The 60,410-nt window shown below is 46.1% G+C and overlaps 1 protein-coding gene across 1 annotated transcript; it reads right to left on the bottom strand.

Annotated features, from left to right (window-relative positions):
* Positions 1-22,815: 22,815 nt before the first annotated feature.
* LOC139422418 (cytosolic Fe-S cluster assembly factor nubp1) lies at positions 22,816-36,501 on the bottom strand. Its single transcript, XM_071173605.1, has 11 exons — positions 36,435-36,501; positions 35,429-35,533; positions 35,043-35,176; positions 34,386-34,454; positions 32,965-32,997; positions 31,886-31,976; positions 31,510-31,664; positions 30,074-30,184; positions 29,511-29,613; positions 25,776-25,859; positions 22,816-23,152 (listed from the first exon to the last, which is right to left on the bottom strand). The coding sequence occupies exons 1-11, from the start codon at positions 36,463-36,465 to the stop codon at positions 23,100-23,102; spliced, it is 969 nt and encodes a 322-aa protein (XP_071029706.1). The 5' UTR covers positions 36,466-36,501; the 3' UTR covers positions 22,816-23,099.
* Between the last annotated feature and the right edge of the window lie 23,909 nt (positions 36,502-60,410).

Raw genomic sequence — 60,410 nt, 5'->3', positions numbered from 1 at the left:
GGCCATCCCTACTGACTCTGAACTGGAGGACTCACTAAACAGAGAACATCCCTGGTCATCCCTACTGACTCTGATCTGGTGGACTCACTAAACAGAGAACAACCCTGATCATCCCTACTGCCTCTGATCTGGAGGACTCACTAAACAGACAACATCCCTGATCATCCCTACTAGCCTCTGATCTGGAGGACTCACTAAACAGAGAACATCCCTGGTCATCCCTACTGCCTCTGATCTGGAGGACTCACTAAACAGAGAACACCCCTGGTCATCTACTGCCTCTGATCTGGAGGACTCACTAAACAGAGAACATCCCTGATCATCCCTACTGCCTCTGATCTGGAGGACTCACTAAACAGAGAACATCCCTGGTCATCCCTACTGCCTCTGATCTGGCAGACTCACTAAACAGAGAACATCCCTGGTCATCCCTACTGCCTCTGATCTGGAGGACTCACTAAACAGAGAACATCCCTGGTCCTCCCTACTGCCTCTGATCTGGTGGATTCACTAAACAGAGAACATCCCTGGTCATCCCTACTGTCTCTGATCTGGAGGACTCACTAAACAGAGAACATCCCTGGTCATCCCTACTGCCTCTGATCTGGCAGACTCACTAAACAGAGAACATCCCTGGTCATCCCTACTGCCTCTGATCTGGAGGACTCACTAAACAGAGAACATCCCTGGTCATCTACTGCCTCTGATCTGGTGGACTCACTAAACAGAGAACATCCCTGGTCATCTACTGCCTCTGATCTGGAGGACTCACTAAACAGAACAACCCTGATCATCCCTACTAGCCTCTGATCTGGAGGACTCACTAAACAGAGAACATCCCTGGTCATCCCTACTGCCTCTGATCTGGCAGACTCACTAAACAGAGAACATCCCTGGTCATCCCTACTGCCTCTGATCTGGTAGACTCACTAAACAGAGAACATCCCTGGTCATCCCTACTGCCTCTGATCTGGTGGACTCACTAAACAGAGAACATCCCTGGTCATCCCTACTGCCTCTGATCTGGCAGACTCACCAAACAGAGAACATCCCTGGTCATCCCTACTGCCTCTGATCTGGCAGACTCACTAAACAGAGAACATCCCTGGTCATCCCTACTGCCTCTGATCTGGAGGACTCACTAAACAGAGAACATCCCTGGTCATCTACTGCCTCTGATCTGGTGGACTCACTAAACAGAGAACATCCCTGGTCATCTACTGCCTCTGATCTGGAGGACTCACTAAACAGAACAACCCTGATCATCCCTACTAGCCTCTGATCTGGAGGACTCACTAAACAGAGAACATCCCTGGTCATCCCTACTGCCTCTGATCTGGCAGACTCACTAAACAGAGAACATCCCTGGTCATCCCTACTGCCTCTGATCTGGTAGACTCACTAAACAGAGAACATCCCTGGTCATCCCTACTGCCTCTGATCTGGTGGACTCACTAAACAGAGAACATCCCTGGTCATCCCTACTGCCTCTGATTTGGGGGACTCACTAAACAGAGAGCATCCCTACTGCCTCTGATCTGGAGGACACACTAAACAGAGAACATCCCTGGTCATCCCTACTGCCTCTGATCTGGAGGACTCACTAAACAGAGAACATCCCTGGTCATCCCTACTGCCTCTGATCTGGTGGACTCACTAAACAGAGAACATCCCTGGTCATCCCTACTGCCTCTGATCTGGTGGACTCACTAAACAGAGAGCATCCCTACTGCCTCTGATCTGGAGGACACACTAAACAGAGAACATCCCTGGTCATCCCTACTGCCTCTGATCTGGAGGACTCACTAAACAGAGAACATCCCTGGTCATCCCTACTGCCTCTGATCTGGAGGACTCACTAAACAGAGAAAATCCCTGGTCATCGCTACTGCCTCTGATCTGGAGGACTCACTAAACAGATAACATCCCTGGTCATCCCTACTGCCTCTGATCTGGAGGACTCACTAAACAGAGAACATCCCTGGTCATCTCTACTGCCTCTGATCTGGAGGACTCACTAAACAGAGAACATCCCTGATCATCTCTACTGCCTCTGATCTGGAGGACTCACTAAACAGATAACATCCCTGGTCATCCCTACTGCCTCTGATCTGGAGGACTCACTAAACAGAGAACATCCCTGGTCATCTCTACTGCCTCTTATCTGGCAGACTCACTAAACAGAGAACATCCCTGGTCATCCCTACTGCCTCTGATCTGGAGGACTCACTAAACAGAGAACATCCCTGGTCATCCCTACTGCCTCTGATCTGGTGGACTCACTAAACAGAGAGCATCCCTACTGACTCTGATCTGGAGGACTCACTAAACAGAGAACATCCCTGGTCATCCCTACTGACTCTGATCTGGAGGACTCACTAAACAGAGAACATCCCTGGTCATCCCTACTGACTCTGATCTGGAGGACTCACTAAACAAAGAACATCCCTGGTCATCCCTACTGCCTCTGATCTGGTGGACTCACTAAACAGAGAGCATCCCTACTGACTCTGATCTGGAGGACTCACTAAACAGAGAACATCCCTGGTCATCCCTACTGACTCTGATCTGGAGGACTCACTAAACAGAGAACATCCCTGGTCATCCCTACTGCCTCTGATCTGGAGGACTCACTAAACAGAGAACATTCCTGGTCATCCCTACTGCCTCTGATCTGGCAGACTCACTAAACAGAGAACATCCCTGGTCATCCCTACTGACTCTGATCTGGAGGACTCACTAAACAGAGAACATCCCTGGTCATCCCTACTGCCTCTGATCTGGAGGACTCACTGAACAGAGAACATCCCTGGTCATCCCTACTGCCTCTGATCTGGTGGACTCACTAAACAGAGAACAACCCTGGTCATCGCTACTGCCTCTGATCTGGAGGACTCACTAAACAGAGAACATCCCTGGTCATCCCTACTGCCTCTGATCTGGAGGACTCACTAAACAGAGAACATCCCTGGTCATCCCTACTGCCTCTGATCTGGAGGACTCACTAAACAGAGAACATCCCTGGTCATCCCTACTGCCTCTGATCTGGAGGACTCACTAAACAGAGAACAGCCCTGATCATCCCTACTGCCTCTGATCTGGAGGACTCACTAAACAGAGAACATCCCTGGTCATCCCTACTGCCTCTGATCTGGCAGACTCACTAAACAGAGAACATCCCTGGTCATCCCTACTGCCTCTGATCTGGAGGACTCACTAAACAGAGAACATCCCTGGTCATCCCTACTGCCTCTGATCTGGTGGACTCACTAAACAGAGAACATCCCTGATCATCCCTACTGCCTCTGATCTGGCAGACTCACTAAACAGAGAACATCCCTGGTCATCCCTACTGCCTCTGATCTGGAGGACTCACTAAACAGAGAACAACCCTGATCATCCCTACTGACTCTGATCTGGAGGACTCACTAAACAGAGAACATCCCTGGTCATCCCTACTGCCTCTGATCTGGAGGACTCACTAAACAGAGAACATCCCTGGTCATCCCTACTGCCTCTGATCTGGTGGACTCACTAAACAGAGAACATCCCTGGTCATCCCTACTGCCTCTGATCTGGAGGACTCACTAAACAGAGAACAACCCTGGTCATCCCTACTGCCTCTGATCTGGAGGACTCACTAAACAGAGAACAACCCTGGTCATCCCTACTGCCTCTGATCTGGAGGACTCACTAAACAGAGAACATCCCTGGTCATCCCTACTGCCTCTGATCTGGAGGACTCACTAAACAGAGAACATCCCTGGTCATCCCTACTGCCTCTGATCTGGAGGACTCACTAAACAGAGAACATCCCTGGTCATCCCTACTGCCTCTGATCTGGCAGACTCACTAAACAGAGAACATCCCTGGTCCTCCCTACTGCCTCTGATCTGGAGGACTCACTAAACAGAGAACATCCCTGGTCATCCCTACTGCCTCTGGTCTGGCAGACTCACTAAACAGAGAACATCCCTGGTCCTCCCTACTGCCTCTGATCTGGAGGACTCACTAAACAGAGAACATCCCTGGTCATCCCTACTGCCTCTGATCTGGAGGACTCACTAAACAGAGAACATCCCTGGTCATCCCTACTGCCTCTGATCTGGCAGACTCACTAAACAGAGAACATCCCTGGTCATCCCTACTGCCTCTGATCTGGAGGACTCACTAAACAGAGAACATCCCTGGTCATCCCTACTGCCTCTGATCTGGAGGACTCACTAAACAGAGAACATCCCTGGTCATCCCTACTGCCTCTGATCTGGAGGACTCACTAAACAGAGAACATCCCTGGTCACCCCTACTGCCTCTGATCTGGAGGACTCACTAAACAGAGAACATCCCTGGTCATCCCTACTGCCTCTGATCTGGAGGACTCACTAAACAGAGAACATCCCTGGTCATCCCTACTGCCTCTGATCTGGAGGACTCACTAAACAGAGAACATCCCTGGTCATCCCTACTGCCTCTGATCTGGTGGACTCACTAAACAGAGAACATCCCTGGTCATCCCTACTGCCTCTGATCTGGAGGACTCACTAAACAGAGAACATCCCTGGTCATCCCTACTGCCTCTGATCTGGAGGACTCACTAAAGAGAGAACATCCCTGGTCATCCCTACTGCCTCTTATCTGGCAGACTCACTAAACAGAGAACATCCCTGGTCATCCCTACTGCCTCTGATCTGGCTGACTCACTAAACAGAGAACATCCCTGGTCCTCCCTACTGCCTCTGATCTGGAGGACTCACTAAAGAGAGAACATCCCTGGTCATCCCTACTGCCTCTTATCTGGCAGACTCACTAAACAGAGAACATCCCTGGTCATCCCTACTGCCTCTGATCTGGAGGACTCACTAAAGAGAGAACATCCCTGGTCATCTCTACTGCCTCTGATCTGGAGGACTCACTAAACAGAGAACATCCCTGGTCATCCCTACTGCCTCTGATCTGGAGGACTCACTAAACAGAGAACATCCCTGGTCATCCCTACTGCCTCTTATCTGGAGGACTCACTAAACAGAGAACATCCCTGGTCATCCCTACTGCCTCTGATCTGGAGGACTCACTAAACAGAGAACATCCCTGGTCATCCCTACTGCCTCTGATCTGGAGGACTCACTAAACAGAGAACATCCCTGGTCATCCCTACTGCCTCTGATCTGGTGGACTCACTAAACAGAGAACATCCCTGGTCATCCCTACTGCCTCTGATCTGGAGGACACACTAAACAGAGAACATCCCTGGTCATCCCTACTGCCTCTGATCTGGAGGACTCACTAAACAGAGAACATCCCTGGTCATCCCTACTGCCTCTTATCTGGCAGACTCACTAAACAGAGAACATCCCTGGTCATCCCTACTGCCTCTTATCTGGAGGACACACTAAACAGAGAACATCCCTGGTCATCCCTACTGCCTCTGATCTGGAGGACTCACTAAACAGAGAACATCCCTGGTCATCCCTACTGCCTCTGATCTGGTGGACTCACTAAACAGAGAACATCCCTGGTCATCCCTACTGCCTCTGATCTGGAGGACTCACTAAACAGAGAACATCCCTGATCATCCCTACTGCCTCTGATCTGGTGGACTCACTAAACAGAGAACATCCCTGGTCATCCCTACTGCCTCTGATCTGGAGGACTCACTAAACAGAGAACATCCCTGGTCATCCCTACTGCCTCTGATCTGGAGGACTCACTAAACAGAGAACATCCCTGGTCATCCCTACTGCCTCTGATCTGGAGGACTCACTAAACAGAGAACAACCCTGGTCATCCCTACTGCCTCTGATCTGGTGGACTCACTAAACAGAGAACATCCCTGGTCATCCCTACTGCCTCTGATCTGGAGGACTCACTAAACAGAGAACATCCCTGGTCATCCCTACTGCCTCTGATCTGGAGGACTCACTAAACAGAGAACATCCCTGGTCATCCCTACTGCCTCTGATCTGGAGGACTCACTAAACAGAGAACATCCCTGGTCATCCCTACTGCCTCTGATCTGGTGGACTCACTAAACAGAGAACATCCCTGGTCATCCCTACTGCCTCTGAGCTGGAGGACTCACTAAACAGAGAACATCCCTGGTCATCCCTACTGCCTCTGATCTGGAGGACTCACTAAACAGAGAACATCCCTGGTCATCCCTACTGCCTCTGATCTGGAGGACTCACTAAACAGAGAACATCCCTGGTCATCCCTACTGCCTCTGATCTGGTGGACTCACTAAACAGAGAACATCCCTGGTCATCCCTACTGCCTCTGATCTGGAGGACTCACTAAACAGAGAACATCCCTGGTCATCCCTACTGCCTCTGATCTGGAGGACTCACTAAACAGAGAACATCCCTGGTCATCCCTACTGCCTCTGATCTGGAGGACTCACTAAACAGAGAACATCCCTGGTCATCCCTACTGCCTCTGACCTGGAGGACTCACTAAACAGAGAACATCCCTGGTCATCCCTACTGCCTCTGATCTGGAGGACTCACTAAACAGAGAACATCCCTGGTCATCCCTACTGCCTCTGATCTGGAGGACTCACTAAACAGAGAACATCCCTGGTCCTCCCTACTGCCTCTGATCTGGAGGACTCACTAAACAGAGAACATCCCTGGTCATCCCTACTGCCTCTGATCTGGCAGACTCACTAAACAGAGAACAACCCTGGTCATCCCTACTGCCTCTGACCTGGAGGACTCACTAAACAGAGAACATCCCTGGTCATCCCTACTGCCTCTGATCTGGAGGACTCACTAAACAGAGAACATCCCTGGTCCTCCCTACTGCCTCTGATCTGGAGGACTCACTAAACAGAGAACATCCCTGGTCCTCCCTACTGCCTCTGATCTGGAGGACTCACTAAACAGAGAACATCCCTGGTCATCCCTACTGCCTCTGATCTGGAGGACTCACTAAACAGAGAACATCCCTGGTCATCCCTACTGCCTCTTATCTGGAGGACTCACTAAACAGAGAACAACCCTGGTCATCCCTACTGCCTCTGATCTGGAGGACTCACTAAACAGAGAACATCCCTGGTCATCCCTACTGACTCTGATCTGGAGGACTCACTAAACAGAGAACATCCCTGGTCATCCCTACTGCCTCTGATCTGGAGGACTCACTAAACAGAGAACATCCCTGGTCATCCCTACTGCCTCTGATCTGGAGGACTCACTAAACAGAGAACATCCCTGGTCATCCCTAATGCCTCTGATCTGGTGAACTCACTAAACAGAGAACATCCCTGGTCATCCCTACTGCCTCTGATCTGGAGGACTCACTAAACAGAGAACATCCCTGGTCATCCCTACTGCCCTGGAGGACTGATCCCTGGTCATGCCTCTGAGGAGGACTCACTAAACAGAGAACATCCCTGGTCATCCCTACTGCCTCTTATCTGGAGGACTCACTAAACAGAGAACATCCCTGGTCATCCCTACTGCCTCTGATCTGGAGGACTCACTAAACAGAGAACATCCCTGGTCATCCCTACTGCCTCTGATCTGGAGGACTCACTAAACAGAGAACATCCCTGGTCATCCCTACTGCCTCTGATCTGGAGGACTCACTAAACAGAGAACATCCCTGGTCCTCCCTACTGCCTCTGATCTGGAGGACTCACTAAACAGAGAACATCCCTGGTCCTCCCTACTGCCTCTGATCTGGAGGACTCACTAAACAGAGAACATCCCTGGTCATCCCTACTGCCTCTGATCTGGAGGACTCACTAAACAGAGAACATCCCTGGTCATCCCTACTGCCTCTTATCTGGAGGACTCACTAAACAGAGAACAACCCTGGTCATCCCTACTGCCTCTGATCTGGAGGACTCACTAAACAGAGAACATCCCTGGTCATCCCTACTGACTCTGATCTGGAGGACTCACTAAACAGAGAACATCCCTGGTCATCCCTACTGCCTCTGATCTGGAGGACTCACTAAACAGAGAACATCCCTGGTCATCCCTACTGCCTCTGATCTGGAGGACTCACTAAACAGAGAACATCCCTGGTCATCCCTAATGCCTCTGATCTGGTGAACTCACTAAACAGAGAACATCCCTGGTCATCCCTACTGCCTCTGATCTGGAGGACTCACTAAACAGAGAACATCCCTGGTCATCCCTACTGACTATGACCTGGAGGACTCACTAAACAGAGAACATCCCTGGTCATCCCTACTGCCTCTGATCTGGCAGACTCACTAAACAGAGAACATCCCTGGTCATCCCTACTGCCTCTGATCTGGCAGACTCACTAAACAGAGAACATCCCTGGTCATCCCTACTGCCTCTGATCTGGAGGACTCACTAAACAGAGAACATCCCTGGTCATCCCTACTGCCTCTGGTCTGGCAGACTCACTAAACAGAGAACATCCCTGGTCATCCCTACTGCCTCTGGTCTGGCAGACTCACTAAACAGAGAACATCCCTGGTCATCCCTACTGCCTCTGATCTGGAGGACTCACTAAACAGAGAACATCCCTGGTCATCCCTACTGCCTCTGATCTGGAGGACTCACTAAACAGAGAACATCCCTGGTCATCCCTACTGCCTCTGATCTGGAGGACTCACTAAACAGAGAACATCCCTGGTCATCCCTACTGCCTCTGATCTGGAGGACTCACTAAACAGAGAACATCCCTGGTCATCCCTACTGCCTCTGATCTGGCAGACTCACTAAACAGAGAACATCCCTGGTCATCCCTACTGCCTCTGATCTAGAGGACTCACTAAACAGAGAACATCCCTGGTCATCCCTACTGTCTCTGATCTGGAGGACTCACTAAACAGAGAACATCCCTGGTCATCCCTAATGCCTCTGATCTGGTGGACTCACTAAACAGAGAACATCCCTGGTCATCCCTACTGCCTCTGATCTAGAGGACTCACTAAACAGAGAACATCCCTGGTCATCCCTACTGTCTCTGATCTGGAGGACTCACTAAACAGAGAACATCCCTGGTCATCCCTACTGCCTCTGATCTAGAGGACTCACTAAACAGAGAACATCCCTGGTCATCCCTACTGTCTCTAATCTGGTGGACTCACTAAACAGAGAACATCCATGGTCATCCCTCCTGCCTCTGATCTAGAGGACTCACTAAACAGAGAACATCCCTGGTCATCCCTACTGTCTCTGATCTGGAGGACTCACTAAACAGAGAACATCCCTGGTCATCCCTACTGCCTCTGATCTGGAGGACTCACTAAACAGAGAACATCCCTGGTCATCCCTACTGCCTCTGATCTAGAGGACTCACTAAACAGAGAACATCCCTGGTCATCCCTACTGCCTCTGATCTAGAGGACTTACTAAACAGAGAACATCCCTGGTCATCCCTACTGCCTCTGATCTGGAGGACTCACTAAACAGAGAACATCCCTGGTCATCCCTACTGCCTCTGATCTGGTGGACTCACTAAACAGAGAACATCCCTGGTCATCCCTACTGCCTCTGATCTGGAGGACTCACTAAACAGAGAACAGCCCTGATCATCCCTACTGCCTCTGATCTGGAGGACTCACTAAACAGAGAACAACCCTGGTCATCCCTACTGCCTCTTATCTGGAGGACTCACTAAACAGAGAACATCCCTGGTCATCCCTACTGCCTCTGATCTGGAGGACTCACTAAACAGAGAACATCCCTGGTCATCCCTACTGCCTCTGATCTGGAGGACTCACTAAACAGAGAACATCCCTGGTCATCGCTACTGCCTCTGATCTGGAGGACTCACTAAACAGAGAACATCCCTGGTCATCCCTACTGCCTCTGATCTGGAGGACTCACTAAACAGAGAACATCCCTGGTCATCCCTACTGCCTCTGATCTGGTGGACTCACTAAACAGAGAACATCCCTGGTCATCCCTACTGCCTCTGATCTGGAGGACTCACTAAACAGAGAACATCCCTGGTCATCCCTACTGCCTCTGATCTGGTGGACTCACTAAACAGAGAACATCCCTGGTCATCTCTACTGCCTCTGATCTGGTGGACTCACTAAACAGAGAACATCCCTGGTCATCCCTACTGTCTCTGATCTGGAGGACTCACTAAACAGAGAACATCCCTGGTCATCCCTACTGTCTCTGATCTGGAGGACTCACTAAACAGAGAACATCCCTGGTCATACCTACTGCCTCTGATCTGGCAGACTCACTAAACAGAGAACATCCCTGGTCATCCCTACTGCCTCTGATCTGGTGGACTCACTAAACAGAGAACATCCCTGGTCATCCCTACTGCCTCTGATCTGGAGGACTCACTAAACAGAGAACATCCCTGGTCATCCCTACTGCCTCTGATCTGGCAGACTCACTAAACAGAGAACATCCCTGGTCATCTCTACTGCCTCTGATCTGGCAGACTCACTAAACAGAGAACATCCCTGGTCATCCCTAATGCCTCTGATCTGGAGGACTCACTAAACAGAGAACATCCCTGGTCATCCCTACTGCCTCTGATCTGGAGGACTCACTAAACAGAGAACATCCCTGGTCATCCCTACTGCCTCTGGTCTGGAGGACACACTAAACAGAGAACATCCCTGGTCATCCCTACTGCCTCTGATCTGGAGGACTCACTAAACAGAGAACATCCCTGGTCATCTCCCTACTGCCTCTGATCTGGAGGACTCACTAAACAGAGAACAACCCTGGTCATCCCTACTGCCTCTGACCTGGAGGACTCACTAAACAGAGAACATCCCTGGTCATCCCTACTGCCTCTGATCTGGAGGACTCACTAAACAGAGAACATCCCTGGTCATCCCTACTGCCTCTGATCTGGAGGACTCACTAAACAGAGAACATCCCTGGTCATCCCTACTGCCTCTGATCTGGAGGACTCACTAAACAGAGAACATCCCTGGTCATCTCTACTGCCTCTGATCTGGTGGACTCACTAAACAGAGAACATCCCTGGTCATCCCTACTGCCTCTGATCTGGTGGACTCACTAAACAGAGAACATCCCTGGTCATCCCTACTGCCTCTGATCTGGAGGACTCACTAAACAGAGAACATCCCTGGTCATCCCTACTGCCTCTGATCTGGAGGACTCACTAAACAGAGAACATCCCTGGTCATCCCTACTGCCTCTGATCTGGTGGACTCACTAAACAGAGAACATCCCTGGTCATCCCTACTGCCTCTGATCTGGTGGACTCACTAAACAGAGAACATCCCTGGTCATCCCTACTGCCTCTGATCTGGAGGACTCACTAAACAGAGAACATCCCTGATCATCCCTACTGCCTCTGATCTGGAGGACTCACTAAACAGAGAACATCCCTGGTCATCCCTACTGCCTCTGATCTGGAGGACTCACTAAACAGAGAACATCCCTGGTCATCCCTACTGCCTCTGGTCTGGCAGACTCACTAAACAGAGAACATCCCTGGTCATCCCTACTGCCTCTGATCTGGAGGACTCACTAAACAGAGAACATCCCTGGTCATCCCTACTGCCTCTGATCTGGAGGACTCACTAAACAGAGAACATCCCTGGTCATCCCTACTGCCACTGATCTGGAGGACTTACTAAACAGAGAACATCCCTGGTCATCCCTACTGTCTCTGATCTGGAGGACTCACTAAACAGAGAACATCCCTGGTCATCCCTACTGCCTCTGATCTGGAGGACTCACTAAACAGAGAACATCCCTGGTCATCCCTACTGCCTCTGATCTGGAGGACTCACTAAACAGAGAACATCCCTGGTCATCCCTACTGCCTCTGATCTGGAGGACTCACTAAACAGAGAACATCCCTGGTCATCCCTACTGCCTCTTATCTGGCAGACTCACTAAACAGAGAACATCCCTGGTCATCCCTACTGCCTCTTATCTGGAGGACTCACTAAACAGAGAACATCCCTGGTCATCCCTACTGCCTCTGATCTGGAGGACTCACTAAACAGAGAACATCCCTGGTCATCCCTACTGCCTCTGATCTGGAGGACTCACTAAACAGAGAACAACCCTGGTCATCCCTACTGCCTCTGATCTGGTGGACTCACTAAACAGAGAACATCCCTGGTCATCCCTACTGCCTCTGATCTGGAGGACTCACTAAACAGAGAACATCCCTGGTCATCCCTACTGCCTCTGATCTGGAGGACTCACTAAACAGAGAACATCCCTGGTCATCCCTACTGCCTCTGATCTGGAGGACTCACTAAACAGAGAACATCCCTGGTCATCCCTACTGCCTCTGATCTGGAGGACTCACTAAACAGAGAACATCCCTGGTCATCCCTACTGCCTCTGATCTGGTGGACTCACTAAACAGAGAACATCCCTGGTCATCCCTACTGCCTCTGATCTGGAGGACTCACTAAACAGAGAACATCCCTGGTCATCCCTACTGCCTCTGATCTGGAGGACTCACTAAACAGAGAACATCCCTGGTCATCCGTACTGCCTCTGATCTGGTGGACTCACTAAACAGAGAACATCCCTGGTCATCCCTACTGCCTCTGATCTGGAGGACTCACTAAACAGAGAACATCCCTGGTCATCCCTACTGCCTCTGATCTGGTGGACTCACTAAACAGAGAACATCCCTGGTCATCCCTACTGCCTCTGATCTGGAGGACTCACTAAACAGAGAACATCCCTGGTCATCCCTACTGCCTCTGATCTGGAGGACTCACTAAACAGAGAACATCCCTGGTCATCCCTACTGCCTCTGATCTGGAGGACTCACTAAACAGAGAACATCCCTGGTCCTCCCTACTGCCTCTGATCTGGAGAACTCACTAAACAGAGAACATCCCTGGTCATCCCTACTGCCTCTGATCTGGTGGACTCACTAAACAGAGAACATCCCTGGTCATCCCTACTGCCTCTGATCTGGAGGACTCACTAAACAGAGAACATCCCTGGTCATCCCTACTGCCTCTGATCTGGTGGACTCACTAAACAGAGAACATCCCTGGTCATCCCTACTGCCTCTGATCTGGAGGACTCACTAAACAGAGAACATCCCTGGTCCTCCCTACTGCCTCTGATCTGGAGGACTCACTAAACAGAGAACATCCCTGGTCATCCCTACTGCCTCTGATCTGGCAGACTCACTAAACAGAGAACATCCCTGGTCATCCCTACTGCCTCTGATCTGGAGGACTCACTAAACAGAGAACATCCCTGATCATCCCTACTGCCTCTGATCTGGAGGACTCACTAAACAGAGAACATCCCTGATCATCCCTACTGCCTCTGATCTGGAGGACTCACTAAACAGAGAACAACCCTGATCATCCCTACTGCCTCTGATCTGGCAGACTCACTAAACAGAGAACATCCCTGGTCATCCCTACTGCCTCTGATCTGGAGGACTCACTAAACAGAGAACATCCCTGGTCATCCCTACTGCCTCTTATCTGGAGGACTCACTAAACAGAGAACAACCCTGGTCATCCCTACTGCCTCTGATCTGGAGGACTCACTAAACAGAGAACATCCCTGGTCATCCCTACTGACTCTGATCTGGAGGACTCACTAAACAGAGAACATCCCTGGTCATCCCTACTGCCTCTGATCTGGAGGACTCACTAAACAGAGAACATCCCTGGTCATCCCTACTGCCTCTGATCTGGAGGACTCACTAAACAGAGAACATCCCTGGTCATCCCTACTGCCTCTGATCTGGTGGACTCACTAAACAGAGAACATCCCTGGTCATCCCTACTGCCTCTGATCTGGAGGACTCACTAAACAGAAAACACACATGCTTTGTTTTTAAATGATGTCTGAGTTTTAGAATGCGCCCTTGGCTATACGTAATTATTATCTTTTTAAACAACCGTGCCGTCTGGTTTGCTCAATATAAGGAATTTTAAATGATTTATACGTTTACTTTTGATACTTAAGTATATTTAAAACCAAATCCTTTTTTAAAAACTTTTACTCAAGTAATATTTTACTGGTGTGACTTTCACTTTCAGTCACCTTCTTTACTCATCTATGATTGGGTCACCTTCTATTACGGTATCTTTACTCATCTATGATTGGGTCACCTTCTATTACGGTATCTTTACTCATCTATGATTGGGTCACGTTCTATTACATGAGAGTAGAGCTTACCTCCAGGCTTGGACCTCCAGGCTTGTAGGCCCTTACTCACCACCCGCGGTTCCGGCGACATCATGTCTACTAACTGAATGGCCATATCTTTGTGTCTCCTAACTGAATGGCCATATCATTGTGTCTCCTAACTGAATGGCCATATCATTGTGTCTCCTAACTGAATGGCCATATCATTGTGTCTCCTAACTGAATGGCCATATCATTGTGTGTCCTAACTGAATGGCCATATCATTATGTCTACTAACTGAATGATCATATCATTATGATGTCTGCAGTAGCACAGTGATGTCTCCTAACTGAATGGCCATATCATTGTGTTGTCTGCTAACTGAATGGCCATATCATTATGATGTCTGCAGTAGCACAGTGATGTCTACTAACTGAATGGCCATATCATTGTGTTGTCTGCAGTAGCACAGTGATGTCCACTAACTGAATGGCCATATCATTGTGTGTCCTAACTGAATGGCCATATCATTATGTCTACTAACTGAATGATCATATCATTATGATGTCTGCAGTAGCACAGTGATGTCTCCTAACTGAATGGCCATATCATTGTGTTGTCTGCTAACTGAATGGCCATATTATTGTGTTGTCTGCAGTAGCACAGTGATGTCTACTAACTGAATGGCCATATCATTGTGTTGTCTGCAGTAGCACAGTGATGTCCACTAACTGAATGGCCATATCATTGTGTTGTCTGCAGTAGCAAAGTGATGTCTCCTAACTGAATGGCCATATTATTGTGTTGTCTGCAGTAGCACAGTGATGTCGATCTTGTTGATTGAGTTCCACGTGTTTTTGTCCTGTACCTCCATACAATCCACCATTTAAATAGGACGGCGTTGGATGTTGTTGTTGGATGTTGTTGTTTTCTGTCGTTCGATGTGACGATAACAGCCTTGCCGTGGTTTTACTTGCGGTTGTCTGTTGTCCTCAGGGAGGGTTCTAGAAATACGTCACTTTCTGGGCTGCTTCTGATTTCACTTCACTATTTTAATACAGTGGAATAGTGGTCTTACCCAATCTGTAGTCTAGATTACTGAGAAAGACTGCGGTGGTATAAACGAGTGGGACTGCAACACACACACACACACACACTTTCTTAAGAAACTCAAATGACGGTTTGACAGCAGCTGTTACCAAGACAACCTGACGTTTATCTTCATAGGATAATAAAACATCCGCTGAACGTGGCCCCGGTAACATTCCCAGTAGTCTACTGAACGTGGCCCCGGTAACATTCCCAGTAGTCTACTGAACGTAGCCCCGGTAACATTCCCAGTAGTCTACTGAACGTAGCCCCGGTAACATTCCCAGTAGTCTACTGAACGTAGCCCCGGTAACATTCCCAGTAGTCTACTGAACGTAGCCCCGGTAACATTCCCAGTAGTCTACTGAACGTGGCCCCGGTAACATTCCCAGTAGTCTACTGAACGTGGCCCCGGTAACATTCCCAGTAGTCTACTGAACGTGGCCCCGGTAACATTCTCATTAGTCTACTGAACGTGGCCCCGGTAACATTCCCAGTAGTCTACTGAACGTGGCCCCGGTAACATTCCCAGCAGCCTACTGAACGTAGCCCCGGTAACATTCCCAGTAGCCTACTGAACGTGGCCCCGGTAACATTCCCAGTAGTCTACTGAACGTAGCCCCGGTAACATTCCCAGTAGCCTACTGAACGTGGCCCCGGTAACATTCCCAGTAGTCTACTGAACGTGGCCCCGGTAACATCCCCAGTAGTCTACTGAACGTAGCCCCGGTAACATTCCCAGTAGCCTACTGAACGTGGCCCCGGTAACATTCCCAGTAACCTACTGAACGTGGCCCCGGTAACATTCCCAGTAGCCTACTGAATGTGGCCCTGGTAACATTCCCAGTAACCTACTGAACGTGGCCCCGGTAACATTCCCAGTAGTCTACTGAACGTGGCCCCGGTAACATTCCCAGTAGTCTACTGAACGTGGCCCCGGTAACATTCCCAGTAGTCTACTGAACGTGGCCCCGGTAACATTCCCAGTAACCTACTGAATGTGGCCCCGGTAACATTCTCATTAGTCTACTGAACGTGGCCCCGGTAGCATTCCCAGTAGTCTACTGAACGTGGCCCCGGTAGCATTCCCAGTAGTCTACTGAACGTGGCCCCGGTAGCATTCCCAGTAGTCTACTGAACGTGGCCCCGGTAACATTCCCAGTAACCTACTGAACGTGGCCCCGGTAACATTCCCAGTAACCTACTGAACGTAGCCCCGGTAACATTCCCAGTAGTCTACTGAACGTGGCCCCGGTAACATTCTCATTAGTCTACTGAACGTGGCCCCAGTAACATTCTCATTAGTCTACTGAACGTAGCCCCGGTAACATTCCCAGTAGTCTACTGAACGTAGCCCCGGTAACATTCCCAGTAGTCTACTGAACGTGGCCCCGGTAACATTCCCAGTAGTCTACTGAACGTAGCCCCGGTAACATCCCCAGTAGTCTACTGAACGTAGCCCCGGTAACATTCCCAGTAGTCTACTGAGCGTGGCCCCGGTAACATTCCCAGTAACCTACTGAACGTGGCCCCGGTAACATTCCCAGTAACCTACTGAACGTGGCCCCGGTAACATTCCCAGTAGTCTACTGAACGTGGCCCCGGTAACATTCCCAGTAGTCTACTGAACGTGGCCCCGGTAACATTCCCAGTAGTCTACTGAACGTGGCCCCGGTAACATTCCCAGTAGCCTACTGAACGTGGCCCCGGTAACATTCCCAGTAGTCTACTGAACGTAGCCCCGGTAACATCCCCAGTAACCTACTGAACGTGGCCCCGGTAGCATTCCCAGTAACCTACTGAACGTGGCCCCGGTAACATTCTCATTAGTCTACTGAACGTGGCCCCGGTAGCATTCCCAGTAACCTACTGAACGTGGCCCCGGTAACATTACCAGTAGTCTACTGAACGTAGCCCCGGTAACATTCCCAGTAGTCTACTGAACGTGGCCCTGGTAACATTCCCAGTAGTCTACTGAACGTGGCTCCGGTAACATTCCCAGTAGTCTACTGAACGTGGCCCCGGTAACATTCCCAGTAGTCTACTGAACATGGCCCCGGTAACATTCCCAGTAGTCTACTGAACGTGGCCCCGGTAACATTCCCAGTAGTCTACTGAACGTAGCCCCGGTAACATCCCCAGTAACCTACTGAACGTAGCCCCGGTAACATTCCCAGTAGTCTACTGAACGTGGCCCCGGTAACATCCCCAGTAGTCTACTGAACGTAGCCCCGGTAACATTCCCAGTAGCCTACTGAACGTGGCCCCGGTAACATTCCCAGTAACCTACTGAACGTGGCCCCGGTAACATTCCCAGTAGCCTACTGAATGTGGCCCTGGTAACATTCCCAGTAACCTACTGAACGTGGCCCCGGTAACATTCCCAGTAGTCTACTGAACGTGGCCCCGGTAACATTCCCAGTAGTCTACTGAACGTGGCCCCGGTAACATTCCCAGTAGTCTACTGAACGTGGCCCCGGTAACATTCCCAGTAACCTACTGAATGTGGCCCCGGTAACATTCTCATTAGTCTACTGAACGTGGCCCCGGTAGCATTCCCAGTAGTCTACTGAACGTGGCCCCGGTAGCATTCCCAGTAGTCTACTGAACGTGGCCCCGGTAGCATTCCCAGTAGTCTACTGAACGTGGCCCCGGTAACATTCCCAGTAACCTACTGAACGTGGCCCCGGTAACATTCCCAGTAACCTACTGAACGTAGCCCCGGTAACATTCCCAGTAGTCTACTGAACGTGGCCCCGGTAACATTCTCATTAGTCTACTGAACGTGGCCCCAGTAACATTCTCATTAGTCTACTGAACGTAGCCCCGGTAACATTCCCAGTAGTCTACTGAACGTAGCCCCGGTAACATTCCCAGTAGTCTACTGAACGTGGCCCCGGTAACATTCCCAGTAGTCTACTGAACGTAGCCCCGGTAACATCCCCAGTAGTCTACTGAACGTAGCCCCGGTAACATTCCCAGTAGTCTACTGAGCGTGGCCCCGGTAACATTCCCAGTAACCTACTGAACGTGGCCCCGGTAACATTCCCAGTAACCTACTGAACGTGGCCCCGGTAACATTCCCAGTAGTCTACTGAACGTGGCCCCGGTAACATTCCCAGTAGTCTACTGAACGTGGCCCCGGTAACATTCCCAGTAGTCTACTGAACGTGGCCCCGGTAACATTCCCAGTAGCCTACTGAACGTGGCCCCGGTAACATTCCCAGTAGTCTACTGAACGTAGCCCCGGTAACATCCCCAGTAACCTACTGAACGTGGCCCCGGTAGCATTCCCAGTAACCTACTGAACGTGGCCCCGGTAACATTCTCATTAGTCTACTGAACGTGGCCCCGGTAGCATTCCCAGTAACCTACTGAACGTGGCCCCGGTAACATTACCAGTAGTCTACTGAACGTAGCCCCGGTAACATTCCCAGTAGTCTACTGAACGTGGCCCTGGTAACATTCCCAGTAGTCTACTGAACGTGGCTCCGGTAACATTCCCAGTAGTCTACTGAACGTGGCCCCGGTAACATTCCCAGTAGTCTACTGAACATGGCCCCGGTAACATTCCCAGTAGTCTACTGAACGTGGCCCCGGTAACATTCCCAGTAGTCTACTGAACGTAGCCCCGGTAACATCCCCAGTAACCTACTGAACGTAGCCCCGGTAACATTCCCAGTAGTCTACTGAACGTGGCTCCGGTAACATTCCCAGTAGTCTACTGAACGTGGCCCCGGTAACATTCCCAGTAGTCTACTGAACGTGGCCCCGGTAACATTCCCAGTAGTCTACTGAACGTAGCCCCGGTAACATCCCCAGTAACCTACTGAACGTGGCCCCGGTAACATCCCCAGTAACCTACTGAACGTGGCCCCGGTAACATTCCCAGTAGTCTACTGAACGTGGCCCCGGTAACATTCCCAGTAGTCTACTGAACGTGGCCCCGGTAACATTCCCAGTAGTCTACTGAACGTGGCCCCGGTAACATTCCCAGTAGTCTACTGAACGTGGCCCCGGTAACATTCCCAGTAGTCTACTGAACGTGGCCCCGGTAACATTCCCAGTAGTCTACTGAACGTGGCCCCGGTAACATTCCCAGTAGTCTACTGAACGTGGCCCCGGTAACATTCCCAGTAGTCTACTGAACGTGGCCCCGGTAACATTCCCGGTAGTCTACTGAACGTGGCCCCGGTAACATTCCCGGTAGTCTACTGAACGTGGCCCCGGTAACATTCCCAGTAGTCTACTGAACATGGCCCCGGTAACATTCCCAGTAGTCTACTGAACGTAGCCCCGGTAACATTCCCAGTAACCTACTGAACGTAGCCCCGGTAACATTCCCAGTAACCTACTGAACGTAGCCCCGGTAACATTCCCAGTAACCTACTGAACGTGGCCCCGGTAACATTCTCATTAGTCTACTGAACGTGGCCCCGGTAACATTCTCATTAACCTACTGAACGTAGCCCCGGTAACATTCCCAGTAGTCTACTGAACGTGGCCCCGGTAACATTCCCAGTAGTCTACTGAACGTAGCCCCGGTAACATTCCCAGTAACCTACTGAACGTAGCCCCGGTAACATTCCCAGTAGTCTACTGAACGTGGCCCCGGTAACATTCCCAGTAACCTACTGAACGTAGCCCCGGTAACATTCCCAGTAACCTACTGAACGTGGCCCAGATTGCCCCGTCCATCCCATTAATTGGGCGTTTTTTGCCAATTTTGTTACCGGACTTGAGGTTAAAACGCTCTAAATTACGAGGACTCGAGGACGTGAAAAACGAGACGTTCAGAGTTATCAAATCAATACCGCGCTGATGTCATACAAGCAAAACAAACAAACACACCCAAGTCCAAATGTGCATCAATAATCATAAAAGTCCCGTCATTAAAAACAGTGTCACCGTTTATAATCACTATGTTAGACGTACAATGACTAGATGACACGGCGTCACACCCTGGGTTGTATTGACTAGATGACACGGCGTCATACCCTGGGTTGTTCCCGATCACAATAAGCAGTGGTTTGTTGTATTGACTAGATGACACGGCGTCATACCCTGGGTTGTATTGACTAGATGACACAGTGTCATACCCTGGGTTGTATTGACTAGATGACACGGCGTCATACCCTGGGTTGTATTGACTAGATGACACTGTGTCATACCCTGGGTTGTATTGACTAGATGACACGGCGTCATACCCTGGGTTGTATTGACTAGATGACACGGCGTCATACCCTGGGTTGTTCCCGATCACAATAAGCAGTGGTTTGTTGTATAGACTAGATGACACGGTGTCATACCCTGGGTTGTATAGACTAGATGACACGGTGTCATACCCTGGGTTGTATTGACTAGATGACACGGCGTCACACCCTGGGTTGTATTGACTAGATGACACGGCGTCATACCCTGGGTTGTTCCCGATCACAATAAGCAGTGGTTTGTTGTATAGACTAGATGACACGGTGTCATACCCTGGGTTGTATAGACTAGATGACACGGTGTCATACCCTGGGTTGTATTGACTAGATGACACGGTGTCATACCCTGGGTTGTTCCCGATCACAATAAGCAGTGGTTACTGTTCCCATAATCTCCAAATGGTTCTTTAAAAAAATAATTCTACTATGTTTATGCATCCCATATGTCTTCTGTAAGAAACCTTCCAGATTAGCCCCGTCTGTCTATAAAAACCAATCCCCACCAGTGTAAAAGGTTGACGGGATAGTTCACCCAGGACATGAGGGAGGACATTGACTTGCAAGGTTTTGGACAACAACAACAACAACATTTATTATTTAGAGACAGTGTCCAGGTAAAACAAAAATAAAGCATGGATTACCGTCTCACTTGGTCCCAAGACTGCTTACAGGGTAAGGAAATAAAAATATCATTTCAGGTGAACTATCAATTTAAAAATTAAGTCAAGAGTTGTGATACTAAAGAGCTGTACACATATTGACAAACAGTCTCAGAGTAACTGAACTGGATCTAGGATCAGGTCCCATATTCACAAACAGTCTCAGAGTAACTGAACTGGATCTAGGATCAGGTCCCATATTCACAAATAAGTCTCAGAGTAACAGAACTGGATCAGGTCACATATTGACAAACAGTCTCAGAGTAACTGAACTGGATCAGGTCACATATTGACAAACAGTCTGAGAGTAACTGAACTGGATCTAGGATCAGGTCCCATATTCACAAATAAGTCTCAGAGTAACAGAACTGGATCTAGGATCAGGTCCCATATTGACAAACAGTCTCAGAGTAACAGAACTGGATCTAGGATCAGGTCCCATATTCACAAATAAGTCTCAGAGTAACAGAACTGGATCTAGGATCAGGTCCCATATTCACAAATAAGTCTCAGAGTAACAGAACTGGATCTAGGATCAGGTCCCATATTGACAAACAGTCTCAGAGTAACAGAACTGGATCTAGGATCAGGTCCCATATTGACAAACAGTCTCAGAGTAACAGAACTGGATCTAGGATCAGGTCCCATATTGACAAACAGTCTGAGAGTAACAGAACTGGATCTAGGATCAGGTCCCATATTCACAAATAAGTCTCAGAGTAACAGAACTGGATCTAGGATCAGGTCCCATATTGACAAACAGTCTCAGAGTAACAGAACTGAACTGGATCTAGGATCAGGTCCCATATTGACAAACAGTCTCAGAGTAACAGAACAGAACTGGATCTAGGATCAGGTCCCATATTCACACTCTCAGTAACAGTACACATTGTGAATGGGGGCCCTGATCAGCAGTCCTACTCTGAGACACATTGTGAATGGGGGCCCTGATCAGCAGTCCTACTCTGAGACACATTGTGAATAGGGGTCCTGACCAGCAGTCCTACTCTGAGACACATTGTGAATGGGGGTCCTGATCAGCAGTCCTACTCTGACACATTGTGAATAGGGGTCATGACCTTACATCAGCAGTCCTACTCTGAGACACGTTGTGAATAGGGGTCCTGATCAGCAGTCCTACTCTGAGACACATTGTGAATAGGGGTCCTGACCAGCAGTCCTACTCTGAGACACATTGTGAATGGGGGTCCTGATCAGCAGTCCTACTCTGAGACACATTGTGAATAGGGGTCCTGATCAGCAGTCCTACTCTGAGACACATTGTGAATGGGGGTCCTGATCAGCAGTCCTACTCTGAGACACATTGTGAATAGGGGTCCTGATCAGCAGTCCTACTCTGAGACACATTGTGAATGGGGGTCTTGATCAGCAGTCCTACTCTGAGACACATTGTGAATAGGGGTCCTGACCTTACATCAGGTGTCCTACTCTGAGACACATTGTGAATGGGGGTCCTGATCAGCAGTCCTACTCTAAGACACATTGTGAATAGGGGTCCTGACCTTACATCAGGTGTCCTACTCTGAGACACGTTGTGAATGGGAGTCCTGATCAGCAGTCCTACCCTGAGACACATTGTGAATGGGGGTCCTGATCAGCAGTCCTACTCTGAGACACATTGTGAATAGGGGTCCTGATCAGCAGTCCTACTCTGAGACACATTGTGAATGGGGGTCCTGATCAGGTGTCCTACTCTGAGACACATTGTGAATAGGGGTCCTGATCAGGTGTCCTACTCTGAGACACATTGTGAATAGGGGTCCTGATCAGGTGTCCTACTCTGAGACACATTGTGAATGGGGGTCCTGATCAGCAGTCCTACTCTGAGACACATTGTGAATAGGGGTCCTGATCAGCAGTCCTACTCTGAGACACATTGTGAATAGGGGTCCTGATCAGGTATCCTACTCTGAGACACATTGTGAATGGGGGGGGGGGTCCTGATCCTACATCAGTTCCTAAACCAGAGCATGTGATTTATTCATTCATCAGACAGTAGGGACCCTCGACATGTGTTCCGTCCCTGGCATCCAGAGCAACATGGCGGCCTCCAGACTGGCTTCTAGCCAGCACTCTCCTCCCGTGTCACATGGGACAAGCAGTAGGCCTGGATACCTGGATACAACGTGAGGGAGGGAGGGAGGGAGGAGAGGGAGGGAGGGAGGAGAGGGAGGAATGGGAGGGAGAAGGGAAGGAGGGAGGGATGAGAGGGAGGGAGGAGAGGGGGGGGAAGGAGGGAGGGAGGAATGGGAGGGAGAGGGAAAGGAGGGAGGGAGGAGAGGGAGGGAGGAGAGGGGGGGAAGGAGGGAGGGAGGGAGGAGAGGGAGGGAGGGAGGAGAGGGAGGAAGGAGGGAGGGAGGAGAGGGAGGGAGGAGAGGGGGGGAAGGAGGGAGGAGAGGGAGGGAGAAAAGAGGACATATCAGATATGTGGTTTGATAATATGAAGGCGTTAGATGTATCACTGTAACGTCAAACTGCCGGAGCGACTTCCTCCTGGTTGAGCCCCCCCCCCCACCCCACACACACACACACTTGGTACCAACTCGTGACCTCTTGTCTCACAAAACAAGACAGCACCTTTTCGAAGAGTCTTAGCCTGATCGCGCCACCCCCCAGACTTTACCCCCCCAATTAAACCTAGATTTCATTTCCTGATATCAATGTTATAATTGTTCCTACTTCCTCTGGTACAGAATCTCTTCCTCTTTAACTCCGTTACAACACAAGAAAACAAATGTGTCTGTGTCCCCGTCTGTGTCCCCGTCTGTGTCCCCGTCTGTGTCCCTGTCTGTGTCCCCGTCTGTCCCTGTCTGTGTCCCTGTCTGTGTCCCTGTCTCTGTCCCTGTCTGTGTCCCTGTCTGTGTCCCTGTGTGTCCCTGTCTGTGTCCCTGTCTGTGTCCCTGTCTGTGTCCCTGTCTGTCCCTGTCTGTGTCCCTGTCTGTGTCCCTGTCTGTGTCCCTGTCTGTCCCTGTCTGTGTCCCTGTCTGTGTCCCCGTCTGTGTCTCTGTCTGTCCCTGTCTGTGTCTCTGTCTGTCCCTGTCTGTGTCCCTGTCTGTGTCCCTGTCTGTGTCCCTGTCTGTGTCCCTGTCTGTGTCCCTGTCTGTCCCTGTCTGTGTCCCTGTCTGTGTCCCTGTCTGTGTCCCTGTGTGTCCCTGTCTGTGTCCCTGTCTGTGTCCCTGTGTGTGTCCCTGTCTGTGTCCCTGTCTGTCCCTGTCTGTGTCCCTGTCTGTGTCCCTGTGTCCCTGTCTGTGTCCCTGTCTGTCCCTGTCTGTGTCCCTGTCTGTGTCCCTGTGTGTCCCTGTCTGTGTCCCTGTCTGTGTCCCTGTCTGTGTCCCTGTCTGTGTCCCTGTCTGTGTCCCTGTCTGTGTCTCTGTCTGTGTCCCTGTCTGTCCCTGTCTGTGTCCCTGTGTGTGTCCCTGTCTGTGTCCCTGTCTGTGTCCCTGTGTGTGTCCCTGTCTGTGTCCCTGTCTGTGTCCCTGTCTGTGTCCCTGTGTGTGTCCCTGTCTGTCCCTGTGTGTGTCCCTGTCTGTGTCCCTGTCTGTGTCCCTGTCTGTGTCCCTGTCTGTGTCCCTGTCTGTGTCCCTGTCTGTGTCCCTGTCTGTGTCCCTGTCTGTGTCCCTGTGTCCCTGTCTGTGTCCCTGTGTCCCTGTCTGTGTCCCTGTCTGTGTCCCTGTGTGTCCCTGTCTGTGTCCCTGTGTGTCCCTGTCTGTGTCCCTGTCTGTGTCCCTGTGTGTCTGTGTGTCTGTGTGTCTGTGTGTCTGTGTGTCTGTCTGTGTCCCTGTCTGTGTCCCTGTCTGTGTCCCTGTCTGTGTCCCTGTCTGTCCCTGTCTGTGTCCCTGTCTGTGTCCCTGTCTGTGTCCCTGTGTCCCTGTCTGTGTCCCTGTCTGTCCCTGTCTGTGTCCCTGTGTGTCCCTGTCTGTGTCCCTGTCTGTGTCCCTGTCTGTGTCCCTGTCTGTGTCCCTGTCTGTGTCCCTGTGTCCCTGTCTGTGTCCCTGTCTGTGTCCCTGTCTGTGTCCCTGTCTGTGTCCCTGTCTGTGTCCCTGTGTGTCCCTGTCTGTGTCCCTGTCTGTGTCCCTGTCTGTGTCCCTGTCTGTGTCCCTGTCTGTGTCCCTGTCTGTGTGTCTGTGTGTCTGTGTGTCTGTGTGTCTGTGTCCCTGTCTGTGTCCCTGTCTGTGTCCCTGTCTGTGTCCCTGTGTGTCCCTGTCTGTGTCCCTGTGTGTCCCTGTGTGTCCCTGTCTGTGTCCCTGTGTGTCCCTGTGTGTCCCTGTCTGTGTCCCTGTCTGTGTCCCTGTCTGTGTCCCTGTCTGTGTGTCTGTGTGTCTGTGTGTCTGTGTGTCTGTGTGTCTGTGTCCCTGTCTGTGTCCCTGTCTGTGTCCCTGTGTGTCCCTGTGTGTCCCTGTCTGTGTCCCTGTGTGTCCCTGTGTGTCCCTGTGTGTCCCTGTGTGTCCCTGTCTGTGTCCCTGTGTGTCCCTGTCTGTGTCCCTGTCTGTGTCCCTGTGTGTCCATGTGTGTGTCCCTGTCTGTGTCCCTGTGTGTGTCCCTGTGTGTCCATGTGTGTCCCTGTGTGTCCCTGTGTGTCCCTGTCTGTCTGTGTCCCTGTCTGTCTGTGTCCCTGTCTGTCTGTGTCCCTGTCTGTCTGTGTATGTGTGTGTGTCTGTCGGTGTGTGTGTGTGTGTGTGTGTGTGTGTGTGTGTGGGAGTATGTGTATGTGTGTGTGTGTGTGTGTGTGTATACTCACTCTGTACTATCGAGTGGTAAGCAGCAGCAGCAGGGGAGTCTGGGACTTCAGTCAGGAATGACTTCCCTTCATCACAACTCTTACCTGACAGACAGAGACAAGGAGAAGGAGAGAGAGACAAGGAGAAGGAGAAGGAGAGAGAGACAGCGAGAGAGAGAGAGAGAGAGACAGAGAGAGACAGAGAAAGAGAGAGAGAGAGAGGGAGAGAGAGAGAGACAGAGAGAGAGAGAGAGACAGAGACAGAGACACAGAGAGAGACAGAGAGAGAGACAGAGAGAGAGAGAGAGACAGAGAGAGAGAGAGAGAGGGAGAGAGAGAGAGACAGAGAGAGAGAGAGACAGAGACACAGAGAGAGAGAGAGAGAGAGAGAGAGACAGAGACAGAGACACAGAGAGAGACAGAGAGAGAGACAGAGAGAGAGAGAGAGAGAGAGAGAGACAGAGAAAGAGAGAGACAGAGACACAGAGAGAGACAGAGAGAGAGACAGAGAGAGAGAGAGAGAGGTAGGAGGACAGAAGGAGGGAGAAAGGAGAGAGATAACAGTGACTTACTGCATAGCTGTGGATCTATAGACCTGACTTACTGCATTGGTGTGGATCTATAGACCTGACTTACTGCATGGCTGTGGATCTATAGACCTGACTTACTGCATAGCTGTGGTGTGGATCTATAGACCTGACTAACTGTATGGCTGTGGATCTATAGACCTGACTTACTGCATAGCTGTGGATCTATAGACCTGACTTACTGCATAGCTGTGGTGTGGATCTATAGACCTGACTTACTGCATTGGTGTGGATTTATAGACCTGAATTACTGCATAGCTGTGGATCTATAGACCTGACTTACTGCATTGGTGTGGGTCTATAGACCTGACTTACTGCATTGGTGTGGGTCTATAGACCTGACTTACTGCATTGGTGTGGGTCTATAGACCTGACTTACTGCATAGCTGTGGATCTATAGACCTGACTTACTGCATAGCTGTGGATCTATAGACCTGACTTACTGCATAGCTGTGGATCTATAGACCTGACTTACTGCATTGGTGTGGATCTATAGACCTGACTTACTGCATAGCTGTGGATCTATAGACCTGACTTACTGCATAGCTGTGGATCTATAGACCTGACTTACTGCATAGCTGTGGATCTATAGACCTGACTTACTGCATTGGTGTGGATCTATAGACCTGACTTACTGCATGGCTGTGGTGTGGGTCTATAGACCTGACTTACTGCATTGGTGTGGATTTATAGACCTGACTTACTGCATAGCTGTGGATCTATAGACCTGACTTACTGCATAGCTGTGGATCTATAGACCTGACTTACTGCATAGCTGTGGTGTGGATCTATAGACCTGACTTACTGCATAGCTGTAGTGTGGATCTATAGACCTGACTTACTGCATAGCTGTGGATCTATAGACCTGACTTACTGCATAGCTGTGGATCTATAGACCTGACTTACTGCATTGGTGTGGATCTATAGACCTGACTTACTGCATGCCTGTGGTGTGGATCTATAGACCTGACTAACTGCATAGCTGTGGATCTACAGACCTGACTTACTGCATAGCTGTGGTGTGGATCTATAGACCTGACTTACTGCATTGGTGTGGATCTATAGACCTGACTTACTGCATAGCTGTGGTGTGAATATATAGACCTGACTTACTGCATGGCTGTGGTGGGGATCTATAGACCTGACTTACTGCATAGCTGTGGAACTATAGACCTGACTTACTGCATAGCTGTGGATCTATAGACCTGACTTACTGCATAGCTGTGGATCTATAGACCTAACTAACTGCATAGCTGTGGATTTACAGACCTGACTTACTGCATAGCTGTGGTGTGGATCTATAGACCTAACTAACTGCATAGCTGTGGATTTACAGACCTGACTTACTGCATAGCTGTGGTGTGGAACTATAGACCTGACTTACTGCATGGCTGTGGGTCTATAGACCTGACTTACTGCATAGCTGTGGATCTATAGACCTGACTTACTGCATAGCTGTGGATCTATAGACCTGACTTACTGCATAGCTGTGGTGTGAATATATAGACCTGACTTACTGCATGGCTGTGGTGTGGATCTATAGACCTGACTTACTGCATAGCTGTGGAACTATAGACCTGACTTACTGCATAGCTGTGGATCTATAGACCTGACTTACTGCATAGCTGTGGATCTATAGACCTAACTAACTGCATAGCTGTGGATTTACAGACCTGACTTACTGCATAGCTGTGGTGTGGATCTATAGACCTGACTTACTGCATTTGTGTGGATTTATAGACCTGACTTACTGCATAGCTGTGGATCTATAGACCTGACTTACTGCATGGCTGTGGGTCTATAGACCTGACTTACTGCATAGCTGTGGATCTATAGACCTGACTTACTGCATAGCTGTGGATCTATAGACCTGACTTACTGTATAGCTGGGGTCCAGTCTCTATCCTGGGGTCCAGTCTCTATCCTGGGGTCCAGTCTCTATCCTGGGGTCCAGTCTCTATCCTGGGGTCCAGTCTCTATCCTGGGGTCCAGTCTCTATCCTGGGGTCCAGTAGGACTGGTACTAACACAGCTATCTGTAGTCCAGTCTCTATCCTGGGGTCCAGTCTCTATCCTGGGGTCCAGTCTCTATCCTGGGGTCCAGTCTCTATCCTGGGGTCAAGTCTCTATCCTGGGGTCCAGTCTCTATCCTGGGGTCCAGTCTCTATCTTGGGGTCCAGTAGGACTGGTACTAACACAGCTAGCTATATGTAGTCCAGTCTCTATCCTGGGGTCCAGTCTCTATCCTGGGGTCCAGTACCTATCCTGGGGTAAAGTACCTATCCTGGGGTAAAGTACCTACCCTGGGGTCCAGTATCTACCCTGGGGTCCAGTATCTACCCTGGGGTCCAGTACCTATCCTGGGGTCCAGTACCTATCCTGGGGTCCAGTACCTATCCTGGGGTCCAGTAGGACTGGTACTAACACAGCTATCTGTAGTCCAGTACCTATTCTGGGGTCCAGTACCTATCCTGGGGTCCAGTCTCTATCCTGGGGTCCAGTACCTATCCTGGGGTACAGTACCTATCCTGGGGTCCAGTAGGACTGGTCCTAACACAACTATCTGTAGTCCAGTACCTATTCTGGGGTCCAGTACCTATCCTGGGGTCCAGTATCTACCCTGAGGTCCAGTACCTACCCTGGGGTCCAGTACCTACCCTGGGGTCCAGTACCTACCCTGGGGTCCAGTACCTATCCTGTGGTCCAGTAGGACTGGTACTAACACAACTATCTGTAGTCCAGTCTCTATCCTGGGGTCCAGTCTCTATCCTGGGGTCCAGTCTCTATCCTGGGGTCCAGTCTCTATCCTGGGGTCCAGTACCTATCCTGGGGTCCAGTACCTATCCTGGGGTCCAGTACCTATCCTGGGGTCCAGTACCTATCCTGGGGTCCAGTAGGACTGGTACTAACACAACTATCTGTAGTCCAGTCTCTATCCTGGGGTCCAGCCTCTATCCTGGGGTCCAGCCTCTATCCTGGGGTCCAGCCTCTATCCTGGGGTCCAGCCTCTATCCTGGGGTCCAGTAGGACTGGTACTAACACAGCTATCTGTAGTCCAGTACCTATCCTGGGGTCCAGTGGGACTGGTACTAACACAGCTATCTGTAGTCCAGTACCTATCCTGGGGTCCAGTAGGACTGGTACTAACACAGCTATCTGTAGTCCAGTACCTATCCTGGGGTCCAGTGGGACTCGTCCTAGCAGAGTAAGGTTCATCTCTTCACACATCCTCTCTGCTCCTCCCGTGGTGGGTGGGAAGATCTGAGACGTGTTCTTGAGGAGGGGGGAGATGGGGGAGAGAGACGAGGGAGAGAGAGGAGAGGGGAGAGAGAGAGAGGGGAGGAGGGGAGAGAGAGAGGTGGGGGAGAGAGATGAGGGAGAGAGAGGAGAGGGGAGAGAGAGAGATGGGGAGAGAGACGAAGGAGAGAGAGGAGAGGGGAGAGAGAGAGATGGGGAGAGAGACGAGGGAGAGAGAGGAGAGGGGAGAGAGAGAGATGGGGGAGAGAGAGAGGGGAGGAGGGGAGAGAGAGAGGGGAGGAGGGGAGAGAGAGAGAGGGGAGGAGGGGAGAGAGAGAGAGGGGAGGAGGGGAGAGAGAAAGGTGGGGGAGAGAGACGAGGGGAAAGAGAGAGAAAGAGAGAGAGAGGGTTACACATCATGCCAATGAATGGTGTCTGTCTTTATCAGAGAAAATTACACATTGTCCACATATACCTAAATAAATAAAACTCTCACCTTGCATTTGGGACAGACAAACCCACTCATGTTCTCCACCACTCCTATGATGGGCAGCTGGACCTTCTGACAGAACCTAATCTCCTTCCTGACATCCTGAAGAGATACCTCCTAGAGAGGGGGGGGAGAGAGAAATGGAGGGGTGAGAGATGGAGGGAGGAGGGTGAGAGAGAGGGAGGGAGGGAGGAGTGGGGAGAGAGAGGGAGGGAGAGAGAGAGATGGAGGGGTGAGAGATGGAGGGAGGAGGGTGAGAGATGGAGGGAGGAGGGAGAGAGGGAGGGAGGGAGGGAGGAGTGGGGAGAGAGAGGGAGGGAGAGAGAGAGAGGGAGAGAGGGAGGAGGGGTGAGAGAGAGGGAGGGAGGAGAGAGAGGGAGGGAGGAGGGGTGAGAGATGTTGGTATTACAGACTAAGTCAGGGAGAGGTTGAACATGTCAGTGAAGACAATTGCCAGTCAGCTGCGGAGTGCGTGATCACACAGTCATCTGGAACAGCTGATGCTCTCATGCATGTTTCAGTGTTACCTTCCTCCAATCGAGCATAGAAGTGATTTAACTCGTCTGGTAGGCTCGTGTCACTGGGCGTGTCACTGGGCAGCTCGTGGCTGCATCACTGCCTGATACGGCAACTGCTTGGCCTCCGACCGCAAGGCACTACAGAGGGTAGTGCATACGGCCCAGTACATCACCGGGGTCAAGCTTCCTGCCATCCAGGACCTCTATACCAGGCGGTGTCAGAGGAAGAGCCCTAAAAATTGTCAAAGACTCCAGCCACCTTAGTCATAGACTGTCCTCTCTGCTATCGCACGGCAAGCGGTACGGGATCGCCATGTCTAGGTCCAAGAAACAGCTTCTACCCCCCCCCAAGCCACAAGACTCCTGAACATCTAATCAAATGGCTACCAAGACTATTTGCATTACCCCCCCCCCCCCCCCCTTCTTCTACGCTGCTGCTACTCAGTTATTATCTTTAATAACTCTACCTACATAATTACCTCAATTACCTCGACATCGGTTCCCCCTGCACATTGACTCCGGTACCCCCCCGAATATAGCCTCCACACGGATTCTGTACCGGTACCCCCAGTCATAGCAACCGATCTAACAAGACAGTCCTGGTTAAAACGACCCAGACAGTCCTGGTTAAACGACCCAGACAGTCCTGGTTAAACGACCCAGACAGTCCTGGTTAAACGACCCAGTCAGTCCTGGTTAAACGACCCAGACAGTCCTGGTTAAACGACCCTCAGTCTTGGTTAAACGACCCAGTCAGTCTTGGTTAAACGACCCAGCCATAGCAACCCATCTAACCAGACAGTCCTGGTTAACAGGTTAACAACCCGGTTGCCGTAGCGACGTGCCTTAGCAACGTGGTAACAACAGAAACATGCTGTAGCTACCTAGTTGTTCTCTCTAGTGAGCCGTAGTCGCCGTAGTTACCTGCGGGGTGGTGATGATGACGGCTCCGTCGATGCGGGCGGAGCTAAGGTACTGGACGATAGACAGGTGTTCGTCAGAGGTGCCGGGGGGCGTGTCCACGATGAGGTAATCCAGTTCCCCCCAATCGACATCTCGCAGGAACTGTTTGATCATCCCTGACAGGAAGTGCAGCACCACCACAGCCAATCAGATCACAGCCTCATCATCATTCACACTTGATTTATTTATTGTTTATATAATAATGACCCAGTCATAGCAACCCATCTAACCAAACAGTCCTGTAATAATGTTAATCTTTATTTATCCAGGAAGTTCCCTGGAGGTCAAACACTGTCAAGTGTCAGCTAAACACACACACACACACACACACGGGTACCGTTCTTCTTGGGTCCTCTCCAGATAACAGCATCATCAGGACTGCTGAGTAGGAAGCCAATAGACATGACCGCAAGGTTATCCTCTACATACTGGAACACACACACACACACACAGGTTATCCTCTACATACTGGAACACACACACACACACACACACAGGTTATCCTCTACATACTGGATCACACACACACACAGGTTATCCTCTACATACTGGAACACACACACACACCATCCTCTACATACTGGATCACACACACACACACCATCCTCTACATACTGGATCACACACACACACACACCATCCTCTACATACTGGATCACACACACACACACACCATCCTCTACATACTGGATCACACACACACACACCATCCTCTACATACTGGATCACACACACACACACACCATCCTCTACATACTGGATCACACACACACACACCATCCTCTACATACTGGATCACACACACACACACCATCCTCTACATACTGGATCACACACACACACACCCAGGTTATCCTCTACGTTCTGGATCACACACACACACACCATCCTCTACATACTGGATCACACACACACACACCATCCTCTACATACTGGAACACACACACACACACACCCAGGTTATCCTCTACGTTCTGGATCACACACACACACACCATCCTCTACATACTGGATCACACACACACACACCATCCTCTACATACTGGATCACACACACACACACACCATCCTCTACATACTGGATCACACACACACACACCATCCTCTACATACTGGATCACACACACACACCCAGGTTATCCTCTACGTTCTGGAACACAATAAACTGATATATTAAAAAGAAAGAAAACAAACATTGAACTATTTGTTCTGGTAAACTTCACTTATAACAACAGGAAGTGAAATGTCATCACCACCGTGTGTTTCCACTCTGGGTTCATTCATCTAGTTTGACTTGGAAAAGGTACCTTCCATTTGTCCAGGAAGTCCCATTGAGGTGGTCCTCTTTTACAAAGGAGACCCTGGTGTGACAGTCAAACTATAAGACAGACAGTATTCTATTGAAGACAGACTCACCACAGGAGACCAGCCAGAACCACTCTGATGGACCTACAGACAGAGAGACAGAGAGACAGACAGAGACACAGATGGAGAGACAGAGACAGAGACACAGATGGAGAGACAGACAGAGACACAGATGGAGAGACAGAGAGAGAGACAGAGAGAGAGACAGAGAGCAAGAGAGAGAGACAGAGAGAGAGACAGAGACAGAGAAGGAGAGACAGAGAGAGAGAGACAGAGACAGAGAGAGAGAGACAGAGAGAGAGAGACACTTTCACTTTGAGTCAATTACGGTAACTTTTACTCATCTATGATTGGGTTTCTCCACCTTGCTCTCTCGCCACAGTTACACCTTTTAACATGTGATTATCGTCATCCGATCACTATCTGAGGCGGCAGGGTAGCCTAGTGGTCAGAGCGTTGGACTAGTAACCAGAAGGTTGCAAGTTCAAATCCCGAGCTGACAAGGTACAAATATTTGTCATTCTGCCCCCTGAACAGGCCGTCATTGAAAATAATAATTATTATCGTTTCTGTTTCTGTTCTGTACCAGATCTTCAGTTTCTTGGAATATCCTTCATTTCTCAGAACAAGAATAGACTGACGAGTTTCAGAAGAGAGTCTTTGTTTCTGGACATTTTAAGCCTGTAATTGATGCTCCAGATACTCAACTAGTCTAAAGAAGGACAGTTTTATTGCTTCTTTAAATCAGGACAACAGTTCTCAGCTGTGCTAAAATAATTGGGTTTTCTAATGATCAATTAGCCTTTTAAAATTATAAACTTGGATTAGCTAACACAACGTGTCATTGCAACACAGGAGTGATGGTTGCTGATAACGGGCCTCTGTGTAGATAACAATGGGCCTCTGTGTAGATAACAATGGGCCTCTGTGTAGATAACAATGGGCCTCTGTGTAGATAACAATGGGCCTCTGTGTAGATAACAATGGGCCTCTGTGTAGATAACAATGGGCCTCTGTGTAGATAACAATGGGCCTCTGTGTAGATAACAATGGGCCTCTGTGTAGATAACAATGGGCCTCTGTGTAGATAACAATGGGCCTCTGTGTAGATAACAATGGGCCTCTGTGTAGATAACAATGGGCCTCTGTGTAGATAACAATGGGCCTCTGTGTAGATAACAATGGGCCTCTGTGTAGATAACAATGGGCCTCTGTGTAGATAACAATGGGCCTCTGTGTAGATAACAATGGGCCTCTGTGTAGATAACAATGGGCCCCTGTGTAGATAACAATGGGCCCCTGTGTAGATAACAATGGGCCCCTGTGTAGATAATAATGGGCCTGAAAATAGGGTATCAAACACACAGGTTGACCAAAACAGCATCGAGATAGGGATCTGACCAATAGCAGAGAGGATATCAATCACATGACCATATAACACGAGGAGAAAGACAGAGAGACAATCCTGCTACCTGCTCTCCCTCCAGACCCATGATCCTGGGGATAGACGGACCACAGATGTCCACATCTAGGAGCGCAACCTGGAGAACACACACACACACACACACACGGGTTAGGGTGTAGAACATGTTCTCCAGTCAACAGACAGCAGATTTAGCAGGTATCACTTAGCCAGTGCATTAACACGTTATCCAGCCGTCATACCCTCATCTGGCCACAGAGAGGCAACATTGAGTCGAGCTACAGCTTTTAGCCAATGTTCCATTTGTGACCACCAGGGGGAGACAAAACCCACAGAAAGGTTTTGTTTGACGATGACAGAGTGGGTATGTTAACTAAACAGACTGGTTGCAGACTTCACCAGGGAGAGGCAGTGAAAGTGTTTTATTCAGCTTTTATGATTTATTTATTTATTTTATTATTTTATTTCATTGACAGTTGAATGAAAACCTGTGATATAATGTGTTTTAACGGTACGACGTGGATCAGACGGACGCTATGTGCTATGCTTCTCCTCTGTATGATCAACTGACGTCAGCTATCAGCGTGACCTTCCCACAGTACACGAGAGAGGGAGAAGAGAGAGAGAAAAGAGGGGGGGAGAGAAAGAGACCTAACAAACGAGTGGAGAACAGAGAGCTAAAGGGAGAGAGATGTTGAAGTGTTACCTCTTTAGTGGCGTCACTAGCCAGTGCGTGGGCCAGATGTGCGCTGAAGGTGCTCTTCCCTACTCCTCCTTTCCCTGACAGGACCAAGATCTTATGTTTCACTGTTAACATCTTCTCTGCTATCTCCTCTATCGCTGCAGGGAGGGAGGGAGAGAGGGGAGAGGAAGAGACAGAGGGGAGAGATAGGAGGGGAAGAGAGAGAGGGTCGGGGAGGGGGGAGAGAGAGAGAGGGTCAGGGAGGGGGGGGTCAGGGAGAGAGTGAGTGAGTGAGGAAAGAGAGATAGAGGCATTAAACACACATTGAAAACAAGGAATTGCAGACTAATCAGTAGTGCAGTTATTCACCAGATCAAGATCAGGACAGAACAGAGACAGAGAGACTTTACCTGGGTCTGGTGCTTTAGTGGCTCCAGAGGAACAGAGGTTCTGGTTGGGACAACCCTGACATGCTGACGTCTTCCCTGCCTGCTCACTGGCCGTACCGGGGCAGTCTGACAACCAATACAACCAATCAGGTCAATACATCAAAAACAACCACCATGACCAACCAATCAGATAATAGCGCCAAATGTAAAATCAAACAAAAAGTGCCCAGATTGAATATGTAGGAAATGCTTGTTTCTTTGTCCACTAATTTGCATGTGACTGAATGAGTTAAAACGCAGATCCATTGACCAAAGATATTATAGTTTATTGGACAAACCCTGTCTATGTTTTTGACAGGTCATGTGATACAGTTTATCCTAGAGAACAGCCAACCGATCCAACCCGACCATCTGCACGCCGGTCGGACAGGCTTCCGGTGTTTATTAAGACACCAGGGACGTACGAGGTATCAATCGGAATAGGAAATGCGAATTGTTTCCATTATCCCAACTATTTAAACTGAGAAGATTTGAACGATTACTTAAAAATTTGTCACAGCAGCCATTATGAAAACGGCACGTAAGCGTTGAACAACAAATGAGCTGACACTGTCATGACATAAACACTGCTAAATGGATCTGTTGTAAACTGGTTTGTAAACTGCGCCATCTGTCTGTTGTCTTATGAAGAAACAATTTTCACCATTTTCACGGCACTTCCCCTGAAAAACCCGAAATTAAGTTTTTCGTAGCAGGTTAGGATAATTAACGTAGGTTTAGAGACCGAGGTTCATTAGGGTTAGCGGAGAAAATCACTTTGTATCGAAGTGCGGTGAGTATTTGACAGGCAGCTATGCTAACAGGCTAAGCAGCTAACTTTCAGACAAACTATTCTTCATTAACAACGACGACAACAAACTTAACATTCACTAACAACTAACATTATAAAAGGCTAAAAAACACATATAATAAACGTGGTGTCTGGATACGGGCGTGTTTTCTTATAATAAACTTAAAATAAACTCACGCTGTGGCGCATCACTTGGAATGTCAGCCATGTTTATTGGGGCGCTGTGGATATTCGTCCGGGCTGAAATCACGTCTCATCTCAAAAGGTTCCGCATATGCACGTTTGACGAAACCAGAGACTAAACGATAAAAAATAGACACACTATAATAATTGTAAAACAGCTAGCCTGGTGATTGAACGGGTTACCAGGCCCATATTTTCCATATGCTTTTTTTATCCGTATAGGGGGGGGATCCAGGCCTCCGTGCCCGCTATGGGAGCACCCCACTACGGGCCCAAATCAATGGGGGCTGCCCCTAGTGATTTATGGAGTTTTTTTTTTTTTAAATATCCTGAAAATTAGGCCCATATTGCATTGTAGCACTACTATAAAATAGAGGAGGGTCGTCTAATTTTTAAAATATATTTTTTGCTTTGGGGAGGGTAGTGTGTTTTTTCCCCTGGTTTACGTTCACTCTCTTTGCTGGTTATACATTCTTCCATATCCACTTGTCCTCATCTTCTTCCATACATCTCTCCTATATCAAGGTGTTTTATTGGGGGGGTTCTTCCCTTATCCACCCAGGGAGAGTCCTTCTAACGCAGACAATTAGATTAGGATGTGACTCCTCCCACCCAGGGAGAGTCCTCCCTCTCCCCTCCTATACAACAGGTCAATACAGACCACCAGTCTGTCTATCCTGCCCTCTATCCACCAGTCTGTCTATCCTGCCCTCTATCCACCAGTCTGTCTATCCTGCCCTCTATCCACCAGTCTGTCTATCCTGCCCTCTATCCACCAGTCTGTCTATCCTGCCCTCTATCCACCAGTCTGTCTATCCTGCCCTCTATCCACCAGTCATAGTGGAAGGTGGATTTGTTTATCCAGATCTGCAGTGGGCTAACTAGAAATCACACCACACATGAAAGCATTCAAAGCTACGTACATTTTTTCAATATGAGCAAATAAGGAAATATCTGAAAGCAGAGAGGCCAGGTGTGTTAGAAGGGCTCTTCCTGGGTGGGAGGAGTCTCCCTGGATGGGAGGAGTCACATCCTAATCTAAGTGTCTGCTTTAGAAGGACTCTCCCTGGGTTGGAGGAGTCACATCCTAATCTAAGTGTCTGACTCCACACTCACAGAACTCTCCCTGGGTGGGAGGAGTCACATCCTAATCTAAGTGTCTGACTCCACCCTCCCAGGACTCTCCCTGGGTGGGAGGAGTCCCATCCTAATCTAAGTGTCTGCGTTAGAAGGACTCTCCCTGGGTGGGAGGAGTCACATCCTAATCTAAGTGTCTGCTTTAGAAGGACTCTCCCTGGGTGGGAGGAGTCACATCCTAATCTAAGTGTCTGACTCCACCCTCCCAGGACTCTCCCTGGGTGGGTGGAGTCACATCCTAATCTAATTGTCTGCGTTAGAAGGACTCTCCCTGGGTGGGAGGAGTCACATCCTAATCTAAGTGTCTGACTCCACCCTCCCAGGACTCTCCCTGGGTGGGAGGAGTCACATCCTAATCTAAGTGTCTGACTCCACCCTCTCAGGACTCTACCTGGGTGGGAGGAGTCACATCCTAATCTAAATGTCTGACTCCACCCTCTCAGGACTCTCCCTGGGTGGGAGGAGTCACATCCTAATCTAAGTGTCTGCGTTAGAAGAACTCTCCCTGGGTGGGAGGAGTCACATCCTAATCTAAGTGTCTGACTCCACCCTCCCAGGATTCTACCTGGGTGGGAGGAGTCACATCCTAATCTAAGTGTCTGTGTTAGAAGGACTCTCCCTGGGTGGGAGGAGTCACATCCTAATCTAAGTGTCTGTGTTAGAAGGACTCTCCCTGGGTGGGAGGAGTCACATCCTAATCTAAGTGTCTGCGTTAGAAGGACTCTCCCTGGGTGGGTGGAGTCACATCCTAATCTAAGTGTCTGACTCCACCCTCTCAGGACTCTCCCTGGGTGGGAGGAGTCACATCCTAATCTAAGTGTCTGACTCCACCCTCTCAGGACTCTCCCTGGGTGGGAGGAGTTACATCCTAATCTAAGTGTCTGACTCCACCCTCTCAGGACTCTCCCTGGGTGGGAGGAGTCACATCCTAATCTAAGTGTCTGTTGTAAAACAGTCTGGAAATATTATGTGGTGTGGCTCTATAGAATATCTCCTTAGAAGTGACATTTTAACACAGTCATGCTTTTTCTGTCAACGCTTGGGTTACGGGGGGGTCGAGTTTGGGTTGTGGGGGCGAGTTTGGGTTGGGGAGGCGGGTTTGGGTTGGGGGGGGCGAGTTTGGGTTGGGGAGGCGGGTTTGGGTTGGGGGGGGGCGAGTTTGGGTTGTGGGGGCGAGTTTGGGTTGGGGGGGTGGGGGGGGGGGTGCGAGTTTGGGTTGTGGGGACGAGTTTGGGTTGGGGAGGCGGGTTTGGGTTGGGGGGGTGAGTTTGGGTTGGGGAGGCAGGTTTGGGTTGGGGGGGTGGCGAGTTTGGGTTGGGGAGGCGAGTTTGGGTTGGGGGGGCAGGTTTGGGTTGGGGGGAGGGGGTTTGGGATGTGGGGGAGTTTGGGTTGGGGGGTGAGTTTGGTTTGGGGAGTCGGGTTTGGGTTGGGGGGGTGGCGAGTTTGGGAAACATTGCTCTAATGTGACTGATATAACACACACACACACACACACACACACACACACACACACACACACACACACACACACACACACACACACACACACACACACACACACACACACACACACACACACACACACACACACACACACACACACACACTCTTTCCCTGTCTCTCTGGGTTCTGTAGCTATGACAGGACCAGCCCCTGCCATGCAAAACAGTTACCCTGGCAACCACCTGACATTCGTCCCTGTCCTGAGGCTGTTTGAGGAAGAGAACTAGACCTCATCCAGAATGCTGCAGCCCGTCCTGATGTTTAACCAGTTCTCCCATGTCACCCCGCTCCTCTCCTCCTCTCCTCCCCTCTCCTCTCCTCCTCTCTCCTCTCCTCCTCTCTACTCACCTCCTCTCTCCTCTCCTCCTCTCTCATCTCCTCCTCTCCTCCCTCCTCTCCTCCTCTCTTATCTCCTTCTCTCTCCTCTCCTCCTCTCTCCTCTCCTCCTCTCCTCCTCCCTCCTCCTCTCATCTCCTCCTCTCCTCTCCTCTCCTCCTCTCCTCTCTTCTCCTCATCTCCTCTCCTCCTCTCCTCTCCTCCTCTCCTCCTCTCTCATCTCCTCCCTCATCTCCTCCTCTCCTCTCCTCCTCTCTCATCTCCTCCTCTCCTCTCCTCCTCCTCCCTCCTGTCCTCCTCTCTCCTCTCCTCCTCTCTCCTCTCCTTCTCTCCTCCTCCCTCCTCCTCTCATCTCCTCCTCTCCTCTCCTCCTCTCCTCTCTTCTCCTCATCTCCTCCTCTCCTCTCCTCTTCTCCTCCTCTCCTCTCCTCCTCTCTCATCTCCTCCTCTCCTCTCCTCCTCATCTCCTCCTCTCCTCTCCTCCTCTCCTCCTCTCTCATCTCCTCCTCTCCTCTCCTCCTCTCTCATCTCCTCCTCATCTCCTCCTCTCCTCTCTTCTCCGCCTCTCCTCCTCTCCTCTCCTCTCCTCTCCTCATCTCCTCTCTCTCCTCTTCTCCTCTCTCATCTCCTCCTCTCCTCCTCTCTCATCTCCTCCTCTCTCATCTCCTCCTCTCCTCCTCTCCTCATCTCCTCTCTCATCTCCTCTCCTCTCCTCTCCTCTCCTCTCCTCTCCTCTCCTCTCTCCTCTCCTCATCTCCTCCTTTCCTCTCCTCCTCCCTCCTCTCTTCTCTGACGACCTGTGCAGGTTATCTACAACACGGCCACTTTATATTATTACCTTATAGTTACAGAAACCTCTCCTCCTCTCTCATCTCCTCCTCTCCTCTCCTCTCCTCATCTCCTCCTCTCCTCTCCTCCTCTCTCATCTCCTCTCTCATCTCCTCCTCTCTGACGACGACCTCCTCCTCTCTCCTCTCTCATCTCCCTCTCTCCTCCTCTCTCATCTCCTCCTCTCTCCTCCTACCCTCTCATCTTATCCTCTCTCCTCCTTTTCTCTCATCTCCCTCCCTCATCTCCTCCTCTCTCATCTCCTCCTCGCTCATCTCCTCCTCTCTCATCCCCTCATCTCCTCTTCTCTCATCTACTCTCTCATCTCCTCCTCTCTCATCTCCTCCTTTCTCATCTCCTCCTCTCATCTCCTCCTCCCCCCTCCTCTCCTCCCAGTAGGAGGTTCTGTAGATACATAATCTCTCCAGTAGGAGGTGATGTAGATACATCATCTCTCCAGTAGGAGGTGCTGTAGATACATCATCTCTCCAGTAGGGGTGCTGTAGATACATCATCTCTCCAGTAGGAGGTGCTGTAGATAGATCATCTCTCCAGTAGGAGGTGCTGTAGATACATCATCTCTCCAGTAGGTGGTGCTGTAGATACATCATCTCTCCAGTGGGAGGTGCTGTAGATAGATCATCTCTCCAGTAGGAGGTGCTGTAATATAGATAGATCAACTCTCCAGTAGGAGGTGGTGTAGATAGAGCAACGCTCCAGTAGGAGGTGCTGTAATGTAGATAGATCAACTCTCCAGTAGGAGTTGCTGTAGATAGATCATCTCTCCAGTAGGAGGTGCTGTACTATAGATAGATCAACTCTCCAGTAGGAGGTGCTGTAGATACATCATCTCTCCAGTAGGAGGTGCTGTAGATACATCAACTCTCCAGTAGGAGGTGCTGTAGATAGATCAACTCTCCAGTAGGAGTATGTGTGTCACAGTGTGTGTGTGTGTGTCACAGTGTGTGTGAGTGTGTGTGTGTGTGTGGGTGTGTGTGTTACAGTGTGTGTGTTACAGTGTGTGTGTGTTACAGTGTGTGTGTGTTACAGTGTGTGTGTGTGTGTGTTACAGTGTGTGTGTGTTACAGTGTGTGTGAGTGTGTGTGCGTGTTACAGTGTGTGTGTGTTACAGTGTGTGTTACAGTGTGTGTGTGTGTGTGTGTGTGTGTGTGTGTGTTACAGTGTGTGTGTGTGTTACAGTGTGTGTGTGTTACAGTGTGTGTGTGTGTGTTACAGTGTGTGTGTGTTACAGTGTGTGTGAGTGTGTGTGTGTGTGTGTGTGTGTGTGTTACAGTGTGTGTGTGTGTGTGTGTGTGTGTGTGTTACAGTGTGTGTGTTACAGTGTGTGTGTGTTACAGTGTGTGTGTGTGTGTGTTACAGTGTGTGTGTGTTACAGTGTGTGTGTGTGTGTGTGTGTGTGTGTGTGTGTGTGTGTGTTTGTGTTACAGTGTGTGTGTGTGTGTTACAGTGTGTGTGTGTTACAGTGTGTGTGTGTTACAGTGTGTGTGTGTTACAGTGTGTGTGAGTGTGTGTGTGTGTGTGTGTGTGTGTTACAGTGTGTGTGTGTGTGTGTGTGTGTGTGTGTGTGTGTTACAGTGTGTGTGTGTGTGTGTGTGTGTGTGTTACAGTGTGTGTGTGTGTGTGTGTGTGTGTGTGTGTTACAGTGTGTGTGTGTGTGTGTGTGTGTGTGTGTGTGTGTGTGTGTGTGTTACAGTGTGTGTGTGTGTGTGTGTGTGTGTGTGTGTGTGTGTGTGTTACAGTGTGTGTGTGTGTGTGTGTTACAGTGTGTGTGTGTGTGTGTGTGTGTGTGTTACAGTGTGTGTGTGTGTGTGTGTGTGTGTGTTACAGTGTGTTGGTGTGTGTGTGTGTGTGTGTGTTACAGTGTGTTGGTGTGTGTGTGTGTGTGTTACAGTGTGTGTGAGTGTGTGTGTGTGTGTTACAGTGTGTGTGTGTGTGTGTGTGTTACAGTGTGTCTGTGTTACAGTGTGTGTGAGTGTGTGTTACAGTGTGTGTGTGTGTGTGTTACAGTGTGTGTGTGTGTGTGTGTGTGAGTGTGTGTGTGTTACAGTGTGTGTGAGTGTGTGTTACAGTGTGTGTGTGTGTGTTACAGTGTGTGTGTGAGTGTGTGTGTGTGTGTGTTACAGTGTGTTGGTCCCTGTCTCTCGGAGGACAACTTGCTGCTGTCCCAGTCAGAGTTCAGAAGTTTCCGGGAGGATGTGGAACGCGTGTTGCCAGGGCAACCAGGTGAACACCACCTTCTCTGATCGCGTCGAGCAGATGGCCGAGGAGAGACTGCAGGCACACCTGGCTAAGGTGGGGTTTTATAGCACACACACACACACACACACACACACACACACACACACACACACACACACACACACACACACACACACACACACACACACACACACACACACACACACACACACACACACACACACACACAGAGTTGAAGTCGGAAGTTTACATACACTTAGGTTGGAGTCATTAAAACTTGTTTTTCAACCACTCCACAAATTTCTTGTTAACAAACTATAGTTTTGGCAAGTCAGTTAGGACATCTACTACATTTATTTTTCCAACAATTGTTTACAGACAGATTATTTCACTTATAATTCACTGTATCACAATTCCAGTGGGTCAGAAGTTTACATACACTAAGTTGACTGTGCCTTTAAACATCTTGGAAAATTCCTGAAAATTATGTGGCTTTAGAAGCTTCTGATAGGCTAATTGACATCATTTGAGCCAATTGGAGGTGTACCTGTGGATGTATTTCAAGGCCTACCTTCAAACTCAGTGCCTCTTTGCTTGACATCATGGGAAAATCAAAAGAAATCAGCCAAGACCTCAGAAAAAACAATTGTAGACCTCCACAAGTCTGGTTCATCCTTGGAAGCAATTCCAAACGCTAGCAAAGGACCTTGTGAAGATGTTGGAGGAAACAGGTACAAAAGTATCTATATCCACAGTAAAACGAGTCCTATATCGACATAACCTGAAGGCCGCTCAGCAAGGAAGAAGCTACTGTTCCAAAACCACCATTAAAAAGCCAGACTACGGTTTGCAACTGCATATGGGGACAAAGATCGTACTTGAAATGTCCTCTGGTCTGATGAAACAAAAATAGAACTGTTTGGCCATAATGACCATCGTTATGTTTGGAGGAAAAAGGGGGAAGCTTGCAAGCCGAAGAACACCATCCCAACCGTGAAGCACGGGGGTGGCAGCATCATGTTGTGGGGGTGCTTTGCTGCAGGAGGGACTGGTGCACTTCACAAAATAGATAGCATCATGAGGACGGAAAATTATGTGGATATATTGAAGCAACATCTCAAGACATCAGTCAGGAAGTTAAAGCTTGGTCCCAAATGGGTCTTCCAAATGGACAATGACCCCAAGCATACTTCCAAAGTTGTAGCAAAATGGCTTAAGGACAACAACGTCAAGGTATTGGAGTGGCCATCACAAAGCCCTGACCTCAATCCTATAGAAGATTTGTGGGCAGAACTGAAAAAGCGTGTGCGAGCAAGGAGGCCTACAAACCTGACTCAGTTACACCAGCTCTGTCAGGAGGAATGGGCCAAAATTCACCCAACTTATTGTGGGAAGCTTGTGGAAGGCTTCCTGAAACATTTGACCCAAGTTAAACAATTTAAAGGCAATGCTACCAAATACTAATTGAGTGTATGTAATCTTCTGACCCACTGGGAATGTGATGAAAGAAATAAAAGCTGAAATAAATCATTCTCTCTACTATTATTCTGACATTTCACATTCTTAAAATAAAGTGGTGATCCTAACTGACCTAAGACAGGGACTTTTTACTGGGATTAAATGTCAGGAATTGTGAAAAACGGAGTTTAAATGTATTTGGCTAAGGTGTATGTAAACTTCCGACTTCAACTGTATATACAAACACACACACCATCATACATAAACACACACACACATATTAATACACACACACAAACACACACTCAGCAGGTCGGATATGGGTCAGAGTTACTCAGCATTAAGTTAAGCCTGGGCTGCACACTGAGATCAATGCCACACACACACACACACACACACACACACACACACACGCCAGATTCTCTTTGGGGCCTCAGCATCCCCCATTGTTTCTGCTGGCAGAGAGAGGGAGGGGGGAGAGATAGAGAGGGGGGGAGAGAGAGAGAGAGAGAGTGAGAGAGAGAGTGAGAGTGAGTGAGAATGAGAGAGAGACAGAGACAGAGACAGAGAGAGAGAGTGAGAGTGAGAGAAAGAGAGGGAGGGAGGGGAGAGAGGGGTTTGTATTATATTGGTAGCTGATAGCAACACCAGGACACAGTTCATATCTGATGTGGTTCCATTGTTGTGATGGGTGTGGTGGGTGTGAAGAGAGTAGGAGTGGAATTGTGTGTGTGTGTGTGTGTGTGTGTGTGTGTGTGTGTGTGTGTGTGTGTGTGTGTGTGTGTGTGTGTGTGTGTGTGTGTGTGTGTGCCTATTTCCGTCTGTGTTTCTCTGTGAGTGTGTGTGTTTGTCTATATCCGGGTCGGAGAGAGAGAACGACAGTCCAGTCTGAGCTGTAGTAGTTAGAATACAGTAGTAGATAGAGGGTTAGAGTTCAGTAGTAGTTAGAATACAGTAGTAGTTAGAGTACAGTAGTAGTTAGAGTTCAGTAGTAGTTAGAGTACAGTAGTAGTTAGAGGGTTAGAGTACAGTAGTAGTTAGAATACAGTAGTAGTTAGAGTACAGTAGTAGTTAGAGTTCAGTAGTAGTTAGAGTACAGTAGTAGTTAGAGGGTTAGAGTACAGTAGTAGTTAGAGTTCAGTAGTAGTTAGAATACAGTAGTAGTTAGAATACAGTAGTAGTTAGAATACAGTAGTAGTTAGAGTACAGTAGTAGTTAGAATACAGTAGTAGTTAGAGTACAGTAGTAGTTAGAGGGTTAGAGTACAGTAGTAGTTAGAGTACAGTAGTAGTTAGACTACAGTAGTAGTTAGAGGGTTAGAGTACAGTAGTAGATAGAGTTCAGTAGTAGTTAGAGTACAGTAGTAGTTAGAGGGTTAGAGTACAGTAGTAGTTAGAGTACAGTAGTAGTTAGAGTACAGTAGTAGTTAGAGGGTTAGAGTACAGTAGTAGATAGAGTTCAGTAGTAGTTAGACTACAGTAGTAGTTAGAGTACAGTAGTAGTTAGAGGGTTAGAGTACAGTAGTAGATAGAGTTCAGTAGTAGTTAGACTACAGTAGTAGTTAGAGTACAGTAGTAGTTAGAGTACAGTAGTAGTTAGAGTTCAGTAGTAGTTAGAGTACAGTAGTAGTTAGAGGGTTAGAGTACAGTAGTAGTTAGAATACAGTAGTAGTTAGAGTACAGTAGTAGTTAGAGTTCAGTAGTAGTTAGAGTACAGTAGTAGTTAGAGGGTTAGAGTACAGTAGTAGTTAGAGTTCAGTAGTAGTTAGAATACAGTAGTAGTTAGAATACAGTAGTAGTTAGAATACAGTAGTAGTTAGAGTACAGTAGTAGTTAGAATACAGTAGTAGTTAGAGTACAGTAGTAGTTAGAGGGTTAGAGTACAGTAGTAGTTAGAGTACAGTAGTAGTTAGACTACAGTAGTAGTTAGAGGGTTAGAGTACAGTAGTAGATAGAGTTCAGTAGTAGTTAGAGTACAGTAGTAGTTAGAGGGTTAGAGTACAGTAGTAGTTAGAGTACAGTAGTAGTTAGAGTACAGTAGTAGTTAGAGGGTTAGAGTACAGTAGTAGATAGAGTTCAGTAGTAGTTAGACTACAGTAGTAGTTAGAGTACAGTAGTAGTTAGAGGGTTAGAGTACAGTAGTAGATAGAGTTCAGTAGTAGTTAGACTACAGTAGTAGTTAGAGTACAGTAGTAGTTAGAGTACAGTAGTAGTTAGAGTACAGTAGTAGTTAGAGTACAGTAGTAGTTAGAGGGTTAGAGTACAGTAGTAGTTAGAGTACAGTAGTAGTTAGACTACAGTAGTAGTTAGAGGGTTAGAGTACAGTAGTAGATAGAGTTCAGTAGTAGTTAGAATACAGTAGTAGTTAGAGTACAGTAGTAGTTAGAGGGTTAGAGTACAGTAGTATTTAGAGTTCAGTAGTAGATAGAGGGTTACAGTACAGTAGTAGTTAGAGTACAGTAGTAGTTAGAATACAGTAGTAGTTAGAATACAGTAGTAGTTAGAATACAGTAGTAGTTAGAGTACAGTAGTAGTTAGAATACAGTAGTAGTTAGAGGGTTAGAGTACAGTAGTAGTTAGAGTACAGTAGTAGTTAGACTACAGTAGTAGTTAGAGGGTTAGAGTACAGTAGTAGATAGAGTTCAGTAGTAGTTAGAGTACAGTAGTAGTTAGAGGGTTAGAGTACAGTAGTAGTTAGAGTACAGTAGTAGTTAGAGTACAGTAGTAGTTAGAGGGTTAGAGTACAGTAGTAGATAGAGTACAGTAGTAGTTAGAGTACAGTAGTAGTTAGAGTACAGTAGTAGTTAGAGTACAGTAGTAGTTAGAGGGTTAGAGTACAGTAGTAGTTAGAGTACAGTAGTAGTTAGACTACAGTAGTAGTTAGAGGGTTAGAGTACAGTAGTAGATAGAGTTCAGTAGTAGTTAGAATACAGTAGTAGTTAGAGTACAGTAGTAGTTAGAGGGTTAGAGTACAGTAGTAGATAGAGTTCAGTAGTAGTTAGAGGGTTAGAGTACAGTAGTAGATAGAGTTCAGTAGTAGTTAGACTACAGTAGTAGTTAGAGTACAGTAGTAGTTAGAGTACAGTAGTAGTTAGAGTTCAGTAGTAGTTAGAGTACAGTAGTAGTTAGAGGGTTAGAGTACAGTAGTAGTTAGAATACAGTAGTAGTTAGAGTACAGTAGTAGTTAGAGTTCAGTAGTAGTTAGAGTACAGTAGTAGTTAGAGGGTTAGAGTACAGTAGTAGTTAGAGTTCAGTAGTAGTTAGAATACAGTAGTAGTTAGAATACAGTAGTAGTTAGAATACAGTAGTAGTTAGAGTACAGTAGTAGTTAGAATACAGTAGTAGTTAGAGTACAGTAGTAGTTAGAGGGTTAGAGTACAGTAGTAGTTAGAGTACAGTAGTAGTTAGACTACAGTAGTAGTTAGAGGGTTAGAGTACAGTAGTAGATAGAGTTCAGTAGTAGTTAGTGTACAGTAGTAGTTAGAGGGTTAGAGTACAGTAGTAGTTAGAGTACAGTAGTAGTTAGAGTACAGTAGTAGTTAGAGGGTTAGAGTACAGTAGTAGATAGAGTTCAGTAGTAGTTAGACTACAGTAGTAGTTAGAGTACAGTAGTAGTTAGAGGGTTAGAGTACAGTAGTAGATAGAGTTCAGTAGTAGTTAGACTACAGTAGTAGTTAGAGTACAGTAGTAGTTAGAGTACAGTAGTAGTTAGAGGGTTAGAGTACAGTAGTAGTTAGAGTACAGTAGTAGTTAGACTACAGTAGTAGTTAGAGGGTTAGAGTACAGTAGTAGATAGAGTTCAGTAGTAGTTAGAATACAGTAGTAGTTAGAGTACAGTAGTAGTTAGAGGGTTAGAGTACAGTAGTATTTAGAGTTCAGTAGTAGATAGAGGGTTACAGTACAGTAGTAGTTAGAGTACAGTAGTAGTTAGAATACAGTAGTAGTTAGAATACAGTAGTAGTTAGAATACAGTAGTAGTTAGAGTACAGTAGTAGTTAGAATACAGTAGTAGTTAGAGGGTTAGAGTACAGTAGTAGTTAGAGTACAGTAGTAGTTAGAGTACAGTAGTAGTTAGAGGGTTAGAGTACAGTAGTAGATAGAGTTCAGTAGTAGTTAGACTACAGTAGTAGTTAGAGTACAGTAGTAGTTAGAGGGTTAGAGTACAGTAGTAGATAGAGTTCAGTAGTAGTTAGACTACAGTAGTAGTTAGAGTACAGTAGTAGTTAGAGTACAGTAGTAGTTAGAGTACAGTAGTAGTTAGAGTACAGTAGTAGTTAGAGGGTTAGAGTACAGTAGTAGTTAGAGTACAGTAGTAGTTAGACTACAGTAGTAGTTAGAGGGTTAGAGTACAGTAGTAGATAGAGTTCAGTAGTAGTTAGAATACAGTAGTAGTTAGAGTACAGTAGTAGTTAGAGGGTTAGAGTACAGTAGTATTTAGAGTTCAGTAGTAGATAGAGGGTTACAGTACAGTAGTAGTTAGAGTACAGTAGTAGTTAGAATACAGTAGTAGTTAGAATACAGTAGTAGTTAGAATACAGTAGTAGTTAGAGTACAGTAGTAGTTAGAATACAGTAGTAGTTAGAGGGTTAGAGTACAGTAGTAGTTAGAGTACAGTAGTAGTTAGACTACAGTAGTAGTTAGAGGGTTAGAGTACAGTAGTAGATAGAGTTCAGTAGTAGTTAGAGTACAGTAGTAGTTAGAGGGTTAGAGTACAGTAGTAGTTAGAGTACAGTAGTAGTTAGAGTACAGTAGTAGTTAGAGGGTTAGAGTACAGTAGTAGATAGAGTACAGTAGTAGTTAGAGTACAGTAGTAGTTAGAGTACAGTAGTAGTTAGAGTACAGTAGTAGTTAGAGGGTTAGAGTACAGTAGTAGTTAGAGTACAGTAGTAGTTAGACTACAGTAGTAGTTAGAGGGTTAGAGTACAGTAGTAGATAGAGTTCAGTAGTAGTTAGAATACAGTAGTAGTTAGAGTACAGTAGTAGTTAGAGGGTTAGAGTACAGTAGTAGATAGAGTTCAGTAGTAGTTAGAGGGTTAGAGTACAGTAGTAGATAGAGTTCAGTAGTAGTTAGACTACAGTAGTAGTTAGAGTACAGTAGTAGTTAGAGTACAGTAGTAGTTAGAGTTCAGTAGTAGTTAGAGTACAGTAGTAGTTAGAGGGTTAGAGTACAGTAGTAGTTAGAATACAGTAGTAGTTAGAGTACAGTAGTAGTTAGAGTTCAGTAGTAGTTAGAGTACAGTAGTAGTTAGAGGGTTAGAGTACAGTAGTAGTTAGAGTTCAGTAGTAGTTAGAATACAGTAGTAGTTAGAATACAGTAGTAGTTAGAATACAGTAGTAGTTAGAGTACAGTAGTAGTTAGAATACAGTAGTAGTTAGAGTACAGTAGTAGTTAGAGGGTTAGAGTACAGTAGTAGTTAGAGTACAGTAGTAGTTAGACTACAGTAGTAGTTAGAGGGTTAGAGTACAGTAGTAGATAGAGTTCAGTAGTAGTTAGTGTACAGTAGTAGTTAGAGGGTTAGAGTACAGTAGTAGTTAGAGTACAGTAGTAGTTAGAGTACAGTAGTAGTTAGAGGGTTAGAGTACAGTAGTAGATAGAGTTCAGTAGTAGTTAGACTACAGTAGTAGTTAGAGTACAGTAGTAGTTAGAGGGTTAGAGTACAGTAGTAGATAGAGTTCAGTAGTAGTTAGACTACAGTAGTAGTTAGAGTACAGTAGTAGTTAGAGTACAGTAGTAGTTAGAGGGTTAGAGTACAGTAGTAGTTAGAGTACAGTAGTAGTTAGACTACAGTAGTAGTTAGAGGGTTAGAGTACAGTAGTAGATAGAGTTCAGTAGTAGTTAGAATACAGTAGTAGTTAGAGTACAGTAGTAGTTAGAGGGTTAGAGTACAGTAGTATTTAGAGTTCAGTAGTAGATAGAGGGTTACAGTACAGTAGTAGTTAGAGTACAGTAGTAGTTAGAATACAGTAGTAGTTAGAATACAGTAGTAGTTAGAATACAGTAGTAGTTAGAGTACAGTAGTAGTTAGAATACAGTAGTAGTTAGAGGGTTAGAGTACAGTAGTAGTTAGAGTACAGTAGTAGTTAGACTACAGTAGTAGTTAGAGGGTTAGAGTACAGTAGTAGATAGAGTTCAGTAGTAGTTAGAGTACAGTAGTAGTTAGAGGGTTAGAGTACAGTAGTAGTTAGAGTACAGTAGTAGTTAGAGTACAGTAGTAGTTAGAGGGTTAGAGTACAGTAGTAGATAGAGTACAGTAGTAGTTAGAGTACAGTAGTAGTTAGAGTACAGTAGTAGTTAGAGTACAGTAGTAGTTAGAGGGTTAGAGTACAGTAGTAGTTAGAGTACAGTAGTAGTTAGACTACAGTAGTAGTTAGAGGGTTAGAGTACAGTAGTAGATAGAGTTCAGTAGTAGTTAGAATACAGTAGTAGTTAGAGTACAGTAGTAGTTAGAGGGTTAGAGTACAGTAGTAGATAGAGTTCAGTAGTAGTTAGACTACAGTAGTAGTTAGAGTACAGTAGTAGTTAGAGTACAGTAGTAGTTACAGTACAGTAGTAGATAGAGTACAGTAGTAGTTAGAGTACAGTAGTAGTTAGACTACAGTAGTAGTTAGAGTTCAGTAGTAGTTAGAGTACAGTAGTAGTTAGAGTACAGTAGTAGTTAGAGGGTTAGAGTACAGTAGTAGTTAGAGTACAGTAGTAGTTAGAGTACAGTAGTAGTTAGAGTTCAGTAGTAGTTAGAGTACAGTAGTAGTTAGAGTACAGTAGTAGTTAGAATACAGTAGTAGTTAGAGGGTTAGAGTACAGTAGTAGTTAGAGTACAGTAGTAGTTAGAATACAGTAGTAGTTAGAGTACAGTAGTAGTTAGAGGGTTAGAGTACAGTAGTAGTTAGAGGGTTAGAGTACAGTAGTAGTTAGAGTACAGTAGTAGATAGAGGGTTAGAGTACAGTAGTAGTTAGAGTACAGTAGTAGTTAGAGTACAGTAGTAGTTAGAGTACAGTAGTAGTTAGAGTACAGTAGTAGTTAGAATACAGTAGTAGTTAGAGGGTTAGAGTACAGTAGTAGTTAGAGTACAGTAGTAGATAGAGTTCAGTAGTAGTTAGAGGGTTAGAGTACAGTAGTAGATAGAGGGTTAGAGTACAGTAGTAGTTAGAATACAGTAGTAGTTAGAATACAGTAGTAGTTAGAGTACAGTAGTAGTTAGAGTACAGTAGTAGTTAGAGTACAGTAGTAGTTAGAGTACAGTAGTAGTTAGAGGGTTAGAGTACAGTAGTAGTTAGAGGGTTAGAGTACAGTAGTAGTTAGAGTACAGTAGTAGTTAGAGGGTTAGAGTACAGTAGTAGTTAGAGTACAGTAGTAGTTAGAATACAGTAGTAGTTAGACTACAGTAGTAGTTAGAGGGTTAGAGTACAGTAGTAGTTCGAGTACAGTAGTAGATAGAGTTCAGTAGTAGTTAGACTACAGTAGTAGTTAGAGTACAGTAGTAGTTAGAGTACAGTAGTAGATAGTGTTCAGTAGTAGTTAGAGGGTTAGAGTACAGTAGTAGTTAGAGGGTTAGAGTACAGTAGTAGTTAGAGTACAGTAGTAGTTAGAGGGTTAGAGTACAGTAGTAGTTAGAGTACAGTAGTAGTTAGAGTACAGTAGTAGTTAGACTACAGTAGTAGTTAGAGGGTTAGAGTACAGTAGTAGTTAGAGTACAGTAGTAGATAGACTACAGTAGTAGTTAGAGTACAGTAGTACTTAGAGTACAGTAGTAGTTAGAGTACAGTAGTAGATAGAGTACAGTAGTAGTTAGAGTACAGTAGTAGTTAGAGGGTTAGAGTACAGTAGTAGTTAGAGTACAGTAGTAGTTAGACTACAGTAGTAGTTAGAGGGTTAGAGTACAGTAGTAGTTAGAGTACAGTAGTAGTTAGACTACAGTAGTAGTTAGAGTACAGTAGTAGATAGAGTACAGTAGTAGTTAGAGGGTTAGAGTACAGTAGTAGTTAGAGTACAGTAGTAGATAGAGTACAGTAGTAGTTAGAGTTCAGTAGTAGTTAGAGTACAGTAGTAGTTAGAGTACAGTAGTTGTTAGAGGGTTAGAGTACAGTAGTAGTTAGAGTACAGTAGTAGATAGAGTACAGTAGTAGATAGAGTTCAGTAGTAGTTAGAGTACAGTAGTAGTTAGAGTACAGTAGTAGTTAGAGGGTTAGAGTACAGTAGTAGTTAGAGTACAGTAGTAGTTAGAGGGTTAGAGTACAGTAGTAGTTAGACTACAGTAGTAGTTAGAGGGTTAGAGTACAGTAGTAGTTAGAGTACAGTAGTAGATAGAGTACAGTAGTAGTTAGAGTACAGTAGTAGTTAGACTACAGTAGTAGTTAGAGGGTTAGAGTACAGTAGTAGTTAGACTACAGTAGTAGTTAGAGGGTTAGAGTACAGTAGTAGTTAGAGTTCAGTAGTAGTTGGAGTACAGTAGTAGTTAGAGTACAGTAGTAGATAGAGTACAGTAGTAGTTAGAGGGTTAGAGTACAGTAGTAGTTAGAGTACAGTAGTAGTTAGAGTACAGTAGTAGTTAGAGTACAGTAGTAGTTAGAGGGTTAGAGTACAGTAGTAGTTAGAGTACAGTAGTAGTTAGAGTACAGTAGTAGTTAGAGTTCAGTAGTAGTTAGAGTTCAGTAGTAGTTAGAGTACAGTAGTAGTTAGAGTACAGTAGTAGTTAGAGTACAGTAGTAGTTAGAATACAGTAGTAGTTAGAGGGTTAGAGCACAGTAGTAGTTAGAGGGTTAGAGTACAGTAGTAGTTAGAGTACAGTAGTAGTTAGAGGGTTAGAGTACAGTAGTAGTTAGAGTACAGTAGTAGTTAGAGGGTTAGAGTACAGTAGTAGTTAGAGTACAGTAGTAGTTAGACTACAGTAGTAGTTAGAGGGTTAGAGTACAGTAGTAGTTAGAGTTCAGTAGTAGTTAGAATACAGTAGTAGTTAGAGTACAGTAGTAGTTAGAGGGTTAGAGTACAGTAGTAGTTAGAGTTCAGTAGTAGATAGAGGGTTAGAGTACAGTAGTAGTTAGAGTACAGTAGTAGTTAGAATACAGTAGTAGTTAGAATACAGTAGTAGTTAGAATACAGTAGTAGTTAGAGTACAGTAGCAGTTAGAATACAGTAGTAGTTAGAGGGTTAGAGTACAGTAGTAGTTAGAGTACAGTAGTAGTTAGACTACAGTAGTAGTTAGAGGGTTAGAGTACAGTAGTAGATAGAGTTCAGTAGTAGTTAGAGTACAGTAGTAGTTAGAGGGTTAGAGTACAGTAGTAGTTAGAGTACAGTAGTAGTTAGAGTACAGTAGTAGTTAGAGGGTTAGAGTACAGTAGTAGATAGAGTTCAGTAGTAGTTAGAATACAGTAGTAGTTAGAGTACAGTAGTAGTTAGAGGGTTAGAGTACAGTAGTAGATAGAGTTCAGTAGTAGTTAGACTACAGTAGTAATTAGAGTACAGTAGTAGTTAGAGTACAGTAGTAGTTAGAGTACAGTAGTAGTTAGAGTACAGTAGTAGTTAGAGGGTTAGAGTACAGTAGTAGTTAGACTACAGTAGTAGTTAGACTACAGTAGTAGTTAGAGGGTTAGAGTACAGTAGTAGATAGAGTTCAGTAGAAGTTAGAATACAGTAGTAGTTAGAGTACAGTAGTAGTTAGAGGGTTAGAGTACAGTAGTAGATAGAGTTCAGTAGTAGTTAGACTACAGTAGTAGTTAGAGTACAGTAGTAGTTAGAGTACAGTAGTAGTTACAGTACAGTAGTAGATAGAGTACAGAAGTAGTTAGAGTACAGTAGTAGTTAGACTACAGTAGTAGTTAGAGTTCAGTAGTAGTTAGAGTACAGTAGTAGTTAGAGTACAGTAGTAGTTAGAGGGTTAGAGTACAGTAGTAGTTAGAGTACAGTAGTAGTTAGAGTTCAGTAGTAGTTAGAGTACAGTAGTAGTTAGAGTACAGTAGTAGTTAGAATACAGTAGTAGTTAGAGGGTTAGAGTACAGTAGTAGTTAGAGTACAGTAGTAGTTAGAATACAGTAGTAGTTAGAGTACAGTAGTAGTTAGAGGGTTAGAGTACAGTAGTAGTTAGAGGGTTAGAGTACAGTAGTAGTTAGAGTACAGTAGTAGATAGAGGGTTAGAGTACAGTAGTAGTTAGAGTACAGTAGTAGTTAGAGTACAGTAGTAGTTAGAGTACAGTAGTAGTTAGAGTACAGTAGTAGTTAGAATACAGTAGTAGTTAGAGGGTTAGAGTACAGTAGTAGTTAGAGTACAGTAGTAGATAGAGTTCAGTAGTAGTTAGAGGGTTAGAGTACAGTAGTAGTTAGAGGGTTAGAGTACAGTAGTAGTTAGAGTACAGTAGTAGTTAGAATACAGTAGTAGTTAGAGTACAGTAGTAGTTAGAGTACAGTAGTAGTTAGAGTACAGTAGTAGTTAGAGTACAGTAGTAGTTAGAGGGTTAGAGTACAGTAGTAGTTAGAGGGTTAGAGTACAGTAGTAGTTAGAGTACAGTAGTAGTTAGAGGGTTAGAGTACAGTAGTAGTTAGAGTACAGTAGTAGTTAGAATACAGTAGTAGTTAGACTACAGTAGTAGTTAGAGGGTTAGAGTACAGTAGTAGTTAGAGTACAGTAGTAGATAGAGTTCAGTAGTAGTTAGACTACAGTAGTAGTTAGAGTACAGTAGTAGTTAGAGTACAGTAGTAGTTAGAGTTCAGTAGTAGTTAGAAGGTTAGAGTACAGTAGTAGTTAGAGGGTTAGAGTACAGTAGTAGTTAGAGTACAGTAGTAGTTAGAGGGTTAGAGTACAGTAGTAGTTAGAGTACAGTAGTAGTTAGAGTACAGTAGTAGTTAGACTACAGTAGTAGTTAGAGGGTTAGAGTACAGTAGTAGTTAGAGTACAGTAGTAGATAGAGTTCAGTAGTAGTTAGACTACAGTAGTAGTTAGAGTACAGTAGTAGTTAGAGTACAGTAGTAGTTAGAGTACAGTAGTAGATAGAGTACAGTAGTAGTTAGAGTACAGTAGTAGTTAGAGGGTTAGAGTACAGTAGTAGTTAGAGTACAGTAGTAGTTAGACTACAGTAGTAGTTAGAGGGTTAGAGTACAGTAGTAGTTAGAGTACAGTAGTAGTTAGACTACAGTAGTAGTTAGAGTACAGTAGTAGATAGAGTACAGTAGTAGTTAGAGTACAGTAGTAGTTAGAGGGTTAGAGTACAGTAGTAGTTAGAGTACAGTAGTAGTTAGAGTTCAGTAGTAGTTAGAGTACAGTAGTAGTTAGAGTACAGTAGTAGTTAGAGTACAGTAGTAGTTAGAGTACAGTAGTAGTTAGAGTACAGTAGTAGTTAGAGGGTTAGAGTACAGTAGTAGTTAGAGTACAGTAGTAGTTAGAGTTCAGTAGTAGTTAGAGTACAGTAGTAGTTAGAGTACAGTAGTAGTTAGAATACAGTAGTAGTTAGAGGGTTAGAGTACAGTAGTAGTTAGAGTACAGTAGTAGTTAGAATACAGTAGTAGTTAGAGTACAGTAGTAGTTAGAGGGTTAGAGTACAGTAGTAGTTAGAGGGTTAGAGTACAGTAGTAGTTAGAGTACAGTAGTAGATAGAGGGTTAGAGTACAGTAGTAGTTAGAGTACAGTAGTAGTTAGAGTACAGTAGTAGTTAGAGTACAGTAGTAGTTAGAGTACAGTAGTAGTTAGAATACAGTAGTAGTTAGAGGGTTAGAGTACAGTAGTAGTTAGAGTACAGTAGTAGATAGAGTTCAGTAGTAGTTAGAGGGTTAGAGTACAGTAGTAGTTAGAGGGTTAGAGTACAGTAGTAGTTAGAGTACAGTAGTAGTTAGAATACAGTAGTAGTTAGAGTACAGTAGTAGTTAGAGTACAGTAGTAGTTAGAGTACAGTAGTAGTTAGAGTACAGTAGTAGTTAGAGGGTTAGAGTACAGTAGTAGTTAGAGGGTTAGAGTACAGTAGTAGTTAGAGTACAGTAGTAGTTAGAGGGTTAGAGTACAGTAGTAGTTAGAGTACAGTAGTAGTTAGAATACAGTAGTAGTTAGACTACAGTAGTAGTTAGAGGGTTAGAGTACAGTAGTAGTTAGAGTACAGTAGTAGATAGAGTTCAGTAGTAGTTAGACTACAGTAGTAGTTAGAGTACAGTAGTAGTTAGAGTACAGTAGTAGTTAGAGTTCAGTAGTAGTTAGAAGGTTAGAGTACAGTAGTAGTTAGAGGGTTAGAGTACAGTAGTAGTTAGAGTACAGTAGTAGTTAGAGGGTTAGAGTACAGTAGTAGTTAGAGTACAGTAGTAGTTAGAGTACAGTAGTAGTTAGACTACAGTAGTAGTTAGAGGGTTAGAGTACAGTAGTAGTTAGAGTACAGTAGTAGATAGAGTTCAGTAGTAGTTAGACTACAGTAGTAGTTAGAGTACAGTAGTAGTTAGAGTACAGTAGTAGTTAGAGTACAGTAGTAGATAGAGTACAGTAGTAGTTAGAGTACAGTAGTAGTTAGAGGGTTAGAGTACAGTAGTAGTTAGAGTACAGTAGTAGTTAGACTACAGTAGTAGTTAGAGGGTTAGAGTACAGTAGTAGTTAGAGTACAGTAGTAGTTAGACTACAGTAGTAGTTAGAGTACAGTAGTAGATAGAGTACAGTAGTAGTTAGAGGGTTAGAGTACAGTAGTAGTTAGAGTACAGTAGTAGATAGAGTACAGTAGTAGTTAGAGTTCAGTAGTAGTTAGAGTACAGTAGTAGTTAGAGTACAGTAGTAGTTAGAGTACAGTAGTAGATAGAGTACAGTAGTAGATAGAGTTCAGTAGTAGTTAGAGTACAGTAGTAGTTAGAGTACAGTAGTAGTTAGAGGGTTAGAGTACAGTAGTAGTTAGAGTACAGTAGTAGTTAGAGGGTTAGAGTACAGTAGTAGTTAGACTACAGTAGTAGTTAGAGGGTTAGAGTACAGTAGTAGTTAGAGTACAGTAGTAGATAGAGTACAGTAGTAGTTAGAGTACAGTAGTAGTTAGACTACAGTAGTAGTTAGAGGGTTAGAGTACAGTAGTAGTTAGACTACAGTAGTAGTTAGAGGGTTAGAGTACAGTAGTAGTTAGAGTTCAGTAGTAGTTGGAGTACAGTAGTAGTTAGAGTACAGTAGTAGATAGAGTACAGTAGTAGTTAGAGGGTTAGAGTACAGTAGTAGTTAGAGTACAGTAGTAGTTAGAGTACAGTAGTAGTTAGAGTACAATAGTAGTTAGAGGGTTAGAGTACAGTAGTAGTTAGAGTACAGTAGTAGTTAGAGTACAGTAGTAGTTAGAGTACAGTAGTAGTTAGAGTTCAGTAGTAGTTAGAGTACAGTAGTAGTTAGAGTACAGTAGTAGTTAGAGTACAGTAGTAGTTAGAATACAGTAGTAGTTAGAGGGTTAGAGCACAGTAGTAGTTAGAGTACAGTAGTAGTTAGAATACAGTAGTAGTTAGAGTACAGTAGTAGTTAGAGGGTTAGAGTACAGTAGTAGTTAGAGTACAGTAGTAGTTAGAGGGTTAGAGTACAGTAGTAGTTAGAGTACAGTAGTAGTTAGAGTACAGTAGTAGTTAGAATACAGTAGTAGTTAGAGGGTTAGAGTACAGTAGTAGTTAGAGTACAGTAGTAGATAGAGTTCAGTAGTAGTTAGAGGGTTAGAGTACAGTAGTAGTTAGAGGGTTAGAGTACAGTAGTAGTTAGAGTACAGTAGTAGTTAGAATACAGTAGTAGTTAGAGTACAGTAGTAGTTAGAGTACAGTAGTAGTTAGAGTACAGTAGTAGTTAGAGTACAGTAGTAGTTAGAGGGTTAGAGTACAGTAGTAGTTAGAGGGTTAGAGTACAGTAGTAGTTAGAGTACAGTAGTAGTTAGAGGGTTAGAGTACAGTAGTAGTTAGAGTACAGTAGTAGTTAGAGTACAGTAGTAGTTAGACTACAGTAGTAGTTAGAGGGTTAGAGTACAGTAGTAGTTAGAGTACAGTAGTAGATAGAGTTCAGTAGTAGTTAGACTACAGTAGTAGTTAGAGTACAGTAGTAGTTAGAGTACAGTAGTAGATAGAGTACAGTAGTAGTTAGAGTACAGTAGTAGTTAGAGGGTTAGAGTACAGTAGTAGTTAGAGTACAGTAGTAGTTAGACTACAGTAGTAGTTAGAGGGTTAGAGTACAGTAGTAGTTAGAGTACAGTAGTAGTTAGACTACAGTAGTAGTTAGACTACAGTAGTAGTTAGAGTACAGTAGTAGATAGAGTACAGTAGTAGTTAGAGGGTTAGAGTACAGTAGTAGTTAGAGTACAGTAGTAGATAGAGTACAGTAGTAGTTAGAGTTCAGTAGTAGTTAGAGTACAGTAGTAGTTAGAGTACAGTAGTAGTTAGAGGGTTAGAGTACAGTATTAGTTAGAGTACAGTAGTAGATAGAGTACAGTAGTAGTTAGAGTTCAGTAGTAGTTAGAGTACAGTAGTAGTTAGAGTACAGTAGTAGTTAGAGTACAGTAGTAGTTAGAGTACAGTAGTAGTTAGAGGGTTAGAGTACAGTAGTAGTTAGACTACAGTAGTAGTTGGAGTACAGTAGTAGATAGAGTACAGTAGTAGTTAGAGTACAGTAGTAGTTAGACTACAGTAGTAGATAGAGTACAGTAGTAGTTAGAGTACAGTAGTAGTTAGAGGGTTAGAGTACAGTAGTAGTTAGACTACAGTAGTAGTTAGAGGGTTAGAGTACAGTAGTAGTTAGAGTTCAGTAGTAGTTGGAGTACAGTAGTAGTTAGAGTACAGTAGTAGATAGAGTACAGTAGTAGTTAGAGGGTTAGAGTACAGTAGTAGTTAGAGTACAGTAGTAGTTAGAGTACAGTAGTAGTTAGAGTACAGTAGTAGTTAGAGGGTTAGAGTTCAGTAGTAGTTAGAGTACAGTAGTAGTTAGAGTACAGTAGTAGTTAGAGTACAGTAGTAGTTAGAGTACAGTAGTAGTTAGAGTTCAGTAGTAGTTAGAGTTCAGTAGTAGTTAGAGTACAGTAGTAGTTAGAGTACAGTAGTAGATAAAGTACAGTAGTAGTTAGAGTACAGTAGTAGTTAGAGTACAGTAGTAGTTAGAGTACAGTAGTAGTTAGAGGGTTAGAGTACAGTAGTAGTTAGAGGGTTAGAGTACAGTAGTAGTTAGAGTACAGTAGTAGTTAGAGTACAGTAGTAGTTAGAGTTCAGTAGTAGTTAGAGTACAGTAGTAGTTAGAGTACAGTAGTAGTTAGAGTACAGTAGTAGATAAAGTACAGTAGTAGTTAGAGTACAGTAGTAGTTAGAGTACAGTAGTAGTTAGAGTACAGTAGTAGATAAAGTACAGTAGTAGTTAGAGTACAGTAGTAGTTAGAGTACAGTAGTAGTTAGAGTACAGTAGTAGTTAGAGGGTTAGAGTACAGTAGTAGTTAGAGGGTTAGAGTACAGTAGTAGTTAGAGTACAGTAGTAGATAGAGTACAGTAGTAGTTAGAATACAGTAGTAGTTAGAGTACAGTAGTAGTTAGAGGGTTAGAGTACAGTAGTAGTTAGAGTACAGTAGTAGTTAGAGTACAGTAGTAGTTAGAGTTCAGTAGTAGTTAGAGTACAGTAGTAGTTAGAGTACAGTAGTAGATAGAGTACAGTAGTAGTTAGAGTACAGTAGTAGTTAGAGTACAGTAGTAGTTAGAGTACAGTAGTAGTTAGAGGGTTAGAGTACAGTAGTAGTTAGAGTACAGTAGTAGATAGAGTACAGTAGTAGTTAGAATACAGTAGTAGTTAGAGTACAGTAGTAGTTAGAGTACAGTAGTAGTTAGAGTACAGTAGTAGATAGAGGGTTAGAGTTCAGTAGTAGTTAGAGTACAGTAGTAGTTAGAGGGTTAGAGTTCAGTAGTAGTTAGAGTACAGTAGTAGTTAGAGGGTTAGAGTTCAGTAGTAGTTAGAGTACAGTAGTAGTTAGAGTACAGTAGTAGATAGAGTACAGTAGTAGTTAGAGTACAGTAGTAGTTAGAGTACAGTAGTAGTTAGAGTACAGTAGTAGTTAGAATACAGTAGTAGTTAGAGTACAGTAGTAGTTAGAGGGTTAGAGTACAGTAGTAGTTAGAGGGTTAGAGTACAGTAGTAGTTAGAAGGTTAGAGTACAGTAGTAGATAGAGTTCAGTAGTAGTTAGACTACAGTAGTAGTTAGAGTACAGTAGTAGTTAGAGTACAGTAGTAGATAGAGTACAGTAGTAGTTAGAGTACAGTAGTAGTTAGAGGGTTAGAGTACAGTAGTAGTTAGAGTACAGTAGTAGTTAGACTACAGTAGTAGTTAGAGGGTTAGAGTACAGTAGTAGTTAGAGTACAGTAGTAGTTAGACTACAGTAGTAGTTAGACTACAGTAGTAGTTAGAGTACAGTAGTAGATAGAGTACAGTAGTAGTTAGAGGGTTAGAGTACAGTAGTAGTTAGAGTACAGTAGTAGATAGAGTACAGTAGTAGTTAGAGTTCAGTAGTAGTTAGAGTACAGTAGTAGTTAGAGTACAGTAGTAGTTAGAGGG

Source organism: Oncorhynchus clarkii, chromosome 12 (assembly GCF_045791955.1).
Source record: "Oncorhynchus clarkii lewisi isolate Uvic-CL-2024 chromosome 12, UVic_Ocla_1.0, whole genome shotgun sequence".
NCBI lineage: Eukaryota > Metazoa > Chordata > Actinopteri > Salmoniformes > Salmonidae > Oncorhynchus > Oncorhynchus clarkii.
This window is presented reverse-complemented; position numbering and strand designations above follow the sequence as displayed.

Excerpts from the sequence above, each read along its gene's own strand:
- LOC139422418 (XM_071173605.1), bottom strand. The coding sequence starts at position 36,465 with ATGGCTGACATTCCAAGTGATGCGCCACAGC. Across the intron at positions 25,860-29,510 it reads CCCACTGGACCCCAGGATAG|GTAAGAGTTGTGATGAAGGG; the intron begins GTACTGGACTAC and ends TCTGTCTGTCAG. Across the intron at positions 23,153-25,775 it reads TTACCACTCGATAGTACAGA|GTATCCAGGCCTACTGCTTG; the intron begins GTGAGTATACAC and ends CGTTGTATCCAG.